At 51.9% G+C, this 71222-nt stretch overlaps 1 long non-coding RNA gene across 1 annotated transcript; it reads left to right on the forward strand.

The window, feature by feature from the left end:
- The first annotated feature begins 6923 nt into the window (after positions 1-6923).
- On the forward strand, positions 6924-34548 carry LOC122691946. The gene is made up of 3 exons (XR_006340542.1): positions 6924-7105; positions 16703-16812; positions 34060-34548. It is a non-coding gene; the product is annotated as an uncharacterized LOC122691946 (long non-coding RNA).
- The last annotated feature ends 36674 nt before the right edge of the window (positions 34549-71222 follow it).

Here is a 71222-nt window from a genome sequence, read left to right on the forward strand (position 1 = left end):
CTTCCACTAATTCTTTTTAAAAATGCGTTCTTTCCCATTTGCTCAACCAATTGGTGTAAATATAAATTTCTGACCCACAAGCAGACATTCCAGGGGGGAAAAAAATTATCCCTGCCCCCTTGTTATCTGCCCAAAATAGCAAACGCCGCTCTAGAGAGGTCGCCCCCACCCTCCCTTCCCCTCCCCGCCAATTTCCCTGCCTCTGGTGCCGTTTACCCTCCGCGGCACCGCCGCCCACCGCTCCCGCCCAGCCCGCGCCGCTCCGCCCACCAATTATTGTCGGGGAGACGGGCAGGAGCCACTAATGATCTAAGTTCTCCCCCACCCTCCGCACTTTGCACCTCTCGGCGCATTTATATTTTAAAAGAAAAGCTGGCTTTTATAGTTTGGGCCACCTCCACAATTTATACTTTGCCCATGAAATACCAGACCCGGGAGTAAATTTTCCAAGGAAGAAACATAAAAAAACGCTTCCCTAGATTGACTAGACAAGCGGCCTGGGAAGAGGAGCCGGAGCTTAGTAGGTTCTGCGGGCCCAGGTGCCCCTCGGTTCACATGAGCCAAGCGAATCCTGCCCTACGTCCTGAACACGCGGGCATTTGCCTTCAAGCTTTTGCTCCTGCTGCTTCCTTCTCAGGGAAGTGCACATTTGAAACCCGCCTGATGTTCGAGGTGGCCCACCTCTCACCTCCTTGGAGGGGACACCTTCCTGGCTCACCTCGTCAGAATCTCCCTTGCCCGCTTCTGGGCTCCCGCACCCCACCGTCTGCCTCGGGTTGGTGGGTGTGGACCCTGCCCAGGCCTTCAGCTCGCGGACCCTGGTCCTGTAGGGGCGACCTGAGCCCCAGCTGAGGAGGGCATGGCCAGCCGCGGTGGGCGGGGGCACTGCCTTCTCGCGCAGGTTTTAGAGCGACCCTCGCCTGGGCCCCAGATGCCACCAGCCTCTGTCCGAGCCACCTCCACAAATCTCCTCTAACATATAATTTGCTGTTATCACAGCAATAAATAATTTTTGGTGACAGTTTTACTGTGAGACTTTGTGCGGTGTTTTTTTTTCTTTTTTTATTGACAAAACCGCTGTGAATCAACATACATGAACACAATAAAAATGTGAGAAATATCTGCATTACGGCTGGGGTTTTGTCAATAGGGCAGCGCATCGATCTCGGCTCCTCTTTGGCGCTGTGTGTGGAGTTCAGCGCTCAGGTTTCAGAACTATCCGCTCAGGGGCCCCCACCCCAGAGCGCCCCAACCAAGCCCCTTGCGAACCCCTCCCTTTGTGGGGAACCGCAGCAGACTGGGGGCAAAGGAGGAGGAGCCAGAGGCTGCAGGGGGCTCGCTCACTCACTCATGCCTTCCAGCTTCATTCATTCGGGCGCTGTGTACTGGGACACGGCGGCCCAGGCCAGACGCTGGCGAGGCCTTCCATCTGCGGGAGGGGCGGATCCGCCGACAGAGGCCCCTCCCTGCGGTGGGCAGCCCGGCGGGAGGTGCTCCCTCACTGGCCCATCACAGCCCCTGGCTGGGTGCCTCTGGAGGGAGTAGAGGGCAGATGTTACACAAGTGAGGGACCCCTACCAGGAGGCTTCCTGCAGGAGCCAAGTCTGAGCCGAGAGAAGGGCAGGGGAGTGGCCAGGACAGGATCCCAGAGCCGTCCTGGCAGGCGGAGCAGCCTGGGAAGGAGCCCAGTGCATTCGAGGAACTGAGAGGAAGGGCGAGTGGCTGGGGTGAGAGGATACAGAGGGTGACCCCGGAGTCCCCCCAGAGCAGAGGCCTGGGAGAGAGTCAGTGCGGGGCGGCAGGGTCCTCCGGCTACCAGGGAGGCTTGGAGCTCACTCAGTCATCATGAAACGGTGTTCCCGCCCTCTGCCACCCCCACTCAGCTGTCCTCTGCGGTCACCATGGGTGTGTTGCCTCCAGAATCCCTACAGGCTCTGTCCCTCCACCACCCCGACCTGGTCCCAGCCCTTGGCTCCCTTGGTGGGCGACCCAGCAGGACTGGCTCCACACTCCTGAAGGCACGTGCTTCTCCTAAGTCAGAGGCCCTGTCCTGCACCTTGGCGGCACCTGTGATCAGCCCCCAGGTCTGCCCACACGTGCCCAGCAGGCAGGGGGACTTCCCATGCCCGCCTTCCACACCGTCTTGCCACCCCTGCGCTGGGGTTGCCACCTTGCCAACTGCCCCCTCCAAATCCCACCCTCTGTGGAGGCCCTGCAGCACCGATGCCCCCAGCAAGCCTCCTGGGGTTGTGCTGCTGCACAGCACCCCCCAGCCTCCCTGTCCGTGTCCCCAGGAGCTTGTCCCCTGGCTCGGGAGAAGGGGCTGCTCGCTCAGTGACATTCAGGATTCCTGGCTGTCGGCTTCAAACTTTGGCTCAGCCCCCTGGGGGGCAGGGAATTGGACTGAGCAGTCACAGATTCGAGTGCCTTCAGGGCCAGGTACCGGGAGAGGGCCTGGAGGCAGCGGGTCTGAGGCCCTGCCTGCCTGGGGCCGTCCGATCTGCTTCCTCCTCCTCTTCCCCTCAGCCTCTTCTAGAGACTGGGCTTGCCAAACGGAAGGTGTCTGTCCATTCGTGTCCCCAGTGTAGTGAGGGAAATGGAGCCTCCCCCCCAGGCCTGGAGGTTTGAGCCAGGGGCCGGCCCGAGGCAGGGAAGAGTCCCCCACCCCTGGGGTCCTCGCCAAGTGCCAGGAGACGGCAGAGCTCAGGCTTCTCACCCTCGGGGCCGGGGGAGGGCACCTCTCACCAGCCCCCCTAGAAGCCCTTTGAGCCCTGGTGTAAATCACCTGCTCCCATCCCCGCCCTGCCTCCCGCGGGTTCCTCTTCTTTCCTTCTGGTGGTGATCACTGTCCAACTCAGTAGTTTACTTGTTTGAGGGCCGTGTCCCTCCAAGCCTGCTCTGGGCTCCTGAAAGCGGGGACAGGGGGCTTCCCTGTGGGAAGGTGAGGGGCAACCTGCAATGGCATCTGAGGGAGGTGACTTGAAGTGGTGGCCTTTGCTTGACAAAGTGAGAGAGTCCTGTGCCCTTAACGGAGAGAGGCGCTGTTGGAGACTGCAGGTGGCTCCAGCCTGCCCCAGCAGCAGCCGGGACCACGCTGGCCTTAGGCGAGCTGTCTCCGCAGCACCTGGGGCTACGCTGGCCCCGGACGAGCTCCTCAAGCACCCCAGCTGTGCTCACCAAAGGGCAAGCACTTCTTTCAGTGCAGATCAGTTGGTCACCCCACATTCAGGGAGTGGCTGGCCCTTCCCTGGTCCCCAGTACCTTTATCAGGGTCCCCTGGCCTCCTGGAGCTGACCAGGAAAACAGCGTTTCATTTTAAAGGTGATTTCCTCAGCCCCCATGGGCTGCCCTGCCCAGCACCGCCCCCCCCGGTGGCACCTGCCCACGCAGCACTTGCCCAGGGCAGCCGGCTGTGCCCCTGCTGCCCTCCTGACGTCAGCTGAGGGGATGCTGCTTCCTCCACTGCATGCGGCTCCAAAGAGTAGGCAAAAGGCAGGTGTCCAATTGCTGCGGGTGAGGAAGAGAAATAATTTGGTTTCTAAATCAGGACTCAGCACCAGGGCCAGACTCTGGAAGGGAGCCTCTCAGCTGAAGGGTGGGTGATCCTACACACGGTTGATGGTCTAGGACCCCTAGGGGCTTTGGGGGCTCCCCTCGGCCCTGACTCTGGGTGCTGAAAGCCCTGAGAACAAGCCATTTGAAAATTAGGATTCTGTGTCGGCCTGTCAATCCCCAGAAGCACACAGCCTTTCATTAAAATCCGCCTGACATTTCTGTTATGCTCAGAAATCCCGAAGATATGCCAAGTGCCTGCTATTTGCCATCACATCCGCCTGGGAAGCTGTGGGCCGCCAAGCCCATTGTGCTGAAATGCACCCCAGGAGGCGGGCAGCCGGCTGTGCAGGGCGCTGGCAGGGGGCACGATCGGGCTGTTCCAGAGGGGCTGCCCGACTGCACAGCTGGGGACAGTGGGCCTTGGGTTCGTGCTCTCCGGGGACACGATGGCTCCTCTAAGCTCATAGTCCATTAGGGGTTCTGAGTGCAGGGAGGTGCCTGCAAGGCCAGTGAGGGAGGTCACTGCTGCAGCCCCGCAAGCCCGCAGGGAGCCTTCCTCCTCCGCGCCAGGGCGGGAGAGCCTTGCCTGTGCGGAGGCCTGGCGACAGGTGACCGGGCAGCCGGGGCAGACAGAGGAGGCAGGCCGGTGCTGTCGATACGGGGCATTGACCTGGGTGTCTCCGAGGAAGGTCCTGTCATTTGGCCAGCGTGCCAGGAGTAAATGTGCCCAAAAGGTCACAGAGACCACAGAATGTGTGATATGGAAATACCTCCATCCTGAGAAGGCTGGGGCAAGCCTTGGGAAGAGAGGGAAGGCCCACACTCTAGAGTTAGATGCTGTGGCCACATCTCAGCTCTGAAGCTGTGCTGTGAGCTGGGGGACAAACCAGACTCCTGCGTGGAAGTATACAGGTAGCAGGAGGCTGGAATGCTGGGCAGAGCTGTGGACTTCATTGTGTAGTTCACGGAAGAAGTGAAAGAGAGCAAGTCTCCTGCAGAGGAGTCTGGCTGAGTTCACTGACTCCCTCCCTCCATTCATTCATCCATCCATCCCTCCGTTCAGCTCTCTATCCACCCACCCATCCTTCCATTTCTCCATCCATTCATCCCTCTCTCCCTCCCTCCACCCTGAGAGTTCACACACAAGGATGTGACTTTCTGAGGGTCTTGATGAATGGGAACCAGGGGCTGAAGGACAGGCAAGACTGTTTTTCACTTTTGTTACTCCTCTTCAGCCAGGAGAATGGACATGTGTGGTCTGAGGGTTGCGCTCTGTGGCAGGCACCCCATTCATCTCATCAGCTGCCAGGAGAGAGTGGTTCTCACACCTCAACTGACCGATGAGCTGGGGCCATAGGAAAAACAAGAACCCCAAATCCGAACGGGCTGGATGGGCAAAGCAGGGAGCCGAGGTGCCCAGTGAGTCCTCACTCAGCACATTCTCCTGAGGGCTCAGGCGGGTGTGTCCCTGAGACTGTGGACAGAGGGCAGATGTTTATTAGGCATCTCCTCTGTGCCAGATGCTGAAAATACAGTGGTGGGCAAGTAAGGCCCAGTCCTGCCCCCTGAAAGCGGCGGTGATAAACAGGTCTGGTTCTGCCCTGCACTGTGCCTGGCTCGTTGGCAAACCCCCAGGGACGGAATGAGTGAAAGAACAAGGGATGCTAGCCCCCCACCCCCAGAGGATAAGGGGGATAAGCAGCCTCTCCTGGCCTCCATGTGTAACAGGTAGAACCACTTCCTTGTTTAGAAATAGGGTCGTGGGAGATTTCATTAGTTAAGATGAGGTCATACTAGAGTTGTTGTGGTTCAGTCGCTAAGTCATGTCCAACTCTTTGTGACCCTGTGGACTGTGGCATGCCAGTTTCCTTTGACCACCACTGTCTCCCAGGGTTTGTTCAAATTCATGTCCATTGAGTCAGCAATGCTATCTTACCATCTCATTCTCAGTTGCCGCCTTTTCCTTTTGCCTTCAGTTTTTCCCAGCATCGGGGTCTTTTCCAATGAGTAAGCTGTTTGCATCAAGTGGCCAAAGTATTGGAGCTTCAGCTTCAGCATCAGTCCTTCCAATAAATATTCGGGGTTGATTTCCATTAGGATTGGCTGTTATGATCTCTTTGCCATCCAAGGGACTCTGAAGAGTCTTCTCCAGCCCCACAGTTCAAAAGCATCAATTCTTCAGTGCTCAGCCTTGTTTCACATCCCCCAAGACTACCGGATAAACTCTCACATCCCTACATGACTACTGGAAAAACGATAGCTTTGACTATATGCACTTTTGTTGGCAAAGTGGTGTCTCTGCTTTTGAATACACTGTCTAAGTTAGTCATAGCTTTCTTTCCAAGGAGCAAGAGTCGTTTAATTTCATGGTTGCAGTCACCATCCGCAGTGATTTTGAAGCCCAAGAAAATAAAATCTGGCTCTGCTTCCACTTTTCCCCCTTCTGTTTGCCATGAAGTGATGGGACTGGATGCCATGATCTTAGTTTTTTGAATGTTGAGTTTCAAGCCAGATTTTTCACTTTCCTCTTTCACCTTCATCAAGAGGCTCTTTAGTTCCTCTTCACTTTCTGCCATTAGAGTGGTATCATCTGCATATCTGAGGTTGTTGATACTTCTTCTGGCAATCTTGATTCCAGCTTATGATTCATCCAGCCTGGCATTTTGCATGATGTACTCTGCATATAAGTTAAATAGCAGAGTGACAATATACAGACTTGTCATGCTCCTTTGGGCCCTAATCTAATATTGCTGATGTCCTTACAAAAAAGGGAACTCTGGACATAGACACTCATGCAGGGAAGACGGAGTGAAGAGACACAGAGAGAAGACAGCACCTACCAGTCAAGGGGAGGGGCCCGGAACAGATCCTTCCCTCACAGTCCTCAGAAGAATCCACCTTGCCTTCTGACTTCTGAGCCTCCAGAACTGTGAGACAGTAACATGTCTTCCATCTAAGCCTTGAAGCCTGGAATGCTTTGTGAGGGCACCTCAGGAAGCTGTCTAGCTTTGTCAGTGATGTCCCATCTGGGGTCTGCACCTGGAGCCCTCAGAGGTGCCCATAGCCAGGTGCTGGTGGGTGGGGGTGGGGTTGTCCAGATACTGGCTGCACCTCAGGTCAGGGAGGGCTCAAACATGGGTCTCCCTTCTCCTCTCGATGGTCTGCAAGGCCCTCTGGCTGCTCCTCTTCTCTGGGCTCTGGTGGCCGAGGAGCCCTTCTGAGGCCTATGCAGGGGCAGGCCAGAGCCCACTCTGGTCCACCTAGGGCATCTCTGGTGGGAAGTAGACAGGGCTGAGTGGCAACCATGGGAAGTGACATTGGCTTCTCCCTTAATAAATGTCAGTTACGCTGTCCTATTATCTTCTAGAACACACCAAGCACTTTGCAACTCTGGACATTTTGCCTGCTCTCCCTGGCCTGACGTTCTTTCCTGAGCCTATTGAATCACCAGCTGGACCTCAACCTCGCCATCTCCTAGAAGCCACCCTTGCCTGCCCAAGTAAACCAGCCTTGTCCTCTGGTTTTCTCTGGTGGCTTCGTTCCATTGCAGGTGTGTTGGGTCAAGCATTTCACTTGTCCTGTCTGCTGCCATACCTTGGTATTCAGATGTCATCGTGCCTATAACAAATGCTTAATAAATACTTGAGGAAGGATGGATAGATGGACAGACAGAAGATGGATGGGCATTTATCCTGTGTGGAACAGAGAGACCAGCTGGGATTTGGGATCAGCAAGCTGCTTTTCTCGAGGCCCAGTGCAGGGAAAGAATGCAGGGGGAGAAGGAGCAGAGGCGTGGGCCCTCCCAACCCCGAGCCCTGAGCCCCGGAGTCCCCAGGGGCCCGGGCAGAGGCCTGCAGGGCTGGCCAGCAGCCCTGGGACCTGCGTGAGAACCCTGCTCCATTTGAGGTCCTTTGGCTCCTCTGAGGGGCAGCCGGCTCTGGGAAGAGGCAAAGGAGGCACATCCCCTAAGGTTTCAGAGAAAGCAGGGCACCCCCTCCCACTCATGCCCTCTGCGTGCCCTGAGAGGCTCTGGGGCTCACTTCTCTGAGTGAGCTCCTGGGAGACCCCACGTGGCTGTGGCCACAGCTCGTGTACAGAGGGGCTTGGGGGATGTGTCCAGCTCTGAGGAAAGGGAGTGTTGGGTTCCCTGTGTCTGGCCTGCTAAGGAGCACCCTTCATCCAGCCCCTCACTCATACTCTCGCACATCAGCCTGAGACCCCGGGCTTGACCCCCACTCCTGCCTCCCAACCTGGCTCAGGCAGGGAGGACTGAGGTTGGCGCGGGCCTTGGTTCAGCAGTGTGAGTGTCACACAGGGGAGCTTGTGTGACAAGTGTGGAGGGATGATGGCCCATTTGGGAGGGGGCCCAGGTGGCCCCCGGGCTCCTGCCTGGAGCTGCTGCTTCTTGGCCTAGAGGGGCTGCTCTCAGGAGGGACTCCAGGTGGTGGGGACAGGTCGAGCACCCCACTTTGGAAGGCAATGTACTGCTCCCCATCAGGCAAGCGCCAGCCCCCACTCCCCATCCCTAACGGCCTCCAAAGCTGCAGGAAAAGCCTGCTCTGGTCTGTGTTTATTTTTGGAGTTTTAACTGGTTGGACAAGGAAGTGAGCCTTGTTAAAAGGGATTTATCTGTGGGTCACAGTGAGTTTGAGGGGCTTAGGAGGAAAGAAAGGGAAGGGCTTTCCCCCTTCATCTTCCCCAGAGCGGGGCCCCTTGCTCACAAAGACTCAGGCCCCAGGGCCGGGGGCCTCAATGCCAGCCCAGCTGGAGGGAGCGCCTTAATAGGGAAGAGCTTAAGTCATTTATGGGAACCAGAAAGGGGTTTCTTAGTATCAAAAAGAAAGGCCTTCCCGAGCCCAGCAATGGCACGGGCTGGGCAGAGCCATTTCCTGGGCGGCCTTCCTCAGCTGCTCCAGGGGCGTGTGGTCCTTCTGCCCTCTGGCGCCTGAGGCAGTGCGGGTTTCAGGGCCGGGGGTGCACCCAGGACCCGCTCCCCTTCACTCAGCTACCACTGGGATACCAGTCGTCGTGGGCTTGATCGGCAGCCCTCCGTGGAGAAGGGGTCAGAGTCGGGCCACCCCTCTGGGTCTGTGCTCTGAGCACGGGCAGGTGTTCCGTGGCTGGGGGCCTGCTGCTTGGGGCACTCTGTCCTCTTTCCCTGAGGCCAAAGGTGGGCCCCCTCTGTCCACCTGCCACACGGGATCCCAGAGGGCTAAGACCCCTCGAGGAGGGAGGAGAGGTCGGAGCGGGGGCCGCCTCCTTGCCAGTGAGTACGTTGCACCTACTTTGTGCCTCCCAGTGGCTCCTCCAAACCCCCCATGCAGCCGGAGTCCCAGGATACCCTTTCACCAGGGCAGAAGGCGTTCATGGAGCCGCCCTGGCCTCTTGGAGAGTTTTATTACTATGGGAAACAGCCAAAGTAGTGAGGAGCAGTGGTGGTAGTGGTGGGGGGGGGTCCCTCATCTCCTGCGAGCAGATAAAATAGAAACAACTAAATAAAACACCCTTGCTGCTCAAGGGAAAAATTCTGCTTGTCAATTATGATTTATGAGCAATTGCCAAACAGGGAGCTGGCCTGCCTGTCTCGAGGCCTGTTTCTGCCTCCCCCCACCCAACTTGGTGGGCCAGGCTGGGGGTGGCTTGGTGCTTCTGGGAGAAGGTGGGTCCTGCGACCGCACTGGCTGTTAACCCCTTGGTGCTCACATGTCCAGCGCCCAGCTGCTAGAGGGAAGGGAGGGGACCCGTGGCCCCACTTTGGCACCGAGGTGGGGAGGGCATATGGACGGCGGCCACTGGCAAGGTGCCCACGCCAGGCTCTGGCTTCGGTCCCAGCGTGAGCTCCGGCCGGCGGCGGGTAAGCTCTCTAGCCCTCTCTGCCCTATATAGTCCCTGGCAGAGCTGCCCCCGGTCCTCCCAGGCGCCCTGTGGAGGGGCACCAGTTTGTCCTCGCCTGCGACTGCTCAGGCCAGATGGTGGGTATTTCCAGGCCACAAAGTCCTCTGACCTTTGAACAGTTGCCGCCGAATTTCAATAATGAAAGGACCTCTTTTGAATACGTACAAATGAGACGTTATATTTCCATACATTTTATTTCCAGCCTCATCTGCGAATCTAATATTGACCCGGAGTTATCTGTGATGGGGAAGTTATTAATTCTGACAGATATAAGGGAGAAGCTAATATTCGCCTTTTACAAACACCTAATATTAATCTCGGGCGCTGTAAACGAGAGCCGCACGCCGGCATGGGGGAGATGACACCAGCTCGGAATTTGATAATGAAAAATGGGCAAGTTTAATTTCAGGGAATGGATAAAAACGTTTGCCCGCTGCGAGGTAAGCGGCATGGGAGGCCCCGGCGGGATTCCCAGTGGACAGAGCAGAGGCCTGGGAAGTGACCCGCCTGCCCACAGGCCCGGGAGCCCGGGATCTGGAGCATCGCCGGCCGGGGGTGGGCCCTGGCCTCCCAGGTGTCAGAGAGAGGCCAGTCTGGAGCCGCAGCCTCTATGGCCCCTGCCCTGAAGGGGCAGCATCTGGACAAGCCTCTGCTGCCTCACCCTCTGAAGGTCCCAACGTCCCTGTGGCTGTTGCCTGACCAGGGGTTCGTTCTTACACCCCTGGCAGACTCGAGAGGTGGGGACTGGAACAGAGGAGAAGCCAGAGTGCTCTCTAACCTGGGGAGCCCCGGCTCCCAGCCCCGTACCCCCCCACCCCTAATGCACCCTTTGCCCTCAGGCCTGCCCGCTCTGCTGTGCCCTCACTGCACCCCCAGCGTCCCCTCCGTTTGGGGCCGGGCTCAGCTCACATCTTTCCTGTGCTTTCCGTGGCCCTGCCTGCTCTGTACCCCCAAGCCTGCTCCTCGACCTCCTCCTGCAGATCTCAGCCTGGAGCCCGCCCTGAGGGCGGCACGCCTGACACCTCGCACAGTCAGGCCCCCTTTGGTAGGCTCCTGTACTGTTAAGGGGGTCTTCCCTGGTAGCCCAGCTGGTAAAGAATCCACCTGCAATGCTGGAGAGCCTGGTTTGATTCCTGGGTTGGGAAGATCCGCTGGAGAATGGATAGGCTACCCACTCCAGTATTCTTGGGCTTCCCTGGTGTCTTAGCTGGTAAAGAATCCACCTGCAGTGCAGGAGACCTGGGTTCGATCCCTGGGTTGGAAAGATCCCCTGGAGAAGGGAATGGTTACCACTCCAGTATTCTGGCCTGGAGAATCCCATGGACTGTATAGACCGTGGGGTTGCAAAGAGTAGGACACAACTGAGTGACTTTCACTTTCATGCTGTTAAGAGTTGAATTCCCCCCTTTCTGATTCCTATGTCAGAGTCCTAACCCCTACTACCCCAGAATATGACCTCATTTGGAAATAAGGTCATTGCAGAGCATTTAGTTACTATAAGGTCACACTGGAGCAGGTGAGCCACTGACCCAGTATGACTGGTGTCCTTATAAAAAGGACTTGGGGAGAATGCCAGTGACATGAGGACAGACATTCAGCTGGTGTCTCCATGAGCTAAGGGACACCAGAGATAACCAGTAAACCTCCAGGAGCTAGGGGAGAGGCTGGGACAGAGCCTCTACAGGGCCCTCAGGAGGAACCAGCCCACTGTCACCTTGACCCTGGGACTCGTGGCTCTCAGAGCTGGGGAGAACATGTGTATGAGCTTTCTTATGTGGAGCTTTCTTATGGCAGATGGCAAACTAAACACACGTACGTCTCCTTTGTGGCTTTGTCACCACACACCATTTTACAGGGAGGTGTGACTCTCCAGCGAGCTCCACAGTGGGGAGAGATGATTCTGTCCCCCGCTGAGCACCCTGATGGATTCTCTGCACTGGGCATGTTGCCCAGCACGTTGTAGGTGCCCGAAGAGTAACTGTTGGCTAGATGACTACGTTCATGTCGTCTCTGCCGGAAATATAGCCATCAGCATTCACTGGATTATTCCAATTTGCCCCAGATAGTGCCAGAGTTGTGTGGGTACACGGGATATACCGTAACAACTACCTCAAGCTGACCCAATGGCATGTTCTTTTAATTTCCGCAGGCCTTGTGGGTGCTGGGAGTCTGGTGAGGTGGGAGCTATGTCGGGGGTCAAGGTGGAGCCTGAGCGCGGCCCTCAGCTTGGGCAGAGGGGGAGGCCGTGGAAGGCCCGGGGACAGCTGGAAGGTGCAGGTCCCTGCTGGGATGTGCAGGCTGTAGCAGTGGGCTCCTCCTCCATCCATCCGCTGTGGACCTTTGGGACGGCAACTGGCACCCTGGTCACTGCGAAGGGCCAGCCACCCCTTCACACACACTGGCTGTCGCGTGAGCAGCTGTCCTCAGTTGCGCTGCAGCGGGTCACGGAGGGCTCTTCCTTTGTTCCCGAAGCACCGCCGTCATCTCTGTCATCTGTTGCAGCTGATCCCGGGTTCTGGTACCTTATACACTATTCCGGGTGGAACTTAAGTCTGGGGCAGACGTGGGCCTTCAGATCTCCAGCTGCGGATCTGGGAAGGACCTCAGTTATCACTGAGCCTCCCCTCTGCAAGATCGGCAAGTGAGGAAACAGAGAGACAGAGCAACCTATCCAGAGCCACACAGCCGGGCAGGGTCAGAACAGGAGGAGGGCCCAACCCTTACTCCAGGGTTTAGACACTCACGCTTCAGGAAGAAGGGGCTGGGAAAGAGCGGTGTCAGGAGAACAGCAGAAAAGTTCGAGTGTTTTTCTCTTTTTGTCCTTCATCCCCCTCTGTGAAATCCTGAGTCTTAAGTGCTTTCTTTTCAGAAGCATCTGAGAGAACCCAGGGAGCTAGCTGCTCCTCACTCCCCCTCTGCCCGACACTGTCCTCCTCCGGCCACACCTGCTCGCCCTGCGCCCCACACATGCCGACGTGTGAGCGCACACGGCAGTGTACCCACAAAGCATGTACCACACACAGGACGCACATGCGCACACACTCGCGACACCCCTGTGTTCTGAGCAGACCCCGAGGACAAAGGGCCGGGGTCTCTGGCAAGCCCCGGCTGAGTGGCTCCGATAGCACAGGGCGACGGGATCCTGACTGCTCCTCGTGGTTGCGGTTCACAAAGGGCTGTCTGAGAATCCCTAGGCAAGCCGGATGGTCTAGGTGAGTGTGAGGGTGTGACCGTGCACTTGGGAGTGCATGTGTGGGTGTGCCTGCGCACAGCAGGGGGCACGGACGTCCAAGCCGCCGTGGTCTCCTGTGTCGTCTGGTCTGTCCCGGCCGTGTCCGTGCCTGGCCTCCATGCGCATTAGCCATCCCTTCCCGTCTTCTGTGTGGTTGGTGGTAGAGGTGAGTTGGGGGAGGACGGATGTCCTTTGGTGACTTCTCCACACTTGGAGCCGTGTCGCCGCCATTCCCCGGTGTTGGCATTCCCGGCAAGGCTGGACTCCTGGCCAGAGGTTCCCACAGGTCCCACCCAAGACAGCCTGGCCCATCTCGGGCTGGGTCCACCCAAGCCAGCCAGTTTGCCTGTGGGGAGTCGCTATGGCGACGAGTCGCTATGGCCCGATCTGCCCTTCGCCAGCAGAGAGCACTGACCGGCCATCCGGTGGCCTCTCCCCCGACCTTCGTGAGCCGAGGCTGTGTTTATTGTCAGAAAGATGACTAAGAAATCCCCGACATATCGTATCATCAGCATTATGATCAGAGAAACAACACCTACAAAATCTATTATTCATTAAGTGTAACCAATATATAATTTAAAACAGTGGGTTTTGTCAAATAATGTTAGGTCAGCATAATTTTCTGCCTATTACTAATATCTATAACATCTTTGCCTTAGTCAGCTCTATTTAAATATGCAATCATTTACAGCTTTTGAGAATATTTCTGTGCACTCCCAATTTCCAATATTCAACTACGACAAATTTTATGCTGACATCAATAGCAAACTATTAAAGACAGTATTTCATTATTGGTTTTTCATCCCAAAAGTTATTTACAATTATATACTAAGCACTAATATTAAAGGAAACCATTTAAATGAGGTGCTATCTACTTTAACAATATGTCTGTCACAGAATGAGATTGTGTTTAAAGATTTTATCAAGAAATGGTTGTTTGCTGAGGTTATGTTTTGTCCATGAAATATGCATTTCATATCTCTTTCATTTCATTAACATAATTTAATTTGTGCTTTGCATTTTGTGCATAATACATATTTGATTTACAAAACAAATATTTCCATTAGAAAATGAATTTCATGCAGGCAAAAAAGCAGAACCAAATGATGTATTGAAGGAAAATAAGAAGAAATGAAATGCATTTTCTCAGTCTATTAAAAAATCTATGGCATTGACAGAAAGTGCACTTAGTGCTACATTTAAAAAATAGCACATATGTCAATGTATTAACAAATAGAATTGGAAATACAAATATTTCCCTATATCAAGCCAAGAATCTCTTTATTTTAATTGAGTTGATTTAAAAGCCCAACTACAATTTAATTTTTATTTCATGATGTGATGCTGGGGCTGGTATGGTCGGAGCTGTGTGGGGTTGGCGGTTGATGGAAGAAGATAGTTGACCTTAAAAATGGCTTTTATTGACAATGGAGAGACATGGTTGAATAGGAAGCGAAGGGGAAGCAGGCCTTTCTGTGATCTGGGAGCAGGGTGGGGAGAGTGAGGCTGGCGGGCTTTCGAGCAGCTCCTGGCCCAGGTGCTCCCCTGTTGCCCTGTTCTGGCTTCTCTCTCCTCTGCAACCCACATACCTTGCCCCCACCCAGGCTGTGGGGCTGGTTGGGGTCCTAGGAAATGAGGAACATGATTGTTTGAGTCTTGGCTGGCCCACACATGAGACAGAGGCTCTGGAGTTAGGGGATCTCGGAGTGGAGCTCCTGCCTTGCAGCCCAGTAAGCCACTGAGGCCCTTCTCACCCAGAAGTGTAGCCAGGGGCATGCACGCCCCCACCAGTGCCCTTACAACATTATTAGAGGCGATGTACTCAGTCAACAGTGTGAATTCAATGACGAAAAGCCTCAGGAAGAGGTCAGGACTCCCAACTCAGGTATCCTCAGCTCCCATTCAGCTCAGTGGAAACTAAGGGGTGCTGATCCTTCAGGAGAGCTGTATGGAGGGGGACCTTCAGGACAGACCGCTGGAGTCCAGTCCCTCAATTGAGGCTCAGAGGTGGCAACATTGCAGTGAGTCTCTATCCAAACTGTCTACACTGGCCCCTGGCCTCTGTTCCTATTCCCTGATCTGAAATCTCTTTTCTGTATCCCACAAATCCATACCCCACTCGTATCCACTGTGGCTGCCATACCTGCAGAATGAGGAAGCAGTCACTGTCCTGACAGCTGCTGGGATGATGAAACAGGGTGGGAGGGACCTCAAGTACAAGACTGAGGTCTCTTTAGAAGGGAACCAAGGGCTAGTCTTGGTATGTGATTGTAGCTTTGTTGAGGAGGGCTGCCTGGGCGTGACCTCCCCTTATGTATGCAGTGGGTGGTGGTGATACTGGGGCTCCAAGTGGGGCTGTAACATACTGTTGCACGGGTTGTCTACTCAACCACAATAGCGATGCCATTTATGTAGAAGAGTATAGGGGAGCCTGCAGGTGTTGGGGCTGAGCCACACCACACCATCAGTGGCATGGGTACACACATACATTTATATTCTGACGTACTCACACATGCTCCACTCGAGCTACTTATGCACATTCACAATACACATGCTCACAATTATGGTCACACTCACCCATATGCCCACATATACATACAGCGCTCACATTCTCTGACACCATCTGGAGACCCTGAAAGACCAGCCTGCTCACCTGAGCCCACCTTGGCCTGTGCCCTCCGTGCTCCCTGTCCCCTCCCACCAGCATGTGGGCTCCTCTGAGCCTGGGCCAGGCCTCCTTGGACAGCCTCCGCTGTGCCAGACAGAGGCCCACACACAGCTGGACACAAGAAGGATGGTACCTTGCATGTGGGAAATGCCCACAGGCCTCTGGGGCTGGGAGGGATGGAAAGGGGGCTTCCTCCAGCCTCTGAATGGGATCTATGGCACCAGACTCAGGGCATGTATGTGCCTGCAAGCCCTGACTGGCCTGGCCTGGTCCCTGCTCCTAACCTTGTTCCAAGACTGCAGTCCCTCAGCCCCTCCGCTGCCTGGGGCCAGAGGGCAATGTCATTAGAAAAATCCTTTTTTGTTTCAATCCCAATGGTTACAAAAAACAGTCATACTAGCAGGTAGGAACCCAGACGAGGAACAGTCATACTAGCAGGGAAGTACCCAGCCAAGGAACCAGAAGGTTGAAGGTCTGCCTAGGACAGGGAGGGGAGGTGAGGAGGCGTGGGGTCAGACCCCAGTGTAGGGGGTCAGGGTGGCGGGAGCTCCTGGTGTCGGTCTTGGCTGACTCCGTCCAGGCGCTCCAGGCCACCCTGATGGCCTAGGCCTCTGAGTCCCCCCAGTCTGAGGCCCCGGCCGCGCTGCCTGGAGGAGTTGGGGACTCAAGGCCCACACATGAGGAAGCCGGGGTCACTGCACCAGGAGGGGCACCTGCAGTGTGTGGAGAGAGGGGGCCTGGGGTTCTCTGGCCCCCAACATTCATCCTCAAAGTGGCCTTCCTTCTAGTGCCTGGTGGGAGTGGTGGAGTCCACTGCTTGAGGGGAGAGAGAAGGAAGGATGAAGCCTTCAGGACCGGCCGGGGGTCCTGGCTCCCTGTGGGGGCCGCGCCAGCATGCACGTGGCTCGTGAGGAGAGGGAAATGTGCTGACACAGGAAATCAGACTTGCTTTCTGACTGGGCTATCGGGGGAAAAAAAAACTCTATGTCTGCGGGAGGACAATCTCATCATATTAGAAGTATGGATTTCTGGCTCGAGCCGAGCCAGAGGCCCCTCTCCCCAGGAGGGAAGGGCAGCATGTGAGGGCCCCGGGCGGCATTCAGCACCCTATCTTCCCATGGCCCCTGAGACCCTGGGGTGCAGGGTCTGGACTGAATCCTCACCTCAGTGCCTGGGCCCAGTGAGCCTATCTCAGAGAGGGTACAAAAGAGCGTGCAGGCCCCAGGCTCCTGGGGCTGTGCTTCCCGCCAGGTCTCGGAAGCCCTCACCTCCTCGGCCAGCCGAGTGTCCATCCCTTGAGGACCTGAGTCCACGCTGTGAAGCCCCCTGCTGACGCTTCACTTCTCTCCCAGGACGCTACTTCTCAGCCCCGTCTGGACCTGGTTCACTCCATACTAGGCTCTGAGAAGATGCCGGCGTGGGACCCTGCCCCTGCCAGTGCTGAAGAGAATTTATCCTTGAGGTATTTTAACACACAGTCCTATTTAAAGCCAACTTCCTTTTTATACATTCAATTTGTGTGTAGCTCACATACGTGCATAATTTAAAACATGAGATGGCTCATAGTGAGAAACACTTTTACTTAGAGTAAAAACGAGCGATCTCTGGCCTGCCCCTCCACACCCTCATTCAGGCTCCCCTGCGGCAGCCACTTTCCACTCTTTCAGATGTTCTAACTGTAAGTGTTTTTGTTTGTTGCTGTTTCTCCTTTTTTTTTTTTTTAAGTAGCATTAATAATTTATGTCCAAATTTCCCGCCAGAACTGCAAAGTCCTATGGCAACTGTCAACATACTAGGCTGTTTAACGTTTCCATTTTTTTCCCCTTGAAGACTCCCTTTGCCTGTAGCATTTGGCTCTGCGGGTTGCCCTCTAGAATGGGGCTCAGCTGCTCTGCTGGGGTCTCCCTTCCATAGCAGCCTGGGAATCGACTGTGCCTCTCCTGTTCCTTGTATGTTGTCTTCCTTTCTCTTGGGTTAATCCTTCATGTTGGTGGCACACACCCTCCAGTAACTTTCTGAGAAAGGGTCCCTGGAAAATAGTATTTTTTGAGACTTAGCTGTTTGAAATGTTGTCTGTCCATCCTCCCGCTTGATTGGCCATTTGGCTGAATCTAGAATTCTAGGTGAAAGGCATCTTCCCTCCCAATGTTGAAAGCATTGCCTCATGGTCGTCTTAATAGCAGCATGGCTCTTGAGAAGTCTGAGGCCTTCCCTAGTCCGAGCCTTTCAGCTGTGGCCTGTTCTGTTCTCTGAAAGCTTTCAGATCCTCTCTTTATCCATCCGCACATGGATGGCCTTTGCCTGCATGGAAATGCATGTCTTTCAGTTCCAGATATTTCTCCAGTCGCTTCCACTTCTTTCAAAGTGTTCTACCATGGGTTTTCTTCATCACACCTTTCTGAACTCTTGTCAGGCTTCCATTCCACCACATCCTCTGATCTTATCTCTCCTATTTTCATCTTTTCCCTTTCTGTTCCAGTTCTGAGGGATTTCCTATCTTCGAGCCACTCTACTGGTGTTTTAAAAATTTGCCTTCACAGTTCTAATTTTTAAAAACTCTCTTCCTTCCTTCCTCCCTCCCTCCCTTCTTTCCTTTTTAAGTGAATGTCCTTTTCTCCACCTCTGGTTCCTATTTCATGGAGTCATATCCTTTGTACCTCCACTTATATGAGGCATCAAAAGTTGTCAGACTCATAGAAGCAGAGGGCAGAATGGTGGTTGCCAGGGGCTGAGGGGCCAGGAGGAGAATTGGGGAGATGCTGGTCGGGGGACATAGAGTTTCAGATATGCGAGGCAGAAACATTCCAGAACTCTGTAGTTATCTCTCCCGCTCCTGCGTTGCCTCCATCTTTCCCAAGTTCCTCTCCTGGCCTCTCTCTCTCACACTGCAGACTGAGGTGTTGACAGAGGTGAGGTCTCAGGGGCTCTGTTGGTACTTCTGGGTTCTGCTGAGGTCTGAAGACACCTTCACAGCCTCCACAGAGTGAAGCTGGCCTGGAGAACCATTCTTCCTCCCTGTCCTGAGTCCACCAGGGCCCCGTCCCCGGGAGCACACATCTCCCACCCCTTCAAAGGGTGGGTCTTTCCTTCCACCTCACACTTCAGCCACCAAGAGCGTGAGTTCACTGGCTGGGATACCAACTCATGAGTCTCGTGAGTCTGGAAGAAGTGTGCATGTGATAAAAGAGGGAGTGGTGGGAGCTGTGACACCCAGACAGCTCATGCTCCATCCAAAGACAAATATATTAAAAGCTTTTAGTATAAATACCCACGTTCACCAGCTGTATGCTGTTTTAAGATACAGTATATTAATAGAAAATTTGAGGTACAATAAGGCCAACAGATCGGGATAAGATTGTCAGTGAAATGATAGTTGATCACAGTTCTCAAGAGAAAAGGGCACATCACACCCCCAGGGCCACAGGGAGAAGCCCCAGGGCCAGCCAGGAGGCAGAGGGCATGAGACGAAAAGTATGGGCAGGAGCCTTTACTGTGGTTTCCACGGGAAGGAATGGGTGAGGCAGGGTAAGCAGGCTTAGGATTGGCTAGTAGGTTGAATCATTTCAGTGGGCTCTGGGATGTAGAGGCTGTCCCTAGTTTCCTGGGCCCTGGCGCTGGGCAATGAGGGCAGGGGCACGGTGGCTCAGAGAGTTAGTGCCAGATGGAGGAGGAGGTTGGGGTGTGGGCTCTGGGTTGGTTATTTGCATAGTTGTTTTCTCATCTAGGGATGGTAGATGTGGTCCAGGAAGGAGCAGCCCCTCCAAGGTCAGCAAGATCCCAATGTCGAAGCATTGGACGCATAGGAAGTAGAAGACACAGCTATGGCAACCCACTCCAGTACTCTTGCCTGGAGACTCCCAGGGACAGAGGAGCCTGGCAGGCTCAGTCCATGGGGTCGCAAGAGTTGGACACGACTTGGCGTACTAAACCACCAGCACCATGAGGCCAGTGAGGGACCCTGACACTGAGAGAGCACTGACCTGGGCACATTGGGGAGGCCCTCATGGGCTGAGCGGGGAGGAAAACCAGGGCCCAGGAACCTCTGGGCTGGGTGGGGAGAGGAGGCGGCCCAGGAAATCCGAGTGAGGGCTCCCAAGGGGATGGGCTGGAATCCCCTGGGAGATGAGGGGCTTTCTGGGGAGGCCTGTGAACAGCTTGAAGGGTAAATAGAATTTTGAGGCAAGTGAGGGTGTGACAGGCACTCCGGGGCATCGGGGACGGTCAGTCCCAGCTACACAGTGGGATGCTGTGGGCTAGGCCATCGACGATCCAGGCCTGTGGCCAGGAGAAGTTCTTCCCTTTCTATCTGTCTCTCCTTCTCTTCCTCCCCTCCTCCTCATCTGAGGCTGTTAACCAGGGCCCAGGGATGTGTGTTAACTGGCCTCTGAGAAGTACCCAGTGGGCCCCCAGCCCAGCCTGCCCGAGTCCTGGCAGGGAGCCCCTGGGCCCGGGGCTGTAGATCAGGGGCTCCCTCCTGCCTGCTGGGCCTGGCCAGGTGGGGAGGCTGGGTGTTGCCCGCGGGCACTGCCGTTGCAGGTCAGGGTGCCCGCGGCGGCCTTGCTCAGGGGAGGGGTCTCCTCAAGTGCCTCCTGATGGCGGGAAAATAAAAGCCATGATTTAGAGGCAGCCTCCACTCGAAGGGCTTCCTTAGCCGAAGACGCTCAGCTAATGAACCTCAAGCAGATTCATGGCTGTGTGTGAAGTCAACGGGGTCCTCACTCCGCGGAGACGAGCCGCATAAATCTTTGTTTTTAATGTCTAATGATATGTAAAATATTTAAATTTGCAACTCAGAATTATTAAGCTGCCAAGGTTTTTTGCCTATTAAAGTGTATTCTTGCCTGAGAATTTATGGGGTGCCCCGTGCCCGCCGCCAGCCCCTGTTAGGGGACAGGAGGTATAGATTTGTGGTCTCCTACTGTAAAAAACTTCAGGATCGTCTGACCCTGTAAACTGAAAATTCATGTCTCTCGCCCGGGGACAAATGCATTCTTTGTAAAGGCGGCCCATGGCCAGCCTTGGGCTCATGTTAGTTTATTGTCACTGGTTGATAACGTTTAATGGAAAAGATACAAGAGTGCCAAAGAATTTTAATTATTTTTGTGATAAAGTTATATGTTCGGCCTTGAAAAAGTAGAGATAATGCAGGGATTCATTATTATTCCCAGTGTGTTTAAACAGACGACACAGAATGCAAACAAAAGCAGATGAAATTTGAAAAGTATTATCAATATTGCAGATAGCAGATGCCCTTTCGAATCAGAACAAGCATATCTTCTATAGCAACTTTATGGTTGAGTAGTTTATTCATTTCTATTAGAAGGTTGTACGTTTCTAAAATATGTAGATGGTATCTAGAAAAACCAACCAACCAGATGGGTCATTCTGCTTGTTTTCCTAAATTTATTATTTCACTTTTGCAGGCCCGATCTGAGGGGCATTAACATGGGAGTGGAGTCTTATTGTGTCAAATTCTATCTTGTACATGACCTTTGGCGAGCCTGGCGCTGGTGGGGAGAAGAAACAAGAATGAGGTGTCTGGACCATGGCGGAGCTGGTGTTTGGCTTTATCTGGGTGTATTTGTGAAGCTGGAGTCAGGGTCTGCCCGCCCGTCGGTGAATTTTCCACATGCTCTGGGCTCCCTTAGGCACCCAACATAGGAAACCCATCCAGGCGCGAAGCGCAAGTGCCCCTCACCATGAGTGCCCCTCCCCCCGTCCCCCCAAGGTGTTCTGAGGTGACAAAGCTTTATCTGGACTGCATATACATGGACCTGACTGCTTCCCAGGGATGCAGCTTCGCAGGCTCCTTGTTCCTGGGTAGGTGGCTCTGGCTCTTTTGGCTGCGGGGCTTTCTGAGTTCTGCCTGTTGTTTTCTTGGAGGTGAGGAGTAGACCCTGGCTGACTGGTTGGTCCCAAATCCCCACTGACTACCTTTGGGGCCTGGGAAAATCCCGTTTGCCTTCCCACCCTGATTTTCCTTTCTTGTTCTCGTGGTCTCAGCGGGGTGGCCCAGAGGTCCAACTTTGCAGCCAGACAGAGCCTTGGGCAAGTGACCCCTCCTTTGTGGCCCTTGTTTTCTCAGCTGTAATGTTGGTTATGGACGCTGTTGAGGTTGTTAGGATTAAATGAGGTGGTGCCTTCGCAGGACGCTCTCAGCTCCTGGTCTTACATTAAGTGCTCAGTAGGAGGGAGCTGGTACTATTACCGTTGTTGTTTTCTTCCACTAATGGCGCCCCGAGGCACAGGAAATGACCCTCCCTGTCCCAGCTGTCTGCCCAGTGGGACTCCTATGGGTCCTTCTTGACCTGGGGTTTCTTTGATGCAGAGCCAGGAGACTCACCACTGTGGCTGGAACTTAGAGCAGAAAGGTAGAGGGCAGGGAGTGTGGAAGGGCTGCCTGCAGCTGGAGGGGCTGGGTCATGGGGAGATCTTGAGGCCAAGCTCAGACTTGGCGGATTGTCAGGCTTGGCTGGTAGCTAAGGATGGGTTCAGACAAGGGATGCCATGAATGAACTGGTGCTTTCAAAGGCCTGTACCTGGGTGAATGGCTTCTTAGGAGAAGGAAATGACCCAACAGCAACACTTACAAAAACAAGCTATGTCATAGGCTATGAAAGAAGTCGCCATATATTCCAAGGGATCAGTAAGGTACATGTGATGTGCTTCAGTCACAATGGAATAATATTAGGAATTAAAAGCAAAAGAATGGCTAAAAATTCTTATGTGTTTGGAAGCTAAATAACATGTTTAAAGCAAATAATAAATCAGGAAAACCCTAGAATGGGATGATGTTGAGGATGCTACTTGTCATGTATAAGAGACAGAGAAAGCAGTACATAGAGGGAAACCAATGCCTTTTAAATGTATTTATCAGGAAATGAGAAAGGTTGACAGCAGAAGAGCTAGATTATGCAACAGTAGAGACTGGAAAAAGAGCAAACCCAAAGAAACAAGAAAGAAAGTAGTAGAGACGAGGGCATACACTTTATAAGATAGAGTAGGCCAACCAAGGCATAGACAGGCTCATTGAAAAGATGGCTAAGAGAGGAAGAGATGACAGATGGTACAGGTAGGAGGGTTGAGGGCCCCAGGAGGCCCCAGGTTGTGGGAGTGGGGACCTGCCTTTCCATAGTATTCCTGGGGACTGGTTTGCCTGGGTGTCCTGGTTTATGCCTCCTGTCTCCTCCTAATTATTAATGACTCCTTTCACCTCTAAGTGAGTGCTTTGAAGGATAACTTCTACTTGCATTATCCATCAGGAGTTACACGTGGCTTTTGAGTGCTTAACACAAATAAAGGGAATCTAGAGAGATGATACTAATGAACCCATTTGCAGGCAGCAATGGAGACACTAGTAGCTTAGCTGGTAAAGAATCTGCCTGCAATGCAGGAGACCTCAGTTCGATTCCTGGGTCGGGAAGATCCCCTGGAGAAGGGAAGGCTACCCACTCCAGTATTCTGGCCTGGAGAATTTCATGGACTATACAGTCCATGGGGTCACAAAGAGTCAGACACGGCTGAGCAACTTTCACTTTCAATGGAGACATAGACATAGAGAACAGACAGTGAAGGAAGGAGGGGGTGGTAGGAATTGAGAGACTAGCACTGAAACATATATATAACCATGTGTAAAATAGACAGCCAGTGGGAATTTGCTATATGATACAGGAAGCTCAAACCCAGTGCTCTGTGACAACTTAGAGGGGAGGGATGAGGAGGGAGGCAGGAGGGACATTCAAAAGGGAGGGGACATATGTATACCCATGACTGATTCATGTTGATGTATGGCAGAAAACAGCACAATATTGCAAAGCAATTATCCTCCAATTAAAAATAAATACTTTTTAAAAAACAAGTGGCTGGAGGTGTAAATTCACACCAGATCTTGAAGATTTAGTAGGTGAAAAAGAGTGTCAAATAGCTCAGTGTTTTTAAATTTTATTTTTTTAAGATTTTTTTTTGATGTGGACCATTTTTAAAATCTTTATTGAATTTGTTACAATATTGTTTCAGTTTTTTTTTTTTAATGTTTTGGTTTTTTGGCTGAGAAGCACGTGGGTTCTTAGCTCCCAAAGATTGAATCCATGCCTCCTGCATTGGAAGGCAATGTCTTAACCACTGGACCACCAGGGAAGTCACTCAATATTTTAAATAGTCTTTTGGATATGTTGGATTAAATAAAATACACTATTAAAATTAATTTCACTTGATTCTTTTATGTGGCTTCTAGAAGATCCCCTGGAGGAGGAAATGGCAGCCCACTCCAGTATTCTTGCCTGAAAAATCCCATGGACAGAGGAGCCTGGCAGGCTACAGTCCATGGGGTTGCAAAGAGCTGGACACGACTGAGCACTGAGCACATTAGGCTTCCCTGGTGGCTTAGTTGGTAAAGAGTCTGCCTACAATGAGGAGACCACCTGCAGTAAAGAGACCTGGGTTCAGTCTCTGGGTTGGGAATGATCCTGGAGAAGGAAATGGCAGCCCACCTCTGTATTCTTGCCTGAGAAATCCCGTGGACAGAGGAGCCTGGCAGGCCATAGTCCAACAGTCGGACACAACTTGGTGACTGAGCCACCACCAACCCCCCCAGAGAACTGAAGATCACCTGCGTGGCTTATGTTCTGTTTCCACAGGTGGTGCTGGTCCACACGGTCTCCCAACCATGAGCTGGCTCTGGGCTAGGAGACCAATGAAGCACAAAGGCTTGTTGTTCAAACCCAGACCCAGCACCAGCTTGTCTTGGTCATCACACCATCTTGCTACGAGTCAATCTCCCCTTCTCTAAAATGGGAATGGCATCTGTCTCATTAGATTGGAGGAGGGCTGGTAAATTTAGATAATTCACATAAAGCACTCAGCTCTGTGCAGTTAACATTCATTAAGTATTAGTTGCCAGTCATAAAAACCAATATAATGACAGTCCTCTGGTGCTGTTTTATTGATTAGCAAGACGGTGCACTGCAGTTCATGCCTTGCCCAAGATCCCGGGACAGCCAAACTGGCCCGTCCATCCAGCCAGACAGCACACACCTGATGCCTGCTGCCTGTGCTCCTGGGCTTGCAGGAGCTGGCCTGGTAGGTGGAGGTGGCTTCTCTGCTTCTAACCAATCCTTCCTTCTTCCAGCTTATCCTTCTCCTGCCCACTCCTCCCTGCCCAGCAGTCTCAGCCCCTGCTGGCCCAACTGAGAGGAAGATTTCTCTTAGCCTCCCCTGCAGACTCAGGGCTTCCTAAGCTGGGGCCCTCACATTCCCTCTCTCTGTCTCCCACCTTGGTCCTCCCAGCACTGGGCATATGGCTTGGTCAATCAGCAAAGGTTGGCAGGTAGCTTGACAGATGCTTTCTTGGTTCATCAAACTAACTCTCTAGCTTGAACTAAATGTGATTCTTCTAGACCTGTGGATGGGATGGGTCTCAGCCACAGTTAATCAGCGACATGACATGCAGAAGTACCCTTGGGGGCTCTCGTCTGCACGTGACTGCTAGAGCTGGTCTCCCCAAAGGGACATATCGACCTGGGGACTTCCCAGGAGGAGTCCCAGGTGCCTCACCTGGTTTCATGGATCACACCATCATCTCCATTTCAATAAGGCCAGCCGTGCTGTAGATGCCTGTCCTGAGACCCCTCTCCTGCCATTCCTGGGCCAGACTCCCTGAAGATCCACGGCCTGATCTCATGATAATGAGATGAGCACAGACAGGGAGCCACCACGCAGGGCAAGGCCCCGCCATGATTCCCACCTCAGATCCAGGGAATTCCGGATCTGAGGGCCACCCTGCTGACGTCCATCTGCTGGCTTCCCACAGGGAAACAGTGGAGTCAGGAGGCATGAAGACAAAGAGCTCATGTTTACACTGCAGTTCTGAGTTGGCAAAGCGCTTTATGTCCTTTTATCTAATTTTCACAAAAGTTCTGCTGAGAAGTTTTACTCTCATTTTACAGCTGAGGAAGCCCGGACAAGGTAGATACCTTGGCCGAGAACTAGCAGCTGGTTCACAGAAGAGCCGGGGCTTGGCAAGGACCTCGCTGGTCCTGGGGATGGAGGTCATCAGATGGGGGCTGGGCCACCTGCTGCCTCAGAGGCCACCCTTGCGGTGTGCCCTCCGGGTGCAGGTATGAGGGAGGGGCACAGGATTTGGGATGCAGTAGAGAGAGTGACAGCATCTTGAGGTCAGGAGTCAGAGAGAATGAGTTCAAATCCTGGCATCCCCTGTGAGCAAGTTTTTCAACTGGGGGTTTTGATTTCCTGCCTAGCATCCCCTCATCTGGCCCCTATGAGTTTAGATGAACCAATGCATGTCCGTGTCCAGGACAGAGGCTGTCACCAGTGAATGGTGAGCCCTCGATGTTGTTGCTGGCCCTGAGATGTGGGGGGAGGTCTGGTTTCCCAGCAGCTCCATACATGGTGCAGTCCTGTCTCTACAGCATCTGGCCGTGACTCAACCCAGGGAGCACCTTTGGAAAGGATGTTGTGCTGCCGAGTTTAGAAGCCTGCTCCGTCAGTTTCAGTCACAGCGTCTTATTGACGGGGTCTGGAGGATGGGAGGAATAAGGGGCATGGGTACCACCAGCCCCAGGGGAACAGGATCTTGCTCTGTTGCTTCTCTCTAGCCCTCCCCTGGGGCCGCCTGCTTCAGCTCTCCCCGCTCTCTGCACCTCCTCCGCCTCGTCTGTGTGCACCAACATGGCTAGCGGGCTTGGTTCTAACTGGCCCTGCATCCGGCCCTGAACCAGCTGCATTCGGAAGGAGCAGGGCCGCCATGGCTGCTCAGACCTGCCATGGATTAGGCTAGGGGGCCACGCTGGCTTGACCAAGCTGGCACACAGAACTGGTTCTCTGAGGAGCTGCCCACCCCGCTGTGTGCCTAGAGGGCTCCACAGCCGCCCATTTCAGAGACCGAAGTGGGCAGTGGCCACCTTCATCGCGATGCCCTCCCCGTGGCCTGAGTCCCCGAGGAAGGAGCCACATTTCCCTGTCTGGCTGCTTCCACCAATCCTGGTTGAAGACCTCCGAGGCTCTCCGCAGGGACCAGCTAGAGGGACTTTTTACAAGTGCCAGCAGGAGTGACTGTGCTTCCGTTTTATGAGCTCTGTTCTTTTTTGAAAATGGAGCTTCTTAAAACCATCCCCTTTGGGGAAAGTGGCCTTCACTCTTCTACCATTATGTTCAGTGATAACATTAAAAGGCAAAATTGTGTACACAGGTCTGAGGCAGTTATAATTAGAATAATTGTCCCGTGTTGGAAGTGCCCCTCTTTCTGGGAAGCTCAGGGCAATCTGTGAGCGTTGTCCAATTAATTCTGGAAACAGGCGGCGAGAGAGGTGGGGCTGGGCCTGTCATGCGCAGTTTAGGACTGGGGAGCTGCAGCCCTAAGAGGTTAAGTGACTTGCGTAAGGTCCCACGGTGTCAGGAACTGAATACCGTTCAGCGTGCAGTGGATTGGCGTCCGCACAAAAAGCATTTACTCTGCAGGTGCAGCCCCAAACGACAGGTAAAAAGGCCCAGTTTTCATACAAGTGACAGAAATTTCCCATCAAGTCCCCTAGTCACAGTCCTCCCTCCCCGGATCCCCCGAAGCCAGAGGTAATCTCCCCCTCCCCGTCCCCCATGTCGCTGTTGAACCTCTTTCCACCTGGCCCAGCCTCCTGCAGGGAGGCTTTCTGAAGGCAGTGAAGTGACTGAATAAAAGTTCTTGTAGATAACAAGGCATGGTGATCGAGAGGTAACCAAGCCGGGTAAAATCTTACGGGTTGCAGAGCAAATTAGCTATGAAGGATAACCTCCTTAAAAATACAGTCAGCAGAGGCATAATCATTTGACTAGCTATCTTAGAGTGTCGTTTTATGAGCTGGCCTCGGATGAATTACAAATGTCCCAACCCCCTGCAGAGGTAAGCACTGGGAACCCCAGTCTCACATTGGTGATTAGGCTTCAATAGCAGTCCCTGAAACTCAAGTCCAGCTTAACTTTCCTTACGGGGACATGCAGAAGAGAGGATGAGAAAGTCCAATGGGGACAGTTTTGTTGTTCGGTTGCTCAGTCGTGTCGGACTCTACTGCAGCACTCCTGGCTTCCCTTCAGTGTCTCCTGGAGTTTGCTCAGACTCATCTCCATTGAGCTGGTGATGCCAACCAACCATCTCATCCTGTGTTGCCCCCTTCTTCTGCCCTCACTCTTTCCCAGCATCAGGGTCTTTCCCAGTGAAGTCAGCTCCTTGCATCAGGTGGCAAGTTTAGGAGATGGTGAAATCGGAATGACAGGTCTCTCCTCACTGGTGTCTGAAGACCATAGCTGAGCCCCAGGTTGGCGCCCATGGGACCCCAGGACTCTGTCCTGAGAACTGAAAGGGAAGGGATCGCTCCAGAGCTGGAGTCCCAGCTTGAGGTCCAGAGTCCGAGGGATGACATGAGGGACTGGTGCCTGTTAACATGATTAGCGCATCATTCCCTCACACCCTCCAAGGACCGTTCTTCTCCCGTGGCTGCGGCTGCCGGTTGGGGTTTTTGGGATATTTGCCCAGGCCTGTGCCAGCACAGGGAGAGAGAGCTTCCAGGAGGGCTGTCAGCGCCCTGCTGCTCAATGCGGCCTCTGTAAGTCACTGGATGACCATAGGAGCCCCAGGTATCCTGTGATGGTGTGGTAGAGAATCTTTCTGTTACATACACCACACCACACACACACACACACACACACACACGTCCTACTGCAGTTGAGGTCACACTGCTTGGCTCACGCATTTTCTGGACGCCCCCCAGCAACATCATGAGGCTGACATAGTTTGCCTTTCACAGGCTCCATTACCTACCATTATCAGCAGCCCCTCATCAATCTCCCCATCTTGAAGAGGGGCTCAGCCCCGCCTCTGGCAGGGCCCAGGACTTGGCCGGCGCTGTCTCCCCAGGAGGAGGCCTTCAGTGCCTGGTGGAGCCCCAGGAACCAGGAGCTTCGGGAAGGGAAGTGGAGCCATTTAAACAGCCCTCAAGGGCCGCCTTCCTATCACGGAGAAATAGGTGGCCAGCTCCTCCCTCCCGCCCTGTGATTATACAATAGATTTAAAGTCTCTGATATCCACAAATCTACATCAAAATATATTCTCTAGCCGTGGGGAACGTCTCAGAATTGTTAACCTTCTCCCCAGGTATTAGAGGTAACACACTGTGAGATTAGATGTATATTTTCTTCAAGATACACCACCCATTGAGGGGTTCATATTTACATCTTTTGTTGATATTTTTTATAGATTAAAAGCGCCTCTTTGCTAGGTGATAATTCTGCTAAGTACTGTAATTTGCTGCCATTAATATTTGTCTGAGTCCTAGTTTGCAAAATATATTTGAAACCACATTGGAAAGTCACATAATTGCTTCTTTGCGAGCTGGGGAAATGAGTAGTTTCTTTACCCAGCCTTTATCCTGTTAACCTTGGAGGGGAGGGGTGTTCAGTGGAGTCCTGGGAAGGGCTGAGCACCATTCGCCATGGAATTCCAGCATGGATGGCGGCAAGGATGTGGCCTGGCTGGACCCAGCTCCCTGTGGTTTGGCTCTGCTGTGTGCTGCAGGTCTGACTCTGTGTTCTCTCTGGACCGTGGTGGGAGATACATTCCATTGAGAAAGCACTACCTCTGCCTGGGCCCTAGGCCTGGGGGGAGGCTGAGAGCTGCCATCCCTCGGGACCCAAAGACTCTTCCTGAGCCTCTCAGTGCCTTATCTGGAGAATGGGGGCATCGCTCTCCCGACCTGACTCTCCCCAGGGAGTGTGCAAAAGGCTCCTGCCCAGGGATCAAGTAGCCCTGTGCCCACCACATAGTGGCTACTCAACAGACATTTTAGGAGCATGTGAATGACAGAGCTGGTAGTCTCCTGGGAAGCGGGGCATAGCAGGCTGCGTGGGACAGGCAGCACAGGGCTGGGTGAGTGGTGCCAGACCAGACCGGGGACTCTCCTGTGTCAGCAGCGGGGACGGGGAGCCCCAAGACTCGGGACAGGGGAGGGGGGCTGTTCAGACCTTGCCTTTCAGGGGCTCTCTTCCGTGCTCCCTAAGCACACGTGCCCTCTCTCTAAGCCTCCTGCATGGGAAGGGAGGCAGCATGGGCCCTTGATGAACAGGTGGGCATTATGTCTGGGTCTTGGTTGCAGGCTTGGCCATTGGTCAGAGCCTCACCCCTGTTAGAGGCAAGTGCCTGCCGAAGGCTGCTCCACATGGGCTGGGCCTCATGAGTTATCAGGTTCCATGCCAGGTTCCTCGGAGGCTGGCCTTCCCCCCAGGGCAGTGACCAAGTAGGGCATTTCTAATAAGAAGGGCAGGTTACCTTCTGTTGAGGTGTAATCCTGCTGTTCTGTCATCTCCAACAGCTGCTCCCACGTGGGAGCAAGGGCCTCGTGGAGCACGGCTAAGCCCTGGTCCCCCGGGGCAGCTGGCGGGAGCCTCACGGCCAGGCTCAGTTTACTCTTATGTGAAATGCGGGTAATGAGGCTCCGACCTCGACGGGGGTTCGTTGTGAAAGGAGTGAAGAGGTGGAGGGCGCTTGCGAGGGTGCTTTGCCCTGGCAGCACGTGTTAAAGCTTATGGAGTGTCTTTTCATGCGTGTGTGTCTGTATGTAAGCGAGGATGTGTGTATCTGCGTGCGTAGGTTGTGTCACGTACGCCTGTGTGAGTGGGTTTGTGTGTGCGAGCTGCGTGCACTCTGATGGGTGAGTGTGTGCGCCTGTGTGTGCGAGCTGCGTGCACTCTGATGGGTGAGTGTGTGCACCTGTGTGTGCGAGCTGCGTGCACTCTGAGGGTGAGTGTGTGCGCCTGTGTGTGTGAGCTGCGTGCACTCTGATGGGTGAGTGTGTGCGCCTGTGTGTGCGAGCTGCGTGCACTCTGAGGGTGAGTGTGTGCACACGCGTGAGTGCTGGTCTGTGTGCAGAGGGGTTGCCTGTGTACCCGTGTGTGCTCCCCCAGGCCCCGTCGCTCCCCAGGGTGCACAGCAGGGGACCTCATCTTCCTCTCCCCGATCTCTGCTCCTGCATCGTGTCAGCCTCCTGCCTCCCCCTCCACACCACCCTGTCCTCAGCTCAGTGTCCAGCCTGTACGTGTCCAGCCCTCCCAACCTCTCCAGCCCCGGCCAGGGCCCCCCTCCAGCCCGCCCCTCGTTACCGCTCGGGCCCCTGTAATTACGTTCAGGCCTTTACACCTGCCGTTCTCTCTCTCTCAGCTTGGTTGACTCTCGTGCAATGGTCCTAACTGGATGTCACCTCCTCCTGACCCTTCTACTCTCCCAGCCCCAGCCCCTCCTCCCACCCCGCAGTCCCTTCCTCGCTGCCTGCTCACCTCGTGTCCGCCGGTCAGCAGGGGCCCACACTGCTCACTCCCCCTGGCTCCTCAACTCCGGCCCTGGGCTGAGCCCATCGTGGTCCCCGCCATGGTCCTGTCCTCTGTGACCGCCGAGGGCCGCCGACGGCTGTGACTGCTACCTCCATTCCATTGCCACAGCCGGATGGGCTCTGTGGGCCACACCAGACTGACCAACAGGGGCCTCTTCATGCTCCAGAGTAGAGGGGTGGGGGTCTGGAAGCGAGGTGAGTGAGTGAGCAGATTCAATTCACCGACTAGTTCTGGCCTGCTGGACTGCCAGACTCAGGTCTGGTTGAAGGGGGCGGATGGCATGAGGGAGGCCCGTCCAGCCTAGGCTGGTTGTGGGGACAGCCTTTGGGCATCTGGCAGGGCCAGGCCCTCCCAGTGGGCAGCACAGTGGCCTGCTGAGATGCTCCCCGGTGCCCCATGCAGCTTGCCACCATCCTTCCTGCAGAAGCAAACTCTGGGAAAGGATCTGGGTGCACGTGGTTGACTTGGGAGGAAGCGCGGGAGGAAGTGGGCAGTGAGGCAGGACAGGGTTGCTGCAGTCAGGGTGTCTGAGGTCGGGTCCTCTGCGGTCATCCTCCTGCAGTCTGCTCCCTTTTGGGCTGAGGCTGCCCCGTGGGGTTCCCTACCCCCTCACTGTGTCTCATCCCATGCAGCTGCTAGCACAATCCTTGGCCACTGAAAGTTCTCAACTCAGGGGTGTCGGCACTGGTGGGAGGAAGCCGGGGACACCGCGGAGCAGAGTATGAAGGGGTATGGGTGGTAGGGTGTTGGTGGCCAAGAAATACCCCTGGCAACACACTGTGCTTAATAAAAGCTCTTTATTGTTATTTCAAATTGAAAGGGCTCTGGAAACTGTCATATCTGACTGCTGTTTTATTCACTGAGGAAAACTGAGGTTGCAATAAGCGGGGTTACCCAGGGTCACATCACAGGCCAGTCCCGCACGCTTGCTGCTGTCCTCCCAGGGTGGCCAGAGGTGTCTGCTGTTTGGCAGGAGTTTGTGGAACACTCTCTGCCCTGGACACTCTGCATATCTTATCCTGTCAAATTCTCATGACACTCTATGAGACAGGAATTACAGGTCCCATTTCACAGATGAGAAAACGGAGGCACAGGAAGGGCAAATGAATGGCCAGAATCACGTGTGCCAGTGAATGGCAACGCTGAGGTCAGAGCCCCAAATGCAGGCTTTGAACTCCAGTACATGTGGCCTTTAGTGAGCACCAGGAGGCATGCTCTGTGCAAACAGGGAGCTCATCATTTCAGAGACAAAGACATTTGTTGAGGGGAACAAATATTTTGGCCCAAACCAAGCAGCAAAGCTGTTGGGGATGTATAGGTCATGAATTAACACTGCTTCCAGGTGTAGCTCGGCTGGTAAAGAATCCGCCCGCAATGCGGGAGACCTGGGTTCAATCCCTGGGTTGGGAAGATCCCCTGGAGAAGGGAAAGGCTACCCACTCCAGTATTCTGGCCTAGAGAATTCCATGGGGTTGCAAAGAGTCTAACACGACTGAGCGACTTTCACTTTCACCAGGGACGCTGGGGCTCAGAGAAAGCTCAGTGAAGGGCGGGGGGGTCACAGCCTCCAGTGGATGGGAACCAGCCTCAGAGGGAGGTTGAAGGAAGCCGCAGGGACTGAGAACGGGGCGAGGTGCTGGGCCCGCCTGCTCTCTGCTGGCCTGTCTGCCTCTCTTGGGGCCCCACAATGGGGAGATACCCCCTCCCTAGCCTAGAGGAAGGCATGTTTGGGCACAGATTTGCTCAGTGGCTTCTGGAGGGGAGAAACAGTCACCTTTCCTTCTTCCAACTCAGACAAGGGGACCTCTGTTAGTATTTCTAACAGAACCATTCAAGTTGGGGGATGGGGGCGGCTTGGGACCCTCTCCACTGCAATGGCTTCCAGGGTCACAGCTGGGTACTTAGGAATTTTAAATCCAGGCCCAAATGGCAGTCAGGGTGGCCAGCATGCCTCCATCCGAGGGTCTAATTCACACCCTGCCTTCCAGGGGCCTGTGCTAAGCTAGATGGGAAGTAAGTTGACCGTAGGGGCGGCGTCAGAGACTTGCAGAAGCAGAGCACCACCCCCAGGGGGCAGTCTTGGCCTGCAGGGGGGCAGGATCCCAGGGCCAGGAGCCTCCTCAGGCTGACCCAGATGTTGCTCGGTACAGCTGCAAGCTCCTCACCTGCGTCATGTCTAAGCTTGGCTCTGTCCCCTTCGCCCTTCAGTTACTTGTCTGCAACAAGGAGCTTATCCTGTCTGCCCTGCTTGCTGATGCTGGGCCCCCAGACACGGACACCTTAGAATTTCCAAACATTTCTGTCCCCCTTCTGCTGTTGGATGTTTGAGCTCCCTGAACCGACTGTCTTGTCACCATCTGTCCATTATTTGGCTCCCGCAACCCAATCTTCATCTTGGGATTCCACCCTGTGCCGATCTTGATATGCACAAACGATATGCACAAATCCAATAGGCTTCCCTGCTCTGATGCTGGTTGACAACATGCAGTATGTAGGTATTTGAAATTTGTGCCTTTCTTGGCCCTTGCCACCCACAGTAATGTCTTTTCGTTTCTTTCTGCCTAGTGGCTCTTGGGTGGCTCCTGTCCTCTCCTCTAAATGCTGAGTTTTTCAGGTTTATTCCTTGTCTTTCTTCTGCACTCCTCTTTCTCCCTGGGTGATCCTCCCTACTCCCATAGCTTGAAAACTTACCTTGTCAATTAACTAGTGCTGTATCACAAACAAAAGTAACGCAGCGTCAGACAGAAGTGAGCATGCGTTTCTCAGTGAAGCCTCTGTGGTTGGCTGGAGTAGTTCTGCCTCATTCTGGACAACACAGGCATGATCTTCTCATGGCAAAGCCCAAAGCACAAGCCAGCAAGACCACCTGCATACAAATGCCTCAAGTTTCTGCTTCCATTGTATCTGTTACTGCCTGACTGGTGGGCTTTGGGGGGACCCCAAGGTCAGGGGGCCAGGAAGCGTGCCTGACTCATAGTGAGCTGTGGCAAGAAAGTGGATGGATGATTCTATCATGGGACAGTGAGGAACTGGGACCAATAATTTAATCTACCCCAGCACACTGGTGCTGACAACTCCCACATGTGTCTGCAGGCTAGTCTTCTGTTCTGAGATTTAGGCTCACATTCCACACCCTCTGGATGTCTCTGCTTGACTCTCCAGAAGGCTAGAGATGATTATTACTCAGAGCATCTAGACCCTCTCTTTAAAAGTCAGTTTCCCTGTCTGTAAAACGGACAGGTTCATTCAGATGATCTGCAAGTTCTAAGAGTAGGTCTGGGGCTTGAGGTCTCACATTACCTTTGACTTTTTAAAGGATTTGCTTTTCCTCCGGATTTAGGTGATGGAGAGGAACATGGATATGTAGCCAGCCTGAGGGGATGCTAGAACCTTCTGTTGACCCCTTCCAGTCTGTGTGATCGTGGCTCTCATTGAGCTCTCTTGGACCCTGGAAGTCAGCTGGATCATGAAGGACAAGTGGATGTGGACCCGCTGGACTGTGGGCAGAGTGAAGGACCCTCACAGTGACTGCGAACTGATTCTCAGGCCCAAGCTCTGAGTCCAGAGAGGCAAGGCCCGTGTGTGGCCCTCTAGTTCTACTGTTCTTGTGCTGGAGAATTCTTCTGCGGTCATCCTCATGGGGACAGGTGTGCCTCAGGAACCTCACATCTCAGGCAGGCTGCCCTCCGGCCTGAAACAACCTTCCCTGAGCCCTGTGCACCCCAAACAAAAGCTGCATCTGACTCCTCAGCCTTTGTGCACATCTGCATTATTAGCAATGCTAATACCATTCTGCAATGATAAATAATTAAACAATTATGGTCATGAATCAATAAGTTTAGCACATTTTTTCATCAGTAAATTGTACTGTATAAACAAGAAATATAAATTACCAAGTCTAATTTCCCCCTAAAATTATAAGCATTTTATATCTAATAATTAAAAAAGTATTAGAATCCAATGTAGGATAGTTAGAACTTTAAAGAATTTTCAGTTTCCACCAAACACCATTAAATTGTCATGTTTTATGTCTCTGAATCTGATTAACATTTTGAGATCTGGCCTCAGAAATTTTTCTTTGTGAGCTCCCAGAGAAGCCCCTCTATATTTCCATTTTTCTCCATCATCACAGACTGTGAATCCACTGGGCTCCAGCTTCCAAGGGTCTGAATGCATGGGGCCAGCTGGAGAGCTGGGATGTATGGGATCTTAATTGAAAGAATCCATGACTCATAGGCTCAATCCAGCCTTCTATAGTTCTCTTTCTGACCTGTTAGGAATTGTTTTATTTTTATGTTTTGCTTTTAAGTTTCAATTTCTAGATTAAAAAAAAAATAGAAGATGTAACAACCCTGGATTCATAGTTTAAGCACCTCAGCAAATGGAGCATTTACTGCCCACTTTGCCATAGTCCCCACTACTCCCAACAGCCTCTCGGGCCCTGAGGCTGAGGGCAGCAGCAGTTGTCTTGGAGGTCACATGATCTTTTTATCTCTGGCCCCATTTCGCATCTGTGTCATCTGCTTGACCCCCATAGGCACCTGGGATCCACCCCCGCCCCCCCACAACAGTTTAATGGTTGGAATTTGATGTCCTCCGTATTCTAAGCATATAAGGTAAAGGTTTCCAAGGCCCACACCCCAGGACAGCTCACACGTGGGAGAAGAGTGTACTAGTGGGGATGTCAAACCAAGGTGACACCCAGGTTGCCTTCACTTGCCGCCGGGCACTGGTTTTGCTCTGTGCTCCCACCTCCAGCCTGAGCAGCCTGGCCCTGTGTTCCCCAGCGCTCCTGCTGCCTCTGGGGGGCCAACCCCCCTCCTCCACCTCCTCTGAGGTTCTGTCCTTACTTCATCCCTCCCCCAGGCTCCCAAAGCAGCAGCCAGGCTCCCAAATTCTCTTTCTCTTGTTTCACCTGTCCGTTACCAAACGATGAAACTCAACCCAAAGAACCATCCAGAAACAGCTTTCCGCCTCCACCACACCACCAGTCTGAGCCTCCCTGAGCCCACTCTGAGGAGAAAGCTCACTGGTTACGTTACCAACGGCTGACCCACTCTGGCTCCCGCAATCCTTTCCACCCCAGCGCCGGCTCCGCGCATCCACCCAGCTGCCCAGCCAGACCCCGGGACTCATCCTCACCGCCTGCGCTCCCTCAGCCCCACGCAGCCTCTCACCACGGCCTGTGGCTCTGATTCCTCGGTCCTGCAGATTCCAGCTCCCCTGCCAGCCCCTTCCTCCCTTCCCAATGGTGGCCACAGCTTCCGACTGGACTTTCTGCCTCAGCCCCTCCACTTCTTTGAAAGCATTGTCTGCACAGCTGATGAACGAGGTTTCTAAATTGCAAATCTGATGAGCCCCACGGCCACCCCTCCGCAGCTTAAAATATTTAATGACCCTACTGCCTTTGGATAAACTTGGTGGTTGAGTTCAGATGCATTTGGAAGCAAGGGTGATAAATGCCTCTGTGTAGCTCAAGAACAGGGAGGGGTGATTCTCAGGATAAAACTTCTGTGGGTGCAAAGGGGAGGCAGGCAGGCAGTGAAAGTCAGGCAAGCCTTGTGCTGGCACTTTGATCCTGCTGGTCCTTTTTTCTTGCTCTTCCTCACCCTCCATGGCCTAGTTCTTCATCTCCTTGGAGGAGCCTCCCCTCCCTATGCCCAAATGTCTTGAGGCTCCCTCCATCCCCTGTGAAGTGCGGAAGGGTCTCGGTCATGCCCCTGTGCCTGCAGAGCTCTGTCATGGTCAGCGGTGGGGGGCTCTGGGGAGACTCAGACACCACCTGCCTCCTGGACCCTGGCTCTGCAGCCCAGTAGAGAAGGCAGGACCCAGGTGTAGGTGAGCAAGACTCCAGCCCCAGAAGTGATGAACAGACCAAAAGAAGCCTGAGAAGAGCAGGCCGGGATGTGAGTTCTGCTTCCCTCCCGTGGGAGATGCTGACTGTGATGAGGGCTCACAGATGTGGTCCCCAAGACCAGACCTTGAATGCAGGGATGTTCTGCTACTGTCACTTCCCAGAGAAAGCAGGGCTTCCTCGGTTTTTTCTGGTCCTCCGTGCAACTCCAGCACTAGAGTCTGAGGCTTGAGGATGAAACTCTGTCACTCACCTGGGTCCTTTGTGACTTTGGGGATCTGGATTCTTGCGTGTCACCTTCCAGATGGAAGTTCCAAGGTTGGACGGTGGCTGGGCACATGCAAGGCTCGAAACGGATCTTGTGATTGAAAAACAAAGGAAGGAGTGATGTAAGCAGACATGTTCCATTTTACCACTGCCCAGAGTCCAGGCAGGAGGCTCTGTGCTGTGAGGCAAGGTTGCCAAGAACCCCCAGGGGTCACCTCTAAGTCCCCAAGGAGTGTCTGGACTCAGGAACCAAAGCTCCCAGGGCTGCTATTGCAGGGTATCACTTATGAGTTGAAGGACGCACCTTTTGATGGACTAAGAACACCTAAAGAGGACGGCAGCCATCAGTTAAGTAAACAAGCCATCTCATTAAAACATTTATCAGTCCCAGAAAAAATCTGGTAACTGATGGACTCTCAAAAGAGCTTGCCTGGGGCATGGACCCTTGCCAAATGTTAACCTTAGGGCAGGGGCCCAAAATAAACCAAGGCCCAGAATCGGGAGGGCTTAGATGTGGGGAGGGTCTCATCCTGGTTTCCTTTGGAATGCAGAGCCCAAGGCTGTGGTCTAAGTGCCCAGATAGCTTACTGGGAACATAATGTAGTGAGTGGGGGTGGGGAGGTTGGTGGAGCCAGTACAAGGATACCACATGGAGTATGCCACAGATGCTTGATCCTGAGGGACCTTCTGAAGAGTCGACTGATATGCAACTCTCAACTGTCCACCTGGGGAGACAAAATGGGGACACAGTTACCTGTCGACACTGACCCCCATCAATCAGCGTGATGTCCACATACTCAGGTTGTCCATGCCTGTCCCGCTCAGGTTCAGCGGTTAGTGAGAGGTTTGCCATGTGGGCTGGGGAGGGTGTTACATGGCACCTGGCCCACAAGTGGGGTCCCATGCACGGATGCAGGGATGTGAGGATGCAAGGGCATGGCAAGAAGCAGAAGCCAGCTGTCTCTGAGGGCTGATACCAGAGGATGCAGGTATCACAGCGCTTTTAGTCCCCATGGGCCCTCCTGGGTAGAAAGGGGTCTCAGCTGTTCTGAGTTTCAGACCCCTCCAACATGGAAGCTGATGCCAGAAATCTGAGGCTTTCTTTGAAGATGGACAGGAAGAGCTGTGGCCATGGGCCACAATGACCTCCTAGGTTTGCCCCCACAGCCTGGCCGGCTCTTGCACCTTGCTGCTTCCCGCCTCTGTCTGTGGGTGGAAGCATCGGGGCCGCTGGTGCCAAAGCCAGGATGCGGGGCCTCCAGATTTTGTTTCACTTGGTGGCTCTTAGCAACATGTTTCTTGCATTCTGCTCATTCTGTTTCACATTTCACACTTCCGCAGGCTGAGAGATCCATCCATCTAGTGCAAACGCTTCTGACAGGCCTGGGGCGGCGGAGACCCCTGCTGGGCCGAATGAGGGGAGGGCATGAGGGACACTGGTCAGCACAGCTCCTCACTGACATGTCCTTGGCCCCCCACCCCCTTTCCCCTGTTCCTTCCTGGCCTTGTAAGTCCCTCTGGGAGCTAGCTGCTGCCCTGCATGCTCCCCCACTTCCAGCCTTCATTCCAGCTCCTTGGAGCACCTGGGGGGCTGGGCTGGACCCCATACCTCCTGAATCACCCCCACATCTCCAAACAGACCCCACGCTTTTACTCTGCAGGACCAATTTTGGAAGTTTTCTTTTCTACCTTCTCACATTCTCTAGCCAAGTAGGAAAAAACTCTTCTAATTTCCTCTCTATATGTACATTTATATTTATTTATAATTAATTTTTCTTGCACAGAATTTCCTTTATTTTTCCTCTCTTTGGCAACACTAAGTCAATCTGAGCTTCTAGATTGCTGTGTTCATATCCATGTCTTTATTTATCTATCTGAATTTTAAATTTTAAATCTACAATAACATTCAGAATTAGCTCACAAAACTGGATCACACAAAGCCAGCAGGTTTAAAAATATTTCAAAGATGTTGCTTTCATGCTTCAAATCCTTGAAAAGCCAAATACATTCACTTCTAAAACTAAGTCTTGGGTTTTGCTGAAAAAAAAAATAAGAAAAGTGTTTAATAGCACATATGGCATAATTTTATTTGACATCTGTTTTGTAACAAACAATATTTAGCTCACTTATTTGCTGAATGATACAGTACACAGTGCAAACAAAAAGTCCAATGAACAGTTTTTACAGAGTTTGTAATATATCAATATTTATTGCAAAAGAATGCAAAACTTAAACATTTAAGTGTGTTATTGATTGTAATATGCAAAACATTGATTACTGTATGTTGCCATTGCAAAAAAAAAAGTGTACTAAATGCCTTCTGGGATATGAAAATGAGGCACATTTCGGCGAGAGGCGCTCACCCGCTCCCCTTGGTGACATTTAGTCTTAGACCCGCTCCCCCCTTGCTTGTGTCATCCTATCGAAGACAGCTGTCAATATATTTAGGATGCTTTAGCTCATAACAGCAAAAATGGTGAGACTATTGGCTTAATTGCAAGGAGTGATTGATTTTCATGGAAACAACATTTAAAAACTCAGAATGCACTTTCTGTTGGCAGTGCTAGTAGAATGTTCTAATGAATTGAAGCCTCACACAGAAATGCATGGTACTCACTGCAAGGATTAGCAAAGGACAACAATGGTTGATGCATTCTTTTTTTTTTTTAACTTTAAAGTTGAAATAAATTGTTTGTTTACATATTTGGACAACAAGAACCAAAGCTGAAATAGAATCGGATGGCACCTAATGCCCAAAGCAAACACCAACACTCTGGTCAGTGATGCAGTGAACAGGATGCTGGTGTTGCTTTTATTACAATCATTATTAGTGGGAAAATAATATTGGAAAATGTTTAAGCAGACAATTGTTCAAGTTGCAGGCAGGAAGGAATAAGGATGCCCTGTCCTGTTTAGGTTCTGGGTCGGGGGCTGCATTTTTCCCTTGACTCCATCTCAGGAAAATAACCAAGGCAGTTGAGAGGAGTCTGCTCACCTAGGGCCTCATGTCAGGTCAGGGGGTGGTGTTGAGCTCAGTCAGGAGCCCCCAGAAAAAGGCCTGGAAGAGGAAAGCACTGCCTGAGTGTGCCTCTGCAGTCAGGACCTCCCCCTAGGACCAGAGCTATTGCAGATCTGATTATTCTACTGGCCTTTCAGACTTCCAAAAGAATAATCATAGGAATGATGACACCATATGTAAAGTAGATAGCCAATGGGAATTTTCTGGGTAACACAGGGGACCCAAAGCCTCTATGACAACCTAGAAGGGTGAGATGGGGAGGGAGGTTGAAGGGAGGTTTGAGAGAGAGAAGACCTATGTATACCTTTGGCTGATTCATGTTGATGTATGGCAGAAACTGTAAAAATTTGTAAAATTGTAAATTTTTACAAAAATTATAAAATTGTAATTATCCTCCAATTAAAAATAAAATTAAAAAGAAGAAATGACAGAAGCAACAGCTAACACTGGCTGAGCCCCCACTGTGCGCAGGACACCAGGTGGAGAGCCTAACATGCGTTCTGTAGGCACCCCTCCCCATCAGCCCCTGAAAAGCTCTCCCCTGACTCGGGGGCTCTGGTCATTTGTAAAATCCATGACTACGGCTTGCATTTTGCAGTAGGTCCTCCTTAGCAGTCGGAGACTATTGTGTGCTGGTACTCTCCAGACTCTGAGTACTGGGGGTTGGCCAGGGCAGGAATGGGGAGACCTGTCTTCTGGCTGCTGGCGGCCAAGGCCTCCCCTGAACCCAGATCTGTCTACGGGCAGCAGTCAACTCACCTGACCACGCGGGGGAAAGGCAGAGGGAAGGGTCGGGAGCTGAGGTGGAGCAGGCCCCTCCTGGTCTTAGGCGGCTGTGGGGGTGTAGTTAACGCACCTTCCTCGGAGATGTCCTCCCGGAGCGGAGACCAGACGCAGGCCGCTGGGGAGCTGCTGGCTCTCCAGGCTGTGTCCGCTCGGCTGTGATGGGTTCCCAGTTCCCTTGGCTGCCTCTGCCCCAGTGGGCACCATCCCGCTTCCTTTTCATTCCTCTCAGCCTCAGTGCCCACATTTGTAAGAGGAGGGTTAGATGAGGTAACCGGTGGGAAGGACTGTGCAGTGCATGCCACAGAGGAAGCACTCAGAAAACACCAGGGTTTTGTTTTGCTTTACTGATAAACAACAAACATTTATATCTCGCAGTCTGGAGGTTGGAAATTCAAGATTAGGGGGCCCACATTGTAGGGTTCCTGTGAAAGCCCTCTTCTGGGCTGCAGACTGCCAGCTTCTCAAGGTTTCCACATGTGATGTGATGGAAGGAGACAGGGAGCTCCGTGGGGCCTCTTTTATAAGAGCACTAATCCCAATCATGAGGGCCCCACCCTCACGGCCTCATCACCTTCTAGAGGCCCCACCTCTTAATATTATCATCCTGAGGATGAGGGAAAACACCAGCTTTTGCTTGTATGGTTCTTATTAATCGTTGGTGCTCTCCCTCACTGCTAAGGGGATTACGGTGGGAGGCCTTGACCTTTATGTAGCCTCTCTCAGCCTCAGTTCATCATCTCTAAGAAGAGATAACACTCCATAGGGCTGCTGGGAAGATTAACCCCAGGTATCTGTGTATTGTATTTTGCACAATCCTGTCTAGAACAAGCGCTGAAACGTGAGTCACAATAACAGTGCTATCCTCTGATGCTGACAGGCAGACCGGGGTCCACTTGGGAACAAAGAACCAGCTGCAGCTGGAAGAAGGCGTGTGCTGTGGGGCCCGCCCTTGCAGAGATGGCAAATGGAGGTGAAAAAGGCCAGCTCACCTTCTTCTGAGCGAGAAGGTTCTAGCAGATGTTGTGGCTGTAACAATTGAGATCAGTGACTTGGAGCTGAAACCTGATTCACGGGGTGAAGGGGGAGCCTTGGAGCAGCAGCCCACCTACCCTTGTCCTCAGCAGCAATTAGGAGCCATGACGGAAACAGAAAGCAGAGGCGAACAATGTATGTCACAAGGAAATAAGAACATTGCACAACTAGAATAAATAATAATATTTTTTTTCTGGCTTTAATGAAACTCTATAGATATAAAAAGCTGGAGAAAGGGGATTTTTTTTCACAGACCTTAATTATAGCAGGGTTGTTAGTAAATTTACTGAATTGCAAATGTAAAATATTCTGATGGCCTGAGTAAAACCACATATTTAAGCCTTCTAAATGAACATTTCTGTTTTTTGAGTAATTTGTACCATCTGTGTCAAAATTCTGAGTCTAAAAAAAAAAGCAGTGGAACAAATGTTGGTTCCATAAAACAGTCCTAGTTCATTGTTGAAATTGTCACACATTAACATTGCAGGCCATCTGGGAAGACAAAAGCCTCTAACCAGATTGCGGAGATGATTTTATTGGTCTGGTATTAATCAGGATGTGGCATAATATTTAAGCAGAAAGGAGAGATGAGGTGAAGTGGAGCCCTCCATCCGCCCCAACTGTGCGTGAGTTGTACCAAAGCCCTCTCACACCATGGTGCGGGGCATTTTTAAAACTGGCTTCATCATCGGAAAATGTAAATAAAAGGCAAGGTAACATTTCCAGTTTGGAAGCAGGCACACAAAGCACAGAAATTTCATGGACTGGGGTGGCTGGCTCACAGGGAGGGAAAATTCTTGTTGGACAGGCTTTTGCAGGGCCACGCTGGAATTAAGCCGAAGGGAAGCCTTTATCACAGTGCTAAGTCGCTGCAGTCAGGTCCGACTCTGCGACCCTAGGGACTGTAGCCCTCCAGGCTCTTCTGTCCATGGGATTCTCCAGGCAAGAATGCTGGAGTGGGTTTTGATGCCCTTCTCCGGGGGATCTTCCCCACCCAGGGGTCAAACCCACATCTCTTATGTCCCCTGTGTTGTCAGGCGAGTTCTTTACCACTAGCGCCACCTGGGAAGCCCTAAAGATAATCATGTCCCACCTAGAACTAGCACAGAACATCAAATAAAAGACCCCATGCCCAGGATGGCCAGCAGCTCCCCGTTCTCCTGTGTGTCCACTCTGCGGCTGGACAGGCCTGTGACGACACTGGGGCCACCTCCTGTGGCTTGGGCCATCTGCCCCATCACGTTGGGGTGTGGATCCCTGGGCCTGTGGCAGACCCCAGTCCTGTCCTGTCCTTTCCTGGCTGGTGCCCAAGTGCAGTGCCAATCAGCTCGTGAGCGAAGGGCTCCACTGAGCACCCCACACGGGCCACTTAGATGCACGGTGGAGGAGCAGAGGCATCGAGGTGGTGGTTCAGACTGTGCCGTGGCTTCTGCTGGCCTTTCCGCTCAGTGGGCGAGTGTCCCGGGGGAGTGTGTGTGGCAGTCAAGAGTCTGAAGTTCCCCCAGGGGGTCCCGCTTCCTCTCATGGTATGAGCATCTCACAGAGCTTTGGGACATGCTTGTGTTTAAAGAGAGTTTTTCTTACAACATGTCCTGTTTGCAGCCACCAGCTTAATGGAAGGAGCAGCACTGGCATTATAAGAGATTTTCAAGGGAAATTTTGGCTTTGCTCTAATTTTACCTTATGCACTGGTGGGATACAACACCACCCGCTATGTGATGTGACTTGTATGAATGAAGACATCCAGCGGGTGTCCAGGCCGCTGCTGGCCTGGGAGGAGGACCTGTGTACTTGTGGCCTACTGGAGGCCAGAGAGCCACAGCTCCCAGGCTAGCCCGAGGCCACAGGCCTGCCTGCCTGGAGCCGGAGCTGGGCTGGGCAGTGTGGCAAAGCTATGGAGGGAAGCAGGGAGTCTTGCTTCCTGTTGGGCTTACTTTGTCCTTTGTTCCTTGCCTATCAGGAGGTCATGAAGGGAGAACCTCCCCTTTCAGATGGGCGGTATCCACCTCGGCTCCAAATTCCAAGAATCCGTAAAGTCTTCTCCAGCGCCCGTCCGGTCCTGGAGGGGAGAGAGACTCCTGGCCACAGGAAGTGAGTTCAGTTTTCAGGAAAACTTATCTGAAACAGGGAGGGAAATGACAGAAGGGAATGCAAGGTGCAGGGTCCCCCGAGCTCAAATAATTAGAGCATGACTGTCATGATTGTGGGATGCATCCAGAAGGCTCTCTTAAAATGGAGGCGAATCACTCTAATCTGGTGTGTAAAACCCTTGAAGGCTCCCACTTGCCCCTGAAGAGAGGCCAGGAGCCCCCCAGGCACTACAAGAGCTCGGCCCTCTCCCCCGGGCTCCCACAGGAAGGGCCTTTCCCGCTCCTGTCCACAGGGCCCTTACATCTGCTGTTCCTAGTGCCTGGAGCTGCCCTTGCTTGCCACTTCTGTGAACCAGTGAGTTTCTTTCCTTCTATCAATGCCAACTCATAATCTTTAAAAACATAATCCTTGGGTTTCATAATACGCTGCACTTTTCCTTTGTTTACGAGTCACAGTTTTAATTAAATAACGTGTCACTACTGTTTGTGCCTTCCAATCTGAATGCAAGAAGATTCCCTATTTTTCCAATGAAAGGATGAGAGCATTTTGGGGAGGTCCTGCTTGCATGTGTAGACTTTTAAGGCAGTAGTCAGGATGGCTCAGTTCCTCTCTAAAACAGTGTGTATGTTGCAATACATATTTGAAATCATATCTCATACAAGACGTCACATAGGGACACTTTTTCATTCTCCCGCACTAGGAATCCCTTGCATGTAAACACCCTGTGAGCACTTCCATCTCAGTGCCTTCGCTAGCAGAAGTCATGTTCTCAGGCCCCACCTCCAGCCACCTGTGGGATGCAGAACTGTTTGAATCTGTGAGGATGCTGTCAAGAATTGTACCTAAAGCCAGGAACATTATTTGCTATCCATGTTCTCCATAGAACAACCACTTTTGGGATTGCTTTTTAAAGTACCCCTTAAAAAGCTGGTTTCCAAAGACATCCAGTACCTGCAATTTTGAGATCACACTCCTCCCCATGAATAAGAATAATTATGATTGTTCCATTTCTTTGTTTTTTCTTTTCACTGATTCTATCCGGTGAGTTCTATGAGCATCCAGAGTTAGCGATGGTTAAAACCTGTAGAACATACAGGCATAATGTATCTTTCCTCTAAGTTCAAGCAGAAAGGAGAGAGCCAGCAATGTGATAGAAGACTTTACAAACACCCGAGCACAAGGCAGCTCTCCATTTTTTTACAGGACAATTTTGGGAAAACCGTCCTTATATTCTGGCATGAAAGGTCATTCTCTATCTTCCCTGCTGTAGGCTATAAGCTTCACGAAGGCAGGCAGCTCCTGAATCCCAGGGCTGCCCAGGGAATGTGACAGCTCCTTGAGGGCTCAGAAACATTTGCAGAATAAAGGGTTGATTGAAATGCAAGCTGTTTTGGAGCAGGGAATGTGAGGTGGAGGGATGGCAAGATGCAGTGTGGTCCTAAGAGGTCGATATAGGTCTAGGTTGGGGACTGGCTGTCAGTGGAGAAGGGATTTGCCCCACAGAAGCGAGAGCAAGGGGATGCTGACATTCCAGAGGAAAGAGTGGGAGGTCTTTCATAAACATTCGCACACGAAAGCATGCACAAAGACATGCACACACACACACAGCACACACACGGACACACAAGACATGAGCATCCACGTAGACATACACACAGGGACACAGACACTATACATGCAGACATACACACACCACACATACAGATACACACATATACACCCAGCATCACTCACAGCCACACTCAGGCATGCACGCAGACACACAAGACACAAGCAGACACACAGACATGCACACAGAGACACAAACACTATACATTCAGGCATACACACAGACACAAATAGACACGCAGACATACACAGGCATATGCACATATAGAGAGACACACAGATACATGTACACGTACACACAAGGCACAGACAGACAGACACACACACACACACAAATGCTCCAAAAGGAGAGATTCCAGGCTGAACAGAAGCCTCCAGAAGATGGGGGAGGGGGCGGGACTGGAAGGGGCGCCCCTGCCTTTGGCCGAAGTTCTTATCCTTGGGCCTGACCAGGTAATGAGCGCAGACAGGCGCTCTCCTGATAATTCCCTCCTTGTTAGACATTGTTGTTAGCTCGCTAATGTCTTCCACTTAAGTAATAGCCATTGAGGTGTGGGGCTTCCTGGTGCCTAATGGCCCGGGGTGTCGCTGAGGGCCATTAATCCTGCTGGCCATTAATCCCAGGAAATGCCCAGGGTCATTACAGGCTGTGTGGCTCTCGATGAGCAGTCTCCCCACAAGGGGTGCCTCCAGGCCACTGGAATGACCCTCTGATGAGGATGAGCACCTGGGCACTCGGGGGTGTCTGGTGTTGGCGTGTGTGTGTGCGCATACGTGCAAGGTGCACACACACACTTAAGAGGGACCACAGCCCAAACAGGGAGATGGAGACAGGCACCCCTGGTCCCCAGGCACAGCCCTGGGAGGGTGGAACGGCTGCGTCTGGAGGTCTGGGACAGGAAGAATCAACCAGAAAAGGGTTCTGGGTGGCCTGTCCCTTCTGGGGTGTCAGGGAGAACAGGCTCAGTCTCCCAGCTCTAGTGAAAGACTAGAGGGCAGAGGAGGGATGTGGCCCCAGGGCGGGGTTGGACAGCAGTCCCGGAGGGGTCCGAGCTGGGCAGCAGTGTCCTGCTGTCCATCCTGTGATCCGGCTGTCCTGTTGTCCTCGTCCCGTCGCCTCCTCTCTCCTCCTGGCCGAAGCCTCCACTGCCCTGCGACCTCTGCCTTCTGGGTTTTATCTAAGAACACAAGCTCTGGAGTCAGACCTCCTGGGTTCAAGTCTTGGCTTTGCTGGATCCAATCTGTGTGACCATCTCTTAAGCTTCGGGTTTTTTTTTTTCCATAAAATGAGAAAAACAACCGGGTTGTTATGAGGCCTAAATGTAATAACGCAAGGAGAGCGCTTGGGAGAGTGCCTGGCACGGGAAAGAGCCGTAAATATTTCCTCCTCCTCCTCCTCTTACTTTATGATCGTTTTCGTTACACTCTCTGTGTGTCTCCTGACCTCTGCGCCCTGACTGTGAAGCGCTCCTTGGGCGCATGTCACCTCCTCCACGGAGAGGCTGTGCCCGGTCATTACTCACTCTCCAGAAAACGCACACCCGTCGGCTCGAGCGGCTTGCCCTCTGACCACCGCCGGCCACCCGCAGGGGCTGTCTTCAGGGCAGGGGCCAGCTCTGGCTGTGACCCGAATGGCAGGTAGTCCTCCGGCCGGCCTCGGGGTCGTGGGCATGGCAGGTGTCCAGTTCTGCCCCGTGGGGAGGCCCTCCCGGCTCACTGCCCCGGTGACCGCCCTGCAGGCAGCACCGGGGCTTACCTGGCACCAGGTCAGCTGAAGTCTGCGATGCTGCCCTGGTCGGGACCCAGCCTCCGCTCTCCAGATAGATGTAGAACCGATGGCCGGTGCTGGGTTTCCAGCGCGGCCCTCCGAGGCCGAGCAGGCGCCCCGCCCATGGTGACACACAGCTCACACTGCTCACACGACGATGACTCAGTGAAAGGCAGAACCTGCCGCTCCCGGGAGGGCGGATGGCGACTGGGCACCAGAACGTCGACAGCCATCAGAGTTTGGCTACAGACGGAGGAATCAGATTCGGTTAAATTTTTCTAGAATCCCTCAATTATCTGGCTTGTTTCTATCTTTGATTTCAAAAGCCCTGCTCAGGGCTGATCCCACCAGGAAGCCATGCCTGGCCAGGGCAGCCCCGGACCCCCAAGGTCACTGTCATCGCTCAAGCCCCGCACAGCTCCTCACCCGCAGAAGCAGCCCGTTTCCTTCTGGGCTCACGGACGGGCCTTAGCTAGGGTGCCCTCTGCTCTGGAGGACTGTCCTGAAGCTCCAGAGAGCAGGCAGCCGTGTGTCCCACCTCCAAGGTCTGGCCGAGGGTGTCACTCCAGGGTGGGGGAGGGCAGTGCTCGGGGAAGGACTCCCGGCCCCACCCACCGAAGAACCCAGCCACAAAGAAATGTCACCGCTGCTGCACAAAAGTGTGGTATTATCAGCCCCATGCAACCGGCAAGTGGATTAAAATGCCATTAACACAGCAAATTAAGCTTACAGTGAAGTAAACAGAAATTAAATCAATAACCAGCACAGGGGACAGCTGCCTTTTCCCAAATGGTCCCCCAGGGATTGGGGCTGGTGGGTGCATGGGGGGTGGGGTAGAGGCTGCTGGATGGGGAGGGGCGAGGGGTGAGGTGGGGGTGCCGTTGTCCAGGCGCTGAACAGTAGGTGCTACGGGGCCCAGGCCAAGCGCTGTGCCCCTCGTGGGCTTTCCTGTGTCCCCCAGGTGCAGTCAGCATTATTTGCCCCACTCCTGAGCTTGGGAAAAGGCTGTTGAAGCACACCCTCCCTCCCTCTCCACGCCCCTCCCTTCTTCCCACCCCTGCCATGACCCCGATGCAAAAAGTAACTTGGTCCATGCAGAGGATGACCCACTCTCTGGCTGAAAGTGGATAACTTGTCCAGGCTTGTCTCAGGACAGAACCATGTCCCCACCCAGCATCTGATTCATGGATGCTCAGCTGACCGTTTGTGCCAAGAAGCAGCCCAAGGAATTGGTCTGGAACTTTCTGAAATGCTGTCCTGTTTTGAGGGGTTGCTGTGCTGACAGGAGGCAGATCTGGGGCTATAGCATGCCATCTTGCTGCTCAGCTTGGCTGAGAGAGTAGCCACACAGAGCTAAGGAGCCAGAGGCTGGAGGTGAGTGCCTGGATCCAGCTATGCCTGAAGCTATACCAGGTCCACTCCTGGACTTTTCAGGAACCTGAAACTTCCTGCCCTCCACCCTTTTATTTCCAGTTTAAATTGAGATTTGGTCATTTGCAACTAAGAGTCCAACTTGAAAACCGAGGATATTTCTTTAAAAAAAAAAAAAAGAAATCCATTAACCAAACACTTCTCAAGGACCAGTCAGCATGTGGTCAGACGGCAAAATGAATGGTGGTATCTCTTGGTCCCCTCCCCTCCCACCAGGTCTCGGCCTCTACCTCATCTGCCTCTGTGTGCAGGGAAGGCGTCCTCTGTGGACACGAGAAGGGGCAGCAAAGAAGGGGTGCAGACAGTGTGAAGCCTTCCCAGCTCTTTTCCTGCCCCTGCCACGTGATGCCCCTGGATGGAGGCCTGAATGTACCTGGACTGGGAACCCAGAGACCTGGTTCCAGGGGGGTTCTCTGTGTACCATTCCTATGTCCATAGGCCAGTTTGCTTTCTCTGGAAATCATTTCCTCATCCATCCCACAGGGTCCTGGGTTGCAATCTGCTGGCCTGAGCAGCTGTCCAGCTGTGGAGCAGTCATCCATCCATCTGCTGCAGCCCTCTGCTGGGGGAGGTGGGCTCTGTGTGGGGCTTAGGGGCCCTAGATCTTGTCTGAGTCTCTTCCTTTTTGAGATTCTGGCTTAAAATGTCTGGAGCAGAAGACTAATCTTTGAAGACTGATTTATTCCTGTTACGGGTGACTCGGGGATGGATGCTTACTCTTCTCCCTCTCACAGTCCCTCCCTCACCTGTCCTACCTCAGAGCCTCTGAAGATCCAGGACGGGGAATGGGACAGTGTGTTCTCCTACCCCATCAGCAGGACCCAGTTCCCAATCTGGGTAGGTACCCGGCTCTTCCATGCTCCTGAGGCCCCCCCAGGTTTCCCCCTGTCCAGCACAGCCATGCTGCTTTGTAACTGGCAATTCCCACCTCTGTTCCCCTTCTGGCCTGTGGGGTCTCGGAGGGGAGGACCAAAGCTGTCGGTTGCTTTGCCCCTAGCACAGGGCCCAGGTATGGCACAGAGCAGGCCGAGAGAATGAGTGAATGAATGAGGCCCTGCAGTAGATGCTTCTCCAAGTGAGGCCTGTCACATCAGTGTCCAACATGAGGCTCTCAGGGGTCAGGGCCTCCCTGTGGGACCTCTGACCCCATCCTTGCCTCTCATTCCGTTTTCTCTTTTCTAAAGGAGACCTCCTTGGCCCCCATGCTGCCTAGGGTGAGGCTGCTAAAGGGCCTGTGGAACAGGGGGGCTGCAGTTCCAGGCAATGAGGAGGAGCTGCCGTGTGGAATCATGTTTAGGGGGCAGAGTGAACCACGGCACACTTTTCATTTTGCCCAGTTATTGATTCTCCAAAGATGCTTCTATAAATGCTTCACATAGATGGAGGGGTGTATCAGTTGCTCATTACAAAGGTGGTTATTCTTCCTACTCTATGGGGAGCAGTATGTGGGGAAGCATCCACTGCTTCCTGCCCCACGAGTCCAAGACCCTCCTGCCCTCATAGCATGCCCTTCTGGTCAGTGGTCACCAGGGCCCCTGGCAGCCTGACACCCTGAGTCTGGACACCCCTCCATGGAGGGGAACCCATTGGCATCCCTCCCCAAAGTTGTGCTCCTGGCATGACCCCTGGCTGGGCCCAACAATGAAGACTTTAAAATTCCTCTGTTGATTTTTCCCCTCTTCCTCCCTTAGGCTCCAAATCCAATTCTAGCTCCTGGCCAACTGGTAGAATTAAAGGATTAAGAGCTACCCAGGTCTTATCCCGATATGAAAAGATCTCACCGAGAGTCTCATAGTTCAGCGTCCAAAGCCAGGGCAATCATTCCCGCCTGCACCGGGTATTGTTGTGAAAGCCTCCCTGGAACCACCTTTTGAGCTCCTGGCTGAGGCATCACTGTTTCACTTATCTCTTAAGACCCCGCTCATAATTGCTCAATGTCCGACAAGCAGAGAGGACTCCAGGCATTATCTGTTAAGGGCCCTCTAATCCAGTTCATAAGGACAGAGTGGTAATCAGGACACCACAGAATCCTTCTAAAGTCAACGCGGAATTTCACATGAGCCCTGAGCCGCTGTCTGGAGAGCCCCAGGGGCAAACCCAGGTGGCCCCTGGAAGGGCCACGGGGATTTGAGGGTACAGCTGGGGGCCGATCAGACAAGAACAACTTGTGAAAGAAAAGGACGTTGTCTAGAAAAGCAAAAGGGTTTTTTTTTTTTTCCTTTAGTGGGGGCTGGGTGGACGTGTGACAGCTGCATGTGTGTGTGTGCATGTGTGTGTATGCACACGGTAAGTGTGTGTGGGCTTCCTGCACAAAATTCACAGGTCAGCCCAGGCCGAGAAGGGCCAGTGGCAGAGCCACGCCTCTGATAGGCGAGAGCGTGCAGAGGCTCCGGTGAATCAGAGACCGCGTTTTCTCAGGCCCAGGGGGAGCTTCCTGACAAATGCTGTTGCTCCTGGGATGGGGGGGCAAGGCAGCATGCCACTCCATATGGGCGCAGCTCGATCTGTCGGTTGACTGTCGCCCTTCATGGGACACCGGCGCGTTGCTCTGACTGATGGAGCCTCTGTGGGGACGTCACAGAGGCTATGCAGGTGTGAGCTCAGATGCCACCGGTTCTTCTACCTGAGCTGACAAATGGAGCTCCCTTCCCCTCACACGCTAGGAAAGATGGCTTTAAAATGGCTCTGAGAACTAAACTGGGCTTCCTCTTCTTTTTCCTAGGGCCTCCGCAGCTAGACCCTAGGGTCGCACTGCGCTCTCTTAACCCTTCCCCACCGTGAGCAAGCAGGAGGGACCCCCAGAACTGCACCCCCATCTCCGCCCTCCCCAGGCCACCTGGCAGCCTGAGCTGGTCCAGAGCCTCTGCCCTCAAAGCCTCCACCTGCCGGAGGCAGGACAGAGCTGACGGCCATGCTCTGAGGATGAGTGAGCACTTTGGGCTGCAGCAGCCTTGATTCCAGACGGCAAGTAAAAAAGGGCTAACTGGTGTTTTGGGGTCCTGGTTAAGCAACCCCCTGAGACAAAGGTGCAGTGTAGGTGTTTTTATTTGGGAGGGAGGGGGGTGTGAAAGAAGGGAAGAGGCTGCTAAGCAAGGTCCCATGGGAGCTCAGGAGGTACTATGACACAAGCTTTGGAATATTCTCACCTGGGAGGAAGCTGGGATGTTTGTGTGTCCAATCCCATCAGCTCCTGCATAAGGCCTGCTCGCAGGATGTTAGTTACCTGGGCTGTGAGGGCAAAGGGTCTTCCAAGGCTTTGGAAGCGCCCTCAGGGACAGTGAGGTGGAACCTCTGTGTCTGGTTCTGGCAGATGTGCTGGGAGGCTAAGGCCTGAGAGAGGCAGCAGCCAGCATCAGCTCCACTGGGCTTGCCTAGGGCTCACTTCCCGGCCAGGTTAATCAAGGTGATGGGACAAGGGAAATTTGAGTGTCCCAAGGCTGTGACCCTTTGCTGACTAGCTTTTAGTTGCCCTTTTAGTTAACTACTGTGGGAGTTTCTAAACTGTTGGTCTCCTAGGACCTGAGCTTTCTTGCTGCCTGGGTAAGACTCTACCATCTCCCCCTCCTCACCAGGCAAGCATGGTCCACACCCTCCATCCACTAACTTAGGGCAGTTGCATTTTTGGAGCAGGCCATGGAGTATGGGCTTTACTGTCCATTCCTGAGCTGAGCTGTGACAATGAGCCACCTCGGGGCCTTTCTCTCTCCACCTGAAAAGTGGGCACCTTGTAGACAAGCAAGTGGGAAAGCTGGAAAGATCCACAGCATTGGAATAGATTTGGGAACATGACTGTCAGCTCATTTATCTTAATATAGATATAGATGGATGCATGTAGAAATATTTATAAATCTGTGTGTGTGCTGGGGTTATTATAATATACACACATACATTTCCTTGTTTTGTCAGCTGAAAGGGCCAAGAAGTAATGACAGCCCAGAAAAAACTAGCACATCTGCACCCAGACCTTGGTTTCTATTACCATTCTCAGAGATAGGAACCATGGCTCTTGGAGAAATTGCCAATTCTAGGACTGAAATAGGAAATATACAAGATGAGATTGAAGCATCTTATAGTGTCAGAAAATAAGAAAGTTTTCAATCTACACAGATGTGCATGATAGGGACTGAGTGTCACAGGGATACAGGAGCCAGCTGAAAGAACTCCTGAAGGCCAAAGCTGGAACAATCTGACCCACAAAATAGATAATGTAGCATTGGATTATAACCCAAAGAATAAAATACATATCCATGTGTCCATTTGGACATAGATTAATAATTGAATTAAACAAATAAATGGAGAGAGTAGACATCTCCTAAACAAAAGAATTCCCAATCATTTATGTAGATTATTCACCCTCAGTCAGGTAGGTTAAAATTCACTTTCCTTAAGCATGAGCTGCACATAGTGAATTTGTTCCAAAGTACACAGTATAGAGAGGGGATAAGAAAGAATAACCTTACAGTGGAGAAACCTGGCCTTAGCCAGATGATCAAGGTCAACATCCGCAGTGATAAGTGGTATTGACGGTACGATGGGATTGGCTGTGATAAAAGACAGCGCTTTATCTCTGTAGTCTTCCTCCCCAGAACCCATAATTTCAGTCTCAGCACGAGAAAAACATCAGACAAACCCAAATTGAGGAACATTTTACAAAACAGCTGATCAGTGACCAAGATAACTTCAAGCCTATCAAGGTCATTAAAAACAAGGAAAGCTGGAGAAACCGTTAGAGTCCAGAAGGTCCTCAGGAGACGTGATGACCAAATGGAGGGGATCCACGTCACTTCAGTGGCTGGAGAAGCCTTTTGAGCTAGAGGGACTCAGTTGGCGGCAGCTTCTGCAGCCAGGTGGGTTAAGACCATCCCCCGAGACAGGGCATTTGATGGAGCAGCTGTGGTTTGGCCGGGCCATCAACTCTAGCCTCTTCCTTGCTGGGCCTTTCCCTACAGCCCAGGCCCCAAGGATCCCTTGTCATTTCTTCTACTCGTTTTTGGGAAAACTGGGCAAGAGAGGAGTTTTGATGATGTGAGGATGCAGTGATGTGTTTTAATGCACTGTTTCCTGGGGACCTGGAATGAAAATTTTAACAGCTCAGAAGCTGTGCACTGAAAGTGCCTCTACTGTGGGTTCTCAGAAGGGTATTCCAACTAAATTGAAGAAATAAATATGCATCTTCCTCGTTTTTGTTGAGCAATCACCGCACAGAGCCCGAATCCTTAAGTGGCAGTGTGCTCCTCCACAGAAAAAGCAGCCATCTCCAAGGGGCCTGGCTGTGCACCCTTTCAGCTCCGTCTGTGCCCTGTGGCTGTCAGGCCACGTGCCTCACAGGACCTGCCTAGAGCTGACCTGATGTACCGAACCAGGGAACAACCCAGAAATGGAAAGAGAGAAAATTGTGGGAGAAAATCCACAAAGGAAAATGTCTACAGTGTCATCAGTGTCTCAGTGCACAAAGGGTCCACATACAAGCAAACCCTTGTGCTTGGGCAGGTCCTTCCTGAGAAGGAATGGAGGGAGCTGGGTCTGCAATGCCCTGACATCAGTCAGAGTGGGCTCTGTGGGTTGCACCATCTCCTCTCCACCTCTCCCTGCCCACATCTGGGTACCCAGGTCCTGAGAGGTCTGGTGCAGGGGAACCACTCAGCCTCACGTTGTACCTAAGTGGGTCAGACCCAGGACCCCTGGCGTCTGACATTTGTTCCACTGGCCCCTCATGCAGCTGTATTTCCCTGGTACCCGGCATGAGCTTGGTTTCAGCCTTTCTCCAGATCCCTGCAGAAACACTTCCAGGACGGCCCCGTGGTGGTGTTTAATGAATGGAAACGTTCCCTCACAAACAGAAAGAAAAAAACCTACACCAATCCCCAAACCTGTTAGTTGGAAAATATTCCAAGATCAACACATTTTAATTCACTAATTAATACAGCTAAAAGGCATTTTTCATATTAGACTTATTAAAATCACTTGTATTTAAGTGTTTTTGAACTCATATTTTCCGATGCTGTGCGTTTTTCTAAAGTGTTCTAGTCATGTTATGCAAATGCCTATTTAAATTACCAGGGGTATTTGTTTTCTATTTCTACTCTGTAAAACATAATTTTAATACAAGTTATTTGTGAAATGCACATTGGAAAAAAGAAAATAAGATTTGAGATGGCATTTCTATGATAATTTTATTGCAAATGTTGACCATGTTTTTGTATTTGTCTGCAAAAGGTAATGCAAAATATACATAAGACATATTTCTGGGATTTATTGTTGTATGTGACTAAATTAGTAAAGGAAAATTTGCTTCATTTTTGAATCCAAGGCAGGGCAGTCCATCACCCCGTGAAGCATGTTTTAGAGGGAACAGTCACGGCCACATAGCAGGCTGAACTCTACACCATCACAGAGAGAAAATTTGCTCTTGCTCTGTGCTTAAACAAGATTTTCTGACACCTGTGTGCTGCCAGACATGACATTTGAGGCAGAAACACAAGCCTATGCAGAGGACAGAGAGACTCAGCTTGAAGTAGGACAGGAATGCTGAGTGAAAAACGTGACCAGGGCTCTCTGGAGTGACAAAGTGGTAAATGCAGGGGGCTAGACTCCAGCACGGGATAGAGCCTTGGGAGAGGACCCTGGGTGGTGGTGGGGGGAGTGGAGGGGTGGGTCTTCCACTGTAGATTTATCCAAGATGTGTAGACTTTCTCCCACCAGCACCTTTATGGTGCATGTGTGATATAGACAGAATAAGATGGCTAGAGGCAAAAGACAAAATTGAGAGAGGGAACTCTATTGAAACTAGATATTAATGCTATTTCTGAGCTTCCTGGCAGCCAAAGCAAAAAAGGAAAACATAATGAGTTCAAAGTCTTTCACTGTCCAGTCAAAGGATACCTACCTCTTAGAGGAGAGATACCTATCTCTTAGTCTTCCAATCTCAAAGGAATGTATGGCCCTCCCCGACTCCACCTCCTACTGCCAAAGGAAATCAGAAACATAGCAAGCTCTGAACCCCAACAGTGAGTTTACAGCGGATGCAGAAATGCCCTTAGGAAGGGTGACTGGATTCAAATGAAGGGTGCGGTGGTCAGTCACAGCTCCTTTTCTGTGTTAAGGTGGGGGGGGGGCACCTGTAAGAGAATGAGACTTCATCTCCAACCCCCCAACCCTGCCCTACAGGGCAGGCATTGCTGACTCTTACATGGCTAGCCCAGGTCTGGATTTCTCCGCAGGCTCCCTTGAGGCCCTGGGAAGGAGGCTGCCATCCTGAGAGCTGGCTGGGGCACAGGGCTGGTGAGGGGAGTGCTGCAGGGCACGCGAACTGGCAGGGACTTCATTTCAATCTGTGTTTGTTCCTTTTGGTGCTATACAAATCAGGGCAGGGAAACACAAACTACCCAGCTGCCACGTGGGGTAACCCCTCCACTGGTACCTGCGGAGAAAGGGGCCTGGAGAACGGGCTCCCAGCAACTCCTGAGCACACACCGCAGGCTTCGTCCCCAGGGGACACAGTGCGCGTCTCTTGTCAGCACCTGACAGTGGGTGCCGTCAGGGCCAGAGAGCTGAGATCTCAGCCAACTTGTGTTCAAATCAAAGCTGTGTGACTTTGGGCCAGGCCTTCCGTACCCTGAGTTCTGTCTCCTCACCCCAAAACACGGAGAAGACAAAACCAGCCATGCAGAGCCGTGGTAAAGCTGGCATTGTAAGGAATGTGGGCAGAATGCCGTCTCACAGAGTGCTGAGGGCCCCCGAAGACCTCGATGACAGTGACAATGAGCGAGGGTGTGGGTGGCCCTGAAGAGCTCCAAGTGCATGAGTACAAGCTCTGTGTACATGAGGCTGTTAATCTGAACAGTGAGCTTGCGAGGTGAAACGTGACTGTTACTACTCCCACTTCATGTAAGAGGGATTGGCTCAGAGAGGTTCAGTGGCTTCACAGCGATGCACAGCATGTCAAGGGTGGGGCTGGGATGAGGCCAAGTACCCCGAGTCTCGTTCAATGTTCCCTTTGCCCCCGAGGGCTGGGGAAGTGTCTCATCCGATCACTGGGCAGGACCAGGCCTTGGCAGGATGACGAGTGCCCAGCCAGACACAGGCCACGTGCTTGGGGTGGGGGGTCACTTTCCACCTTCCCTGATTCTTCCTTTCCCCTGATGCCATTGGAGCTGGGTTAATTAGCTAAGGCCTGTGACTCCGTATCTAGAAAGGGGAGCGAGAGGCCCCCAGTTGGGTTTCCCCGCCCCCCTCCACCTTGAGTGCTCCTTGTTGGTCAGACTGGTGAGCAGGTGATGCCCACCTGAGGCCTAGGAGCCTGCCGATTTCCTTTCTCGGAGCGGGGTCTGCACTGTGTTGAGTCACTCAAAGGGGCACGTGCAGACCTGTTCAGACCTCTGGACAGACCTGTTCAGAGGGTCATTGCTGGGGAGCCTGTGGCTGGAGAGCCAGCCGCCCTGGCGGCCACGTGCAGAGACCAGACCAAAGGCCTGGACCGGGAGGTGAGGAGCCGTGACAAACATTTTAATGTCTGAGGTCTTTTGAGGCATCGATAAGCTTGGATCTTCTCCCCAGAAATTTTAAAACAGAGTCCCTGATTCTGGGGGCATGGAAAGCCCTCAAGTGGGGATTGCTAAGTGTCCCTGCTCCCCAGGGTGGGTGCCCTTCATAGCCCGAAGAAGCAGAGGCTTCCTCCCGGGCCAGGCCCACTGGGAGTCAGCCCTCAGGTCTCCCCTCACGTCCTCACTCTGGGCCGCTGTCCTCTCCTACGTCTGAGCCGGGTCTCAGCGGAAGGTGGAGCTGCCGGCAGCCTGGCTGCTTCCCTGCCGGGGCTGGGTGCAACACCCATGCAGTTCCGCGGCTGGGGCTGCAGACACCATATAGGGCGTCAGCAAAGTCCCCAGGCTCACCCAGAGGAACACACCTGCCTTCCAGGGAGGTTTCCAACCCAAGTCTCTGGATGTTTACTGAGCTCCTTCTCCAGGTCCAGCTCTGAAAGGGGCTCGGGGTCCAATGGGGACTGAGGCAGATGTGGGCCAGGACTCAGGGGCTCGCAGGCTGGAGGCGAAGAAGGATACCACATAAATGGTCACAAATTAGTGATCAGAGTTGGCAAAGTGATGCAGAGGAGAGACAGGTCAGTGAGGTCCTCCCCTCGGTGCTGCACAAAAGGTTCTCTGGAGAAATCGGGCCTGAGAGGGGGTTGTGGGGTGCTCACCCATCTGATTCACAGTTGATGAATAAGCTCCCACCATGAACTAGGAGCTGGGTGAGGGGCTGGGTGGACACGGCTGACCAAACCTGGCAGGACTACTCCTCCCTGGGAGATCACGGTCGAGGCGAGGGTGGAGGGAGGCAGGCCAGGAATGGACAAAACAATGCCATAGTTTGGGGGTGATGATTAGTGTAATGAAGAAAATGAAATAGGGGATGAGATAGGGCACTGCTGGTGGGACCTACAGCTGAGGGGATAAGGAAGGTCTCTCTGGGGAAGCGGCGCAGAAGCAGTGACTGAATGAGGTGAGAAGCCAGCTGGTGAGTTGGGAGAGCAGCCTGGCAGATAGAAGAGCAAGTGCAAAGGCCCTGTGGCAGGGAGGAAGCAGGAGTGTGAAAAAGCACAAGGAGGCCTGTATGCCTGGAGCATGCAGGGGAGAGGGGCACGAGAGGAGGGGTCTGCAAGGCCAGAGGGAGGAGTCTGGGTTCTATTCTGAGTGCAGTGAGGAGCCACCAGAGGGGTTAAGAGAAGACTGACATGATTTGCCTGTGCTAAAAATAAACCCCCCTACACTGTGCAAGATGATACAGCAAATCCTCAAAAAAAAGAAAACAAACATACAATTACCATACAATCCAACAATTCCATTTCTGGGTATGTATTCAAAAGAACTGAAAGCATGGTATCATCAATACTTTATAGCAGTATTATACACCTTTATAGCAGTATTATTCACAATATCCAAAAGATGGAGGCAATCCAAGTGTCCATCAACAGATGAATGGATAAACCAATGTGTTATATACCTTCAGTGGAGTATTATTCAGCATTAAAATGGAAGGTAATTCTGACATGCTATAACAGAGTGAAGATATTATGCTAAGCGAAATAAGCCATTCACTAAAGGACAAATATTATATGATTCCGTATATATGAGGTTCCTAGACATTTATGGAGACAGAATGGTATTTGCCAGAGGCTGGGGAGCAGAGGGAAAGGGAAAGGGGGGTTATTATGTAATTACTGCAGTGTCAGTTTTGCAAGATGAAAGAATTCTGAAGATGATGGTAGTGAGGGTTACACAACAATGTAAATGCACTGACACTGGTCTATACACTGAAAAATGGCTAAAATGGTAACGTTTATGCTATGTGTATTTTACGCACCAAAAATCCTTCTGGTGGCTATGTAGAAGGAAGCAGGGAGCCAGCCCAGGTCAGGGCTAATGAAGGCTTGGATGAGGGTGGAAGAGGTGAAGATGAAAGGAACAGCAGCCTGACTGGAGGTCTACCGGGGAGCGGGCAGTGCCAGGACTTCCTGACACAGGCTGTGCAGTGTGAAGGGAGCGAGGGATGGAGGGTGTCCTGGGTTTCCCGACTGAGGAATTCACCCAAACAGTCTGCTCTGGAGCAGTTTGCAGAGACTGGTCAAGGTGGAGAGAGCAAAGTCTGAACCAAGGCCTCCTACAGACATGACTTTGAGGGACCCCACAGGGGTAGAAGCCCTGGAGCCTGTAGGAAGCAGTTTTCAGGGCCAGGGCAAAGCTTAATGGATGGCGTGAAGTTGGATCTGGTCTTATAAGAGTGGAACACAAACACAGATGAAAAGAAGTTGGGAAGGCGGAGGTAGGGAAGGGCTGAGACAGGTGGGTTGTCTGCCTGGCATGGATTTTAGGGAATAATAGTGTGCTGATAAGGATGACTTGGCTTTCTGCCCAGGTCCTGAATGCCCAGGTGAAGAGTCCAGACGTTATTCAATAAGCACAGCTTTGACTGGCTCCTACAGAACAGAGGGGAGAGAGAGACGTCCAGGCGAGGCTGGCTATTATCAGGGCATGGCTTGCCTGAGCATCCAGGTGGACACAGTCCTGGGCTGCCTCAGTGTAGGTGGCAAGATGTGGGCCACTTCCATTCCATCCTGGAGATGGAAGATCCTAGAACAGATTGAGGCCTGTGAGCCGTCTTCTTCCTCCTTACCTGCTCTTGTCCACCCAGCCTTTCCCCATTGTTCATGGAGCTCCAGACACATTGACCTTTCTGCTGTTCTGCAGACTCATGTGCTGTTTTCAGACTCCAGGACCTTTGCACTTGCTCTTCCCTCTTCCCTTTGCCAGCAAGGCTTTCCCACCAACTATTCACTTGGCTCCTTTTTATCATTCAAGTCTCTGTTCAAATACCTCCTCCTTTAGGAGGCCTCCCTGACTCTGCCCTCCAAAGCCTCCCCATTCCATCCCAGTTTCACCTTCCTTCAGGTTCTTGTCACTGAAGTGAACCTGCTTGTTTTCTTGTTAATTGCACGTCTCCTACCTCTATCCCAAGTAGAAAGGAAGCCTCAGAGCCTGAGACCTTGTCCATCTTGGTTGTATGTCCTTCTTGTGTTTTCAGGACTAAAAGGGTGCCCTGTGAAGTGAATACCATCAGTATTTTCTGAATGAATGAATATTTTAGGGGCTGTCAGTACAACTGGAGATCATCCCCAGGGTGATCCCCGGGGACCCAGGACCCCAGATACCACCCCACCCCACCCAGGAGAGTTTCTGCTTTGTTCTCCCTTGGGCTTTCGGCAGCAGGAAGGCCAAGGGTGTTCTGGGTTTGGTTTTTGTAATTGGTTTGATATGATCATGAAAAGTATCTAGAAATTGGACAGCTGGAAATGTTTTTCCTCCCATTTATTACTTAAAACAGCCTCAGAGTTTGAGGTTGTTTTTAAAATCAGATTCTCCTCACTGAAAAAATAAAAAAATCTGAAAAAATACCACAAGCCCACTCTTGCATATTTTTGAAGAGACCCCACAAGGTCATGACAAGGCCTCTGCTTGTGGGGGCAGGGCTCCTCCGTGCTCCAGACAAGAGCCGGGAAGCGTCCAGAGCTGGGGCTTAGCCATCCTGCCGCTGTCGTATCAGGAGGAGAAGATAAATTAAGATGAGTGTATTGCACAGTTAGACATTAACCACGACAGTGAAAAAGTATTGTGAATGTTAAAATGGCCCAGACTAAAATATACTGAGGTTAAAATACAGGGTAACTTTACAAATCACTAATAATTTCTTTGGCTTTCACTGCAATAACATTGATTTAATTCATTAGATTCCTTTCTAAATCTATATTTCAGTTTTAGAGTTGTCAGTTTCTGTTAATGACAATTTTGCCCCATCTGTTCCAACATGAAAATGAGGCTCCTTGCAGCAGACAAGATAGATCTTCAAGAGTTTAAGAAGGAGAAGTCTTAAAGGTATTTCACTCAGATTAGGCCCTGTTTGATGATTCACACTCAAAATGAAGCTACCCACAAAAAAAACTTTGTGTGGATACCGGAGGAACGGTGAACGCCTCCCCCAACAGCACCCACTGCCTCGCCTGGCCTGCCGGTGGCTGCCCTCAAGTCAGATGGGCCCACTGCGTTGTCATCGGTTTGTATGTTGGAGGGGAATATTCAAAACATTTCCACTCATTCTTCTTCTTCTTTTTTTTTAATGACAGAGCAATAATTCTGGGTGTCAGCATATCAGAATTCCAGCGGCTGTGATTAGAATGAAAATGTGTTGCTGTAATTTGGCCATTCAAATCGTCATATTACAGTAAGTCGTTTCCGTAAGCCCGGTGAGCTTCTGCCTGCCGAGGGGCAGTGTCTGGCTTCCCAGCTCTGTGAGAAACATCTTTGACAATCCCCTCCAGCCCACCAGCCTACTCCTCTGTCAGTCTCCTGCAGGGGATAGTTTTGAAACATGGGTGAGTGTGTCCAAGATGAAAGCACTGGAGGGCCCAGTGCAGGCTGGACACAGTCCTCTTCCCAGAGCGTGAGAGTACTCGGATTCCCTGAAGAGGATGGGCCTTGCCTGGCCTCAAATAGGGAGTCGTTTCTGAGCCTCAGGCGTGGTTGCATGTTTGGGGGGCAGGGAGATGTTCCACTCATTATCAATCATGGAAAAATAAACCCACCCATTAAAGAAGACACATGACCCAAGGAACCATTAAAACATATATGGAATTAAGCTGGATCCTCAAAGTTAATATTCACCATATGTATTTACACTCAACTCAACTCCAACAAGTTGAGTACTGCACGGCAGCATGGGGAAAGAGGAGATTGCCTCTCGCACGGGCTGACATTAAGTTGAGTTACTGTTCTGCTGTAGACTTCTCTGTAAAGTCTAAAGACAGTTGAGAAAATCAGACTGAAAATTCTCCTTGTGGATATGCCTTCTAATTTCGAATACAAATTAGCGAAATTTTCACATTTCAGATGTCACACCTTGAGCAAATTAAAAATCAACAAAAATACTAAGGTTCTATGTTACCTGCTCAAGTGTACAGAATGTATAAAAACTTTAATCAAACACTTGGGTTTGCTCAGTTTCAAATTGTGTTAGTTTAATAGTTTCTTTTCTGCTGTTTATATTAATGACATATTCCCATCTAAATATATTGCCATGCTGAAAAGCCATCACAACATTTCTAAGGTTGAATGAATGCAGTTGTATTCATGGTTTTTTAATAAAAAGATCTCTTTCTATTAAGTCCCCTCTTTTTTTTTTTCCCTCCAGAGATCGAGGCTCGCTACTGTGTGTGCAGAGGCTCGGGAAGCGATATAAATACACATCGGTAGCACCTCATTTAGTGCGCAAATGCCTGCTCTCCAGCCACAGAGAGCTGAGGAACCACCGCTTTCTCACATGTCCCAGCTGAGGACGAGGCCATGGAGGGTCTGGTGGAAACGCAAATTGCTTTTTGTAAGCATCGACCGAAGATCTCATCACTTGGGAAAATGTCTTAATTTGCTCTTCTCGGCAGAGCAGTAGCATACACTCCATACGAGTGGGTGCGGCCCCCGCCTCGTCTAGATGTGTGAAGGATGTGCAAGGGTATAGAGCAGGGCAAGTGTAGGACCAGCAGGGTCGCTGGTTGCCCTCTTGGGGCTCTTTGAGTTACAGGCCTGGGATGTGAGACCTTCCCTTCTGGATCGCTGAAGACACCTCCAGGGAGCTCCCGCCCCACTTGTCTAGGCTTCCCATGCCGCCACTCTCACCTGGGGCTTGTCTGGGACTCGGAAATCCGTCACACAGTCTGCTGGGCTCAGGGAGCGGCCTCACGTGGGTCTCCAGTTTTGGCAAAAACCGAAGCCAAACTTTCCAGTTCTAAAAAATTGATCTGCTGTCAGGGAGCACAGCAGGGGAGAGTCACAGGTTATTCAAAGGTTATTTGGAGATATATTCTCCAGGAGCCAGGGGGCTCTGGACTTGGGACGGAGGACTCCCGTTCTGAACCCTGTAAATGGGTGAACTGTGCAAGACAGCTTCTAAAGAGTTTTCCTGCGTCAGGATTGTCCCCTTATGGAAAAGAGCCAGATCTTTTAACACAAGTTCGATTGAATCATAAGTGCCCCATACTATAAATACAAATAAATGCATTATTATCCCTACATTTACAGTTATTATGTAAAGTGAGGCATAGGATCTAGTCGTTTACAAGGTCTGATCAATATAAAGACTTCATCTGCTACCTTCCCTTCAAAGTTATTTTTAAATTTATGGGTTATTACGAAATACAGTCAAACGCAGTGACTAAAAATAATATAATAGACACGTGCTTGCGCACCACCTGGTTTTATCAGATCTTAGCAGGAGGTCATATTGGTCCCAGATTTCTTCAGAAACTAAGATGTGAGTTACCACAGCAGTGTGCCAGGGCTCCTAGCAGTCCGGGGAGGGAGTCAGCCTGGCAGGGAGCTGACTGCAGGCCATGTCCTCAGCAGCTTGGGCAGAGGAGTTGGCTGACCCGTAAGAGGGGCTGCTACTTGGCAGTACTGCCTTGAACTTCTTTCTTCCGCGTCTCAACAAAGGGAAAGGAAGCGCAAACTGAAGGACACAGATTTGACCTGAAGGCCCAGCAAGAATTGTACGTTACAATGTGCACCACGATCTGTAGGCAAGAGAAATGAGGTGATTAAGGCTAAAAATGAATATGCCTGACCTGGGAAACTAGCCTTCTGAAATAATTAGGCCACGAGACATAGGACGAGGAGCACGATTCAGGTGTCTGTTGAATAAGAGACACTTCCCCCTCCCGTGCCTTTTCTAAATTCCTTAGTTCTCTTATCGAATTGGTTTCAGAAATAGTTCATTTCTGACCATGCAGGGGATTCAATGTGTCTTCCTAAGCCAGTGTGTGATGAGATCGGGGGCTTTGCTAATCAACTAGAAATATTCCTGGATATGCAATCTTTACCTGTTTAAGAAAATTATATAATATATTTCGAGCAAATTAATTCCATCTGGACCAGTTACAGCATATAATCAGCTGTGTTATGCAAATAGTTATCTTTGTGCTTGAAATCAATAACTTATTTTCTTCTGTATTAAAGAGAAAAGGGGGAGAAGTTATTATTAATTATGTACAAAATCAAATCTTTTCTTGGAAGACTGGGGGTTCCATTTCATTGTGAAGGCCTTGTCCATGCCAATTTCTGGGACCCCAACGAGCACCTTCAGCAAGACGTCCTAAGGCTTCCTGTCGCTGGGGAGCCGTACCTGAGCCTGTGTCTCTCAGGGGCATGTCTGGCAGTCTCTGCCAGCAAGCCAGCCTGGCCCAGGCTCTTCCCTTTGGCTGTAGTTCCAAGGAACACCTTATTTATAAAGCTTGCTTGACCACTGTTAGTCAGTATTAGCTCCAGTTACAGATGAAGTTAATGACAATATTGATTATGCCATAACCCATGTTAATACTGAGTGTATTGCCAGCTTGCCATTGGGCCCTATTTATGAGCTATTTCTGCCCTCCTGATCATGGCCGAGTCCTGCGGGAAAATCACTCTTCACGTTCTATTCTGATCAGGCGTATCCCTCTTGTGACCACCTGAGGGGTAGGATGCAGGAGCAGTGGTGGTGTGACCCTTCATTTCAACCAAGAGCCTTGTATCTGATTATATCCTCACAGACTTCTCTGTAGCTCAGACAGTAAAGAATCTGCCTGCGATGCAGGAGACCAGGGCTCGATCCCTGGGTTGGGAAGTTTCTCTGGAGAAGGGAATGACAATCCACTCCAGTATTCTTGCCTGGAGAATTCCGTGGACAGAGAACTCTGGTGGGCTACAGTCTGTGGGGTCACAAAGAGTTGGACATGACTGAGCGACTAACACATATAACATAACATTCCCACAGAGGTCATCATCACTTTTCACTTTCTCTTCAAACAGGACCTCTGTGTTCAGGGGCCCCACGAAGGGAGAATCCTCAGAACTGCACAGAACTGGGATGGCCGGGTGGGGGCCCTCCTCCTGCCTGCTCACACCCCAGCTGATTCGATAGAATCTTTTTGGGGGGCTGTTACCCCAGGGTCTGCTCTCATGGAAGCTGGTGGATTTCCTGCCCGGGGTGCACAGTCACACTCACTTAAATGTGGAAACCCGTCAGAGCATCCGTGGGGCTGCGGCATGGTTATTTTTGGCCAGCTGCCATTTCATTTACGAGGTACTTGTATTTGACAAACGGATCTCATTTATGCACAGATATCAGGCTTCTTCCTGCCTGATTATCAGGCACGAGACCCCGCCCTGACCTCAGTCCCACGCCTGTTACCTCGGTGGAGGGGCCGTCGTTTCCTGGCTCCTGAGAAGGCCCATTGCAAACACAAGACTGTCCCTGTTCTTCAAGCAGAGGGTCTGATCGAGCCTTATTAGCACAGTGTGGACCCCCTGCACCAACAGTCCCACCTCTGGAGGTCTTACTTGTTCCCCGGGGGGCAGACTCGGGCCCTCAGGAGACTCAGGAGAAGCAGAGGGCCAGTGGCCGGGCTCCCTGACGTGCTGCTGCGGGGGGGTGGGGGGGTAGGGCCCGCTCTGGGATGGACAGGGGCAGCCTCCAGGGCCCAGGGCACGGCCAGCAAGCCCAGGTTGTCTAGGGAGCCCTGGGCTCTGAAGTCTCTTCCTCCTCTACCCTCCCTGCCTTGGCTCCTGGCCCTTTTCCCTTCCTCCTCCTGGGAGGCAGGTGGGGTCTCCGAGTGTGATGGCAGGCAGACACCTCGTTAACCACCCTTCTTCCATCCAGGCCTGTTTATGGATTCCTCTGACTGAGTCTGCCAGGCGGCTTGAACCGGTTGTGGACAGCTGGGCTGCTTGGCATTTTATGGTGAGTGGCGGCTTCCCAAGGCTGTAACTGCCTGTGTCCGTGGGGTGCCTAGGGACGTGACTCCCCCGCCTGGCACTCCTGAAGGGCACCCTCTCTGGGGGCCCAGCCCGGCCGGACCCGTGCACGGGGAGCCCAGGCCGGGCAGCTGGCAAAGGCTCCACCCGGAGGGAGCCCCCATTCCATTCCAGACTGACGTTTTCAGGATAATAACGCCTCCTGGGGAGGCACCTTATTGCTCTTCACAGGAGCAATCTCTATCGAGAGAAATTAATTGTTTTGTTGTTTGAAAGAAAAGAAATGGAAGAATCTATTTTAAAGTGTTCTCCCTACTTGGAGGAGGTGGAAGGCAAGTCACAGGTGGCTCTCTCAGACCCTATTTCCTGGGAGGTTTCCATGGGTGACTTCTGCCTGGGATTAGCCAGGGGATTGCTGAGGGGCTGAGGTCCAGGGGTGGCCTCATGCAGGGCACACCCTTGAGTTTAAGCCGCAGCTCTACCGCTTGCTAACTGGGCTGTTCTTTGTTTTAGTCTCCTGATCTGAAAAATAAGGCAATGATGTATCTTTTTGCGGGATGGTTGTGAGGATTAAATGAGATACTGAATGTCCAGCGCTTGGCCTGGAACATAGCAGGTGCCCAGAAATTGGCTAATAGTAGGAACTGCACACACAGGGGATTTGGCAGCTGGCTGACTCCTGCCTCTGTGGGCCAGATCCAGGTGCCCCTGAGTTTCTGCAGCTCCTACACGGCTGTGCCAGTGCATGTTAACCTGCCCCACGTACAGTCCTGTGCGCTTTAGTCCTGAGGCTGACCAGTCTCTGTTCCTTGCCTAAAGGGCCACCTCCACTTGACTCTGAGAAGCGGGGCTGGCAGCCTCACCTTCACCTTCACTAGGCTCCAGTCCCACCTTTAGCTGGACCACTGGGTTCCCATCACACCAACGGCAGCACCCAACCCCACTTTCCAGGGATGCTCCATAAACCCCATACCTGCACATACGGGCACATCCTAATGGGGACCCCTGCAGCACATATAGCATTTACAGAGCATCTGGGAGATAACAACTTTTATGGGAGGGATTTTAATTAGTGCTCTGGCTAAACGTGGTGGAGTTAACATGGGCGGAATTGGCTGGTGCACTGACTTCCGCAAGAGGCATCTGGCCGGGAGACGTGGCCATGTTTATCACCTGGTTCCTGGTTTTCATGGAGGTGGAGGTCGGGGTCGTGCTGAGACTCACCCAGAGAGAAGCAGGGTGGGGTGCAGCCTCCCAGTGCCCTGTGCTCAGAAGAGCCTCGTATTGGTAATGCTCTGCTCTCATCGTCTTGAAATTCTTAATAACTTAATCATCACTAAACTGAACGTAGAGAGTGTCGGGAGAATGTGTGTGTATCAAGAAGTGAAATAAAAACAGCCGTGTACATTTTGTGCAGCATCCCTCTCTTCTGAATGAGATGCACATGGATATACAAGCTAAGAAACCCAGATTGGGTAATTTTGGTGATTCTGCAAGTGAGTTACATGCTCTTATATTTGTGTTTAAAATTGGCATGACACAATATAAAGTGGACAATACAATTCTTGTTAATAATACAGTTTTAATTTTTCTTCACTTGAAATGATGTTAAATAGCAATCTTAAAACACCATGATACATTGAGACACCACAGAAGAGAAGCAAATGCTTTATATTTTAGTGAGTGCATGCTCAGTCACTTCTGTCGTGTCTGACTCTATGTGACCCTATGGACTACATTTCACCAGCCTCCTCTGTCCATGGGATTCTCCAGGCAAGAATCCAACTGGAGTGGGTTGTCATTCCCTTCTCCAGGGGATCTTCCCATCCCAGGGTTTGAACCTGCGTCTCCTGCATAGCAGGCGGATTCTTTACCACTGAGCCACCGGGGAAGCCCCTTACATTTTAGTACCTTCACCTAAAGGTATTTTTCCTCTACTCTTTGAACAAGGGGCTCTACATTTTCATCCTTCACGGAGTCTTGCTTGCTGTGCTGCTGTCCCTGGGCTTTGGCTCAGGAATTCATGAAGTCAAGTGAGATAGAATGGGCAGAGTGAAGATAAAAGTAGCACTAAATTGCCTCTGTTAGCCTTTGCCAGGAGCCAGGAGCTGCCCTCAGCATCTACATGGATTTTCTCGTTTAATCCTATAAACCCACAAGGTGGGTACCTTTATTATGCCCATTTTACAGATAAAGACATTCAAGTCCAGAGAGGTTAAGTAACATGGCCACGAAGGCACAGAGCCGGTAATCAGAGCCCAGTTAGGATCCAGAGCCAGTCTTCTCTGCCATCTCCTTATTCTGTTGCCCTGTTTTGCCCATTTTATGGGATGAGGGTGCTGAGGCTCAGAAGCGCAGCCCTAAGTCACAAAAGGACAGGGCAGTAGCAGACCTGGGACTCAGGCTCAAACCCTTGACACCCACACTTCCACTCCTTCCCTTAACCTGCACTGCCTTGTCTTAGCTGGAAACGTTTTCCTCTTTCCTCTGAAAGAGCATGTCATCATCATTTGTCGTCAAGGGCTCCAGCTTTCATATTAATAACTCAATGAGCGACTTTGTTCCACATTCCTTTTTGAGTGATGACTCGGGACCTCAAAATAGCTGTGACTGCCCCCTTGTTGGTGACTTCACACATGCACACAGACCCCTGCACACTGCATAAGGACACCACCACTGAGACACACGCACACACTGCTGAGACGGACAAGCACAGACCACAAATACATACATTCAGACACACCACCCAGACGCACACACTCAAGCAGACATGCATGCAGATCAATACAGGCATGAACAAAAGGTACACAGATATACCCATGCACACATACATTCATGCATGTCAGGCAGTCAGACACATGAACATACACAGAACAGATGCAAAACCCATCCCTACACTGCCAGAAAACCCAGTAAATCACAGCCCACAGAACCATAACCTTGGGCACTGGTGCATGGTGAAACAAAAAGGGCTGTGAAAGTCTGCTCCCAAGGTTTGTTGGTGGCTCTAAAACATGTCCTGATGGGTCCCCTTGCTGAGAGGAATTGAGGTAGAATACAGGGAAGTATGGCAGAAAATGACCTTGGGGTCATGTAAAATCCCAAGTCAAGGTGGCCTATTCACAGGCAAATATTTGTTCTGTATTTAAGATAAACATAGGCTTAGCATCACCAGATGATCATACAAGTGCTTTGACATTCATGGTTCCTTCAGGAGCTCCCTACTGGCAGGGAAACTGGACTCAGCTGCAAAACCATGGCAGGGACAGTGGGGACAGATTTGCGTGTCAGAATAGAGATCACAGAGCCTGAGGTGGTCAAGTAAGGCTTCCTGGAGGGGGAGGTCTTGGGCAGTGTAGTAAGAGTCTTGCTTAACTTACTTCTGCCTCTTCTTTCTTCCTTCCTCCTTCACAATGACCAGCCCAGCTGGAGCAGACAGTAGATTGGGGGAACTCTGAGATGGTTGAGTATGAGGTGTTGAGTATGAGGATTTGATGAAATCAGGCATGTAAAGTGCTTTGCACATGGACTGGCCCATAGTAAGTGCCCAGAGAATGTTAGGATCATCATTTGTATTGCTATAGCCCGTGTTGCCAGCTTATCCAGGGTTAGTGGATAAGCTGGATAACTGGAAAATGAGGACTCTAGACAGATGTTGGAAGAGTGGGAATGAGGAAACTATGAGGTTCTGAGCCCAGAACCTCAGTCATGCAACAGTCAGATCTGCAACAGTCAGATCACGGGCACAGGCTTACTGTGAACACGCCGGCTGCCCAAGGTCAGTGGGGCACTGAGCTCCCAAAGCCATCCTTTCTTGATGTCCATTCCCTAGCTCTCCAGGTAGGAAACAGTCTGGGCTACGAGTGACATGGGTTCTTGCTGTGTGACCTTGGACATGTATCTCAACCTTTCTGAGTGCCAGGTGTGTCCCGTGTGCAATGAGAACAACAACAACATCCACCTTGAGGCAGTTTCCGGAGTTCAGATAAAAAGAAGGAACCCGAAAGCACTTTAAAAAAAGGGTCGCAGGGGCAAGGCAGCAAGATCCTTCCTGGGACAAGGAATTCCCCTGCAGACAGCGCCCCCTGCTGTATGGGAGGACATCAGGGCACCGAAGTGAGGACGTGTTCGCAGGCTCTGGCCCAGCCCACCCCTCAGGAAAACCCAAGAGCTTTCCCGCCCTGCGAGGGCCACATTCTGCACCCTGCAGTTTCCATGGAGAAAATTCCAGTCCCTGCCATTCTGCAACCCATTTGACTTAATTTATGCTTTATCATTTTAGGCAATTTTGTCATTTGGGTGGGAGAGTGGGTGGTGTACAGAGCAACTGTACTGAAATCCCTCATTCTGAGTCACCTTCATTCTCCTGCTTAAAGTCATGACGTAAACGCCTTGACTATAGGTGAACATGTGGATATGTGCATATACACGTCTATCTGTGTGTATAGGTACATGAACACATGTATGTGTGTATGTAAGGTGGGGATGGAAGCTAAACTGGGAAGCCCCAGAAGGCCTGTATGTGTTTTCCTTCATTCTTTGTAATCGAGTCATATATATGTGTTGAGAGTTGTGAATTTTCATCCCTGACCTCTGTAGACATAAAATCATCCTATTACCATATACCTGTCAAAAGAGGGCAGAAAATCAGATGACTATTCTTTGCCTTTTATGCATTAAAAAGAAGAAAAAAGTTGTTAGTGTTTTTCCAGTCCCCAGATTGAAAACCAGCTACCCAATGTTAGAAAACGCCGTGGGAAGAAAAAGCCACCTCTAAGGACCGTTGATGAAGGCCTTTATTGGGCGGTCACTCTCGGGCAGAACTCCCGGGGGCGGGTGAGTGAGGAGACAAAGGGAGTCTGCGAGGTATGAGGGGTGGGGAGAGGTTTTATAGCCAGGGCCGGCGTCCAAGCCAGGTCTTCCCATATAAGGAAGAAAGCGCGGGCTACAGCGTCGGTTGGTGTCCAAGGGCTCCGTGTCGGCACCTGATTGGACCGGGCTGCAGGGGGTCGGTCCCCGGAAGTTTAGTCAGCCTCCGGAACGGTGCCTGTGGCACCTTTCCGGGGCATGCCTCAACATGCCCGACCTTTCACCCAACTGCCCCCAACTCCCTGAGGCTGGGTTGCCCCCCCCCCCCCCGCCCCCCCCATGATCTGATCACCTCACCCTGCCCAGCTGAGAGCCAGCATCCCCATCTGTGGCTCTGTATCTTCTCAGAGACGGTCTCCGGCAGCACTCAGAGGGCAGTGTGGGGACAGTGGCAGTGTCTCTGGAAGCATGTCCCAGCTCCTCAGTGCCTGCCTGGCCAGGAAAT

Source organism: Cervus elaphus, chromosome 4, assembly GCF_910594005.1.
Source record: "Cervus elaphus chromosome 4, mCerEla1.1, whole genome shotgun sequence".
In the NCBI taxonomy this organism is placed as follows: domain Eukaryota; kingdom Metazoa; phylum Chordata; class Mammalia; order Artiodactyla; family Cervidae; genus Cervus; species Cervus elaphus.